Source organism: Aquarana catesbeiana, linkage group LG05 (genome assembly GCF_042186555.1).
Source record: "Aquarana catesbeiana isolate 2022-GZ linkage group LG05, ASM4218655v1, whole genome shotgun sequence".
In the NCBI taxonomy this organism is placed as follows: Eukaryota; Metazoa; Chordata; class Amphibia; order Anura; family Ranidae; genus Aquarana; species Aquarana catesbeiana.
The window spans coordinates 578,916,889-578,977,836 of record NC_133328.1 but is presented as its reverse complement, the minus strand read 5'-3'; the positions used below and the strand labels follow the sequence as shown (position 1 = coordinate 578,977,836).

Genomic DNA, 60,948 nt, shown 5'->3' with positions numbered 1-60,948 from the left:
CAACATCGCACAGCCGCACATTGTCAGTCCCTTCCGGGGCTGAAGTGGTTAAAGAGAGCCTCTAACCTCTTGTACAGTGGGTCCTTGGAACACAGATTATCTTCCACAGGGTACCCGAGACCCAGAAGTGATGTCATCCCCACATCGGAGTGTACTCAAATTCGCTGGAAGCGCAGGGAGCCAGCTCTAGCGGGTACAAGTGCTGCTCATGATATATTGGGTTCATTGTCAATCAGGTTATGCGAGAGACAGTTAGACAGCGTTACTCTCCAATAGAGATGGTCTTGATGTTCAAATCGAACGTAAGTTCGACTTGAACATCGGGTGTTCGTAGAACATACGAGGCGTTCGCGACAAGTTTGCCCGCCGTGGAGCGCCCCATAATGCACTGCGAGACCGCAGTGCATTGACGGCTGCTGATTAGCCCAAGCATTCACCTGACCTGCATGCTTTGGCCAATCACAGCGCGATGTGTTGTGAGAGCCACAATTGGTCAAAGGCAGGGTGCATTTGGCCAATCATGGCTCAGGGGTTAAGTCCACGCTTTACACTATCTAAGGCTGCTGCTTACACGGCGGCCCTATATAGTGAATGAATGGAGATTAGGCAGGTAGTGCAGTGTGTGTGTGTGTATATATCTATAGATATATATATATTACAGTTCAGAGTATAAAGTTCAGTGTGTGTGTGTATATACATACACAGTTCAGAGTGTATATAGTGTAGTATCTATAATACATTGCAGTGCATAGTGAGTGCAGTGTACTATATATAATACAGTGGAGAATTTATATTGAAGTAGTTAAGGGGAACCCTATGACAGAGTTAAGGGGAGGGGGAAAAAAAAAAAAAAAAACAAAACAGGCCACCCCCCCACCCCACCGAACCATACCAGGCTGCTTGCCATAAAAATGGGGAAGGTGCTTTGAGGGTTTGCGGGTGGGGGGGCTTACCAGTATCTGGAAGCCCCCTTTAACAAGGGGACCCCCAGATCCCAGCCCCCCCGCTCCCACCTATGTAAATGGGTATCAGGTACATTGTACCCCTACCTATTCACCAAAAAAGTGTCAAAAAGTAAAAACCACACAACAGACAGTTTTTAACAGTTCCTTTATTAAGAAGAAGAAAAAAAAAATTGTCCCGCGATGTCCATCCATCTTTAATCACGCCGCCCGACAGACCCAAAAATTAGAAAAGAAAACCAAAGAGACTCTGCCTCCAGGTGACGGCTGTCTTTTCGCTTTGACAGTGTATGTGTGTGTATATATGTATATATATATATATATATATATATATATATATATATATATATATATATATATATATATATATATATGCGCAAGAGCAGGGCCACCGGCTGACGTAACCAGATGACTTCTCTTATTTTTCCTTTTTTTTTTAATAAAGGAAAAAGAAAAGTGTCCAGCGATGTCCATCCATGGTCGATCACGCCGCACGACGGACTAATGCCTGTAAAGCGACTCCCCTGCAGTCTCAGTGTGAAAGCCCGAGTGCTTTCACACTGAGGCGATGCGCTGGCAGAACGTTAAAAAAACTCCTGCAAGCATCATCTTTGGAGTGGTGTATACACCGCTCCTGCCCATTGAAATGAATGGGCAGCGCCGCTTTACAGATTGTTTTAACCCTTTTTCAGCCGCTAGTGGGGGTTAAAAACATCCCGCTAGCAGTCAAAAACCTCCGCAAAAACAACAGTAAAGCGCCGCTTTACCGCCAATGCCTCAGTGTGAAAGCAGCCGCTTTGTTTTTTCTAGTCTGTCAGGCGGCGTGATTGAAGATGGATGGTCATCGCGGGACACTTTTTTTTTTCCTAATAAAGGAACTGTCAACTGTCTGTTGTGGGTTTTTTTTGGTGAATGGTTAGGGGTACAAGGTGCCCTATACTCATTCACATGGGGGGGGCGCGATCTGATTCCGATACGCCATCCACGACAACCAATGGCCAAGGTTGTCGGGAAAAGGATCTTGTCCCCATCAACATGGGGACAAGTTGCTTTGGGGGGGGACCCCAAAGCACCCTTCCCATGTTAAGGGCATGTGGCCTGGTATGGTTCAGGAGGGAGAGCGGGGCGCTCATACGTCCTTCCTCCCCCTATCCTAAGCTCCAGGCTGCATGCCCAGGTAAGGGTTTGGTATGGTTTTGGGGGGGCCTCACGCCAATTTTTATTTTGGCGTGGTGTTCCCCTTAATACCCATACCATACACGAAGGGCCTGGTATATTTGGGGGGGTTCATCTATCTTGCTGGGAGTTGGCAATACATTACAGCCATAAGCAAGTTTAAATTACATTTTTTCCTTTAGAAATGTCATTATTGCTTCGGGACTGTTCTACACATTACACAGATGGTGCCACTTTACAGGCAGACTAATGGGACCCCCAGGCACAATATTTAAAGGAATATTTCATTTTCATTGTTTCACTTTAAGCATTATTAAAATTACTGCTCCTGAAAAAAAACTTGTTTTAATTTTTTTTTTGCATTGATAAATGTCCCCATACACTTTTTATGGCAATAACTTGCATTATAAGCCTTTAAAATTTGCGCTTTTGATTTTTCATGTTCATGTCCCATAGACTTAAATAGCGTTTGCTAGAACTTTTTTTGTCCGTTCGCAGTGTGGCCCATCCCTACTCTCCAATCCTATATTGCAAATTAAGTCTCCACTGCATAGTGTGCAGCATCTATTGATCTTTTCACCATCAAGCTCTATTAGCTGCTGCTGGTGGTTCCTACATCATCTACATCTGCTATTCATTTCCCGCTGTTAGCACCAGTGTGTGCATGGTTGTAGGTTTGTGAGCCCAGGCCATGTTTTTCGAGTACTTGACATTGTCAACGGTGCCTTTTACTGGTGTATGGTGAAAGTTTTCGTGCATTGCATTTTTTTTTTTTAACTGATGCCATTTAATAAAATGTAGTTATGTCACAGTTTCTCATTGGAGCCTCTTTTTCTGATCTGAACTTGTCAATAATATGTTTGTATATCTTTGCAGTAAATGTACAAATGTGTGCTCCAATCTAAGGCCCTGATGACGCAAGACTCCCCACTAATTGCAGGGCAGTTTTCTCAATTCTTCAGCCAGGACCAGCACATCCTGGATAGACTTACAGCAACTGTGGTTTCAAAAAGTTGTATCAAATTTTTAAAGCTAAACCATCTGTATATGGAATTTAAGTTTTTTTTTTTTTTTTTTTTTTAAGCCTATTTGATATGTGTATTTATTAGACCCTGCAAGGTACATGTAAAGTCCTACCCCATTTCTGTTCTCATTCGCTAGCCGAGTTCATATTCTAGCTTTCACTTGGAACAGAGCCAACTGTTCATGAAATAGGTCTTTCAAATGGGTAGTCTGGGGGTGGTAAAAAACAGGAAGTTGAGCTACAGCTTTACTGCCTCCAGGCAGCAGGATTTTTAACCATGGCAACCATTGAGTTCAATAGGGCCACAATGCAAAGGCGATTGTAGTTTACAGGGCTAAATCAGGCAGTGAAGTGGCAATATACTACCTCCCTCACTGCCTGGCAAATGCCCTCTGAAAAGATCTGACTGGAAGGGGAGAGTCTGAGATCTGCACAGCAGGGATTTCTGCAGATCTCAAATGAAAAATAGGTGCAGCGATCCAGGGGGTTTGCAGTGTGCAAGCACTAACATTGGAAGAACTTTGCAAGATAGAGTAGCAGGAGAGCGCCAGGATACGTCTCCTAGGTGGTGCTCTCCCACCAGAACCAAGCCTCCAAGCTGGTCAGCTCCTCTGGCTCTATTTTATGCAGCTGTTCACACAGACATCTGTCAGTATGCCTCTGAGCTGGTCAGCTTCCTCAGTGAAATGCGTTGGGACCGAGTTAAGCAGCTATTCTAGCCTAGCACGGTCCCACCGCATGGACAAGTTAAAATGCCCTTTATGCCAGGTTCACACCACTGTTACAGTGGAGTGCGGGCACAATGCGTAAAAATAAAAAATTCAACATGCAGTACAATCCATTGTCTTGCACCATATGGCCTGCAATTGAACTTTATAAGATGTCTGTGTGACATCACTAAAGTTTTTTTTTTTTTTTTTTTTTTTAAACAAAGACATGGGTTCTCATGCAACTTAAACACCTGTACTGAGAGAATTATGTATGCTGCCACAGCAACTTCTGAATGCTTGTAACCTGGCTGGATCCATTAGTCACTGGCCTGGATGCAGTCAAAGTTTGAACACCTGAGTTACTGACCTGGAACAAGTAAGCAGATTAGCAAGATTGAACTTAGAGGGTGTATGGAAGCTACACATCCAACTTGAAAATGACTAATCTTACATCTGTTCTAATCCAATAAAACTCCCACCACAAAAAATCCACACACAAGTTTAAAGTAATTTTTATTAAAGCAAGAATTTTATAATCCAAATTATGTTTCATGCTCAGCTATCTTTCCCACAAGATACCAACTGTGGTGAAAATCTGAGCTTTTCCACAGTAAAGAATTACAAAATCAAAGAAAGGAATGCTTAACTTTCCGTACTGTGTTCAAAATGCCTTTCCCCGGGTCTAAAAAAAAACCATTTAGTTTGTTTTTATATTTTTACAATTTTTTTGTGTTTTTTAATATATCTAGGACTAGCAGTATGCCAGCCCTGGCATTTGTTACGTACGTAAGCATGGTAGTTTCCTTTCCTTTTTTATGATTTTTTTTATTAGGTTTTTGCGGTGTTTTTACAAGATTTAATTATTTTTCGATGTTTTCATAGATTTTCTCCTATGAAGAGAACTTCAATGGTGTTGTGTGAAGTTCTTTTAGGACCCCGAATATGTGAACTTTGATGGTGTTTAAGTTCTCTGAAGACCCCATTAATCCAGAGTTGTCCAAATTTCACTGAAGACACAGATGTGATCAATAATGTTGCTTGAAGTTTATCCAAATCCCAAACTTCAATGGTTTCATCAAAATATCAAACTGAACTCCACAGATGGTAAGCGGAAGTTCTCGGAAGAATTTTATGGCCTGGGGAAAAGAAAAAAAAAGGAAAGGTTAGAGGAACTGAACTCTGGAAACCTTGCCTAAAAAAAAAAAAAAAAAAAAAAGGCAGACACAGGACTGTTCATTTCCCATGGTCTACCTGCATAGATGGTTTTTCTAGAAAATATTTTAAGCAATAATCAACATGGATAAACCACTTACGGACCGCCTGCCATTGTTATATTTTGCTGCCTTGAAGAGGAATATCGTTATGGCAGCAGCTACCTGCCATAACACCGGTATCCTCCTCTTCAGCAGGCGGTCCGCTTTCAGATAAAAGTGGTCTCTGCAGCAGATTCGCCACAAGATCACTTTTAATCAGCGGGAGAGGCCCCTCCAACGTGCTCCGGTGCCATCCAGCACTTACCGGAGCTGACGGTAGCGGTAGAGGCGAACGGATCCTTCTTCCTGCTAGGCATGGAGATGAGCGAGAGGAAGATGGCCCCCACCCGTTTCCATATCATTGCAGGGCAGAAGCGACATCAAAATGTCACTTCCCCCCATAGCTCTTAAGGGGCCATTTTTTAATTTCAAAATGAAATAATTTTTATTGCATTTTAGTGTAAATGATATCTGAGGTGTTTTTGACCCCAGATCTCATATTCAAGAGGTCCTGTCATGCTTTTTTTTTCTATTACAAAGGATGTTTGTTTACATTCCTTGTAATAGGAATAAAAAGTGACAATTTTTTTTAAAAGAACAGTGAAAAAATAAAAGGTATAAGAAACATTTTTTTTGCCAAAGCATTTGACACAGTTCCCCACAAAAGGCTAATGTGTAAGGTAAAGTCCACAGGTTTGGAAAAAATCTGTAAATGGATAGAAAACTAAAAGACAGAAATCAGAGTAGTGGTTAATGACTCTTATGCTGAATGGTCTAAGGTTATCAGTGATGTACCTCAAGGTTCAGTGTTGGGGTTCTTACTTTTTAATATATTTATAAATGATATAGGGTCTGGGATTAAAAGTAACATTTCAGTCTTTGCAGATGACACCAGACTATGCAGTTGAATAACGTACTTACAGGATGTCTCCAATTAAAAAAGGCGACCTCAATGCTCTGTTTAATTGGGCAACTATGTGGCAAATGAGGTTTAACCCTTTCATGACTAAGCCCTTTTTTGAAATTTGGTGTTTACAAGTTAAAATCCGTATTTTTTGCTAGAAAATTACTTGAGTTCCCAAACGTTATATATATTTTTTTTAGCAGAGAATCTAGAGAATAAAATGGCGATTGTTGCAATATTTTTTATCACACGGTATTTGTGCAGCGGTGTTTTAAACACAAATTTTTGGAAAAGTGACAAGTTCATGAATTTTAAAAAATCCAAACAGTAAAGTTACCCCAATTTTTTTGTATAATGTGAAAGATGATGTTACGCCGAGTAAATAGATACCAAACATGTCACCCTTTATAATTGCACGCACTCGTGGAATGGTGACAAACTACGGTACCTATGAATTTCCATAGGCGACGCTTTAAAAAATGTTTACGGTTACCAGGTTTGAGCTACAGAGGTCTAAGGCTAGAATTATTGCTCTTGCTCTGACGATCGCGGCGATACCTCACATGTGTGGTTTGAACACCGTTTACATATGCGGGCGCGACTTCCGTATGCGTTTTCTTCGCTGCATGAGCTCGCGGGGACAGGGGCACTTTAAAAAAAATTTTTTTTTTATTTTATTTTTTCACTTTATAAATTGTGTTTAAAATTTTTTTTTTTTTACTTTTATTGCTGTCACAAGGAATGTAAACATCCCTTGTGACAGTAATAGGTGGTGACAGGTACTCTTTATGGAGGGATGGGGGGGGTCTAAAAGACCCCCCATCCCTCCTTTACACTTCAAAGTATTCAGATCGCCGAAAACGGCGATTCTGAATACTGTGTACTTTTTTTAAATTCGGCGCCAGTGGCAGCCGAGTAAACGGGAAGTGACGTCATGACTTCGCTTCCGCGTTTACAACGAGAAGGCTGGAACGAAGCCGCTCACAGCTTCGTTCCAGCCCGCCCCCAGCCGCCAAAGGCAGCAGAATGGACACCGGGCCTCCCGATTGCACGGGAGGCCCGGGTAACAGCGGCGGGCGTGGGGGGGGGGGGGGGGGGGAGGATGGGATGTCCCCTCCCGCTCCTCCGGTATAACAACCAAGCGGCTTTTAGCTGCATCGGTTGTTACACACGGGTAGCCGATCGCCCCGCTGTAAACAACGGTACCAGGGATGATAGCTGCAGGCATCATCCCGGTATAACCCCGGAAAGCCGAGTACGCATATCTGCGTACGGTCCGTGGGAAGGGGTTAATGTTGATAAATGTAAAGTTGGGGTTTTAAGAATATGCATGCATCATACATACAATTGGGAATCAATGGTGGAGAAGGATCCGGGTGTTCTGGTAGATCATAAGCTTAAAAATGGCATGCAATGCCAAGCTAGTTTCCAAAACGAGCAAAGTCCTTTGTATTGAAAGATATGGGCTTCAGATAGAGATCTTGTCCCTGTACAAATCATTAGTAAGACCTTATCTGGAATATGCAGTTCAGTTTTGGGCACCAATTCTCAAAAAAAAATATCGGGGAACTGGAGAAAGTGCAGGGGAGAGCAACCAAGCTGATAAGAGGCATGGAGGAGCTCAGCTATGTGGATAGTTTAGAGAAACTAAATTTATTCTCTTAAGAGATTAAGGGGGATGTGATCAACATGTATAAATACATAAGAGGTCCATATAGTGAACTTGGTGTTGTGTTATTCACTTTAAAAGGTCATCAGAGGACAAGGGGCCACTCTTTACGTCTGGGAGGAAGATTTAACCTCCAAATACAGAAAGGTTTATTCACAGTAAGAGCTGTGAAAATGTCTCCCTCAAGAGCTGGTTCTGTCCAGCTCAGATTTATTTATTTTTTTTTTTTTTTCAAAGGCCTGGATTCTTTCCTAAATGTACACATTTATAGGTAGTTGATCCAGGGACTACCTGATTGCCTCTTGGGAGACTTTTGCCCCACTTGACCAAATTGAATGCTATGTTTTGGTTGTTTTTGCCTCTCTCTGTATTAACTGTGGGTATAGATTAGTGCAGGGATATGCAATTAGCGGACCTCCAGCTGTTGCAGAACTACAAGTCCCATGAGGCATTGCAAGACTGACAGCCACAAGCATAACACCCAGAGGCATGATGGGACTTGTAGTTTTGCAACAGCTGGAGGTCCGCTAATTGCATATCCCTAGATTAGTGTATATTGTGTGATTTTGGGTGTGATTGTGTGTAGCAGGTTGGTTTTACTATAACTCCTATTTAACCACTTAAAGACCAGCCTCGTTTTGGATTTTAGGTGTTTACATGTTTAAAACAGGTTTTTTGCTAGAAAATTACTTAGAACCCCCAAACATTATATAAATATTTTTTCTAAAACCCTAGAGAATAAAATGGCGGTCATTGCAATACTTTTTTTTGCACCGTATTTGTGCAGCGGTCTTATAAGCGCACTTTTTCTGGAAAAAATTAACTTTTTTGAATAAAAAAAAAAAAACAAAACAGTAAAGTTAGCCCATTTTTTTTATATTGTGAAATATAATGTCACGCCAAGTAAATTGATACCCAACATGTCACGCTTCAAAATTGCGCCTGCTCGTGGAATGGCGTCAAACTTTTACCCTTAAAACCCATAGGAGACGTTTAAAAAATTCTACAGGTTGCATGTTTTGCGTTACAGAGGAGGTCTAGGGCTAGAATTATTGCTCTCGCTCTACCGGTCGCCGGCGACACGTCACATGGGTGGTTTGACCACCGGTTTTCATATGCGGGCGCTACTCACGTATGCTTTTGCGCGCGAGCAACTTCGGGACAGGGCGCTTTAAAAAAAAAAAAAATTCTTATTTATTTTACTTTATTTTATTTATTTTTTTACTGTTTAAAAAAAAAAAAAAAAATGGGATCACTTTTATTCCTATTACAAGGAATGTAAACATCCCTTGTAAAAGCATGACAGGTCCTCTTAAATGTGAGATCTGAGGTCAAAAAGTCCTCAGATCTCATATTTAGACTTTAACCTCTTCAGATCCGCGCTATTGCCAAATGACAGCAACAGCGCGGACCTACATTGCCGGGACTACGTCTATTGATGTTGTCCCGTGCACGAGCGGCCTGCGTGCCCCCTGCAGGGCACGCTCGGTGAACAGCGAGTCTATGAGACTCATCTGATCAGAGTAAGGGGTCGATCCCGACCCCTTATCACATGATCAGCTGTCAGCCAATGACAGCTGATCATGTGATGTAAACAGAGCCCGTAAATCGGCTATTTTTTTCTCCTCTCGCTGACAAGCGTGAGGAAGAAAAAAAAAAAAAAAAGCAGATCACCGAGGCAGCCGTGAGAGGGGACATCAGTCCCGATCACGGCAATCATCTGTGCCCCCTGCCAGTGACACAGCAATAGGCAGCAGTGCCGCCTACCAGTGCCCACCAGCGTCACCCATCAGCACCCGCATCAGTGCCACAACAGCACTGCACATCAGTCCCACCTATCAGTGCCGCCTTAACTGTGCCCATCAGTGCCGCCTTAACTGTGCCTATCCGTGCCCACCAGTGCCGCCTCATCAGTGCATATCAATGGAGAAAAAATTACCTGTTTGCAAAATTATATAACAGACTATGAAACATGATTTTTTTTTTTTCAAAATTTTCCATCTTTTTGTTTAGCAAAAAATAAAAATCCCAGCTGTGATTAATTACCACCAAAAGAAAGCTCTATTTGTGGGAAAAAAAAAAGATAAAAATTTCATTTGGGTACCGTGCTGTATGACCGCGCAGTTGTCATTCAAAGTGCGACAGCGCTGAAAGCTGAAAATTGGTCTGGGCAGGAGGGGGGTTTAAGTGCCCAGTAAGCAAGTGGTTAATGCAAAACCATTAAGCCGTCCTATGGTATGGAGACAGGTGGGCGCCATCTTAGCCTCACTCGTCTTCCATACTGAGGAAGTGACAGGTCCCGATCGCCCTCCGCCGCTAGCGACAGCTCCGGTAAGCGACAGAGGGCGCGGGAAAGGGGGTGGCATCTCTCCCCGCCGCCCTCGCGCGGCAAACCCGCCGCAGAGACCACCATTATCGCGTACAGAACCGCCGGCCCTAAAGATGGATACCTCGGTGGTGGCAGCAGCTGCTGCCCGTTACCCGAGATATATCCATCTTCAAAGTAATGACGTATATATACAGTGGCCGGTCGGTAAGTGGTTAAAAACACAAACCATTACACTGAAAAGTCACTGCTCCAAATTCTATCATATCTAACATTCAGTGCTAGTAAAAAGGCAGAAGCCACATTCCAAATTAAAAGTTGCAATCATATAAATAAGCTTAATACAAAGGAAGCAATTTGCAGCGGAGTTCAAGTGGTCGCTCTTGCATTGGACCACTCCTTTAATCTTTAACTACAGCTTTCAGTTTAGAGTGTGGCTGCCCTTCTTTACTAGCACTGAATTCTATTTCAAAAGTTTATTAATATTTTTTTGAAAAGAACAAAGTGATCACTTTCCAGAGCAGCAAACAATCCTTGCATGCTCTGTACATAAAACAAGAATGATGTGGAGGTGAGAGGAACAAATACAGTGGTACCTTGGATTACGAGCATAATTCGTTCCAGAAGAAGGCTTGTAATCCAAAACACTTGAATATTAAAGCGAGTTTCCCCATAGGAAATAATGGAAACTCAGATAATCCGTTCCAGTGGCACTGCTAGTGTATGCAGTGCCGCATGTAACCAGAGGTGGGGGCGCCAGAGACATTTGGAAACGATCGGATGCACTCGGAGACACTTGGGAACAGAGTATTCCCGAGCGGCGCTGAGAGTCACCGGCGCCCCCGCACCTCTGGCCAAATGTGGTTACTGCACACCCCAGAGGCTTAAATCCTGCTCGTTTTGCGAGACAACAATCCCAAAGAGTCGGGATTTATAAAAAAAAAAAAAAAAAAAAAAAAAAAAAAAAAAAAAAAAAAGCTTGTATTGCAAAATGCTCATAAACCACGTTACTTGCAATCTGAGGTATTACTGTATACCAAAAGGGGAAACCAGAGAAGATCTTGGTAGTTAGGTTTAGTCCTTCATAAGGCCACAGGTGTATATTTGAACTCCATAGGAGCACAAACTTTGTTAACATTGGGAGATAGCTGTCTAGACAGCTGCTCTTAAAGGAACATAAAAGCAACAAGTCAGAAGGATCCTGAGATCAACACCTCAATGTGTAATCACTATAAGGAGGCATGTGAAGTAGAAAAGCCTTAATCCAGCAAGTATAGCTTCCTGAGTATTTCCAGTTATTGTACAATAAAACAATCACACATAATGAAATCAAACCCCCCAACTGTAAACATGAGCAGCTCTGTTAAGAAAAGGACAGAAGAGCTGCTAGAGCATGAAGCCAAGAATCGAAAGAAAGAAAGAAAGAAAGAAAGAAAAAAAGAAAGAAAAAGAAAGAAAAAGAAAGAAAAAGAAAGAAAAAGAAAGAAAAAGAAAGAAAAAGAAAGAAAAAGAAAGAAAAAGAAAGAAAAAGAAAGAAAGAAAGAAAAAGAAAGAAAGAAAGAAAGAAGTGCTTCTGTCCGGGGATCCACCATACAATATCAGCCGCGTTCATTCGGGACCTGCAGGTAGGCCAACCAAGGAGACCATATTTTATCAAAAGCGATTTGTCTCATAGGACACTCACAATTTCTTAATTCAACATGATCCACGTAAGCTTCCTTTTCACAAATGCAATGTCTACAACAGGGCTTTTCCACGCTGACGCTATAGGACTTTTTGCCGCTGGAAACATGAATTAAATTAAGGTCTGGGTATGTCGTGGAACATTTTCAACAGGCCTATTTCGTAAGGCTATGCTTGCATCTTTAACGTAGCACTGAATTCTGAGATGGGAACCAGCCATTGGGGAGACAACATCCAGCTGTCCTTTGATATGGTGGGTGCATTTGTTGTCCCCCCCGGACTAGAGAACACCTCCCCATCAGGAAATGATCTGCAGTTAAAAGGCAACTGGGCAGGGTTGATAACTAACCAGATTTTATGCACTCCCTGAATTTCTGGGAGGATCAACTGGCTTTTTGTACTTAAAGTGGTTGTTAAACCTCAGACATGAAATATGAACAAAGCATATCCCTCTTTAGTGTGTACTTGCCTCAATTCAGAGCACTAAGGGATATTTCTGTCCTCTGCTATCAGCATGAGTCACTTCTGTTTTTCCTGACACCAAGAAAACAGGTTACAAGGGAGAGACCTCCAACTGATTGACAGTCTCATCTGTTCCTATGTGCTGTGTGAAGGGTGGTATATCCCTTCCCTCCAATCAGCTTTCAGAGCTCTTCTCACAGCTTTGCAGAGTGTAATTTCATCTCTCCACTCCCTTTTTATGAACTCAGACAAGCTTATAAATTCACTTTGAAAAGATGTAGAGAAAACTGCAGATAAACAGATACAACTTGTGTAGGAGGAGGATTTGTTTCAGCTCTATCAACTGAGGCCAGTCACTTTACTGGGAATACGTAAGGGTTTAACCACTTGGCTAAAAAGCTTTATCACCACTTATGGACTGCCCACCGCATATATACTGCAGCAGGGCAGCCCTTATTGTACAAAACGATGTACCCATGCGTCGTTTCATGCACGAGACACTGGCCACAGCAAGGGAGCCGATGCATGAGTCCAGCAGCAACCCGCAATTGCTCCTCAGAGGGAAAGAACAGGGATCTGCCAATGTAAACAAAGCAGATCCCCGTTCGGTCAGGGGAGTACAGTGTGATGGTCTGTCCCTAGTGATCAGGAACAGCAATCTCTCTGTACTCCCTAGTCAGTCCACTCCCCCCCCCCCCACAGTGAGAAACAAGTCCCTACGACACACTTAACCCCTTAATTGCCCCCTAGTATTAACTCCTTCCCTGCCAGTGTCATTTATACAGTGATCAGTGGATAATTTTTAGCTCTGATCAAGGTAATGTCACTGGTCCCCAAAAAAAAAAAAAAAAAAAAAAAAAAAAAAGTGTCAAAAGTGTCCGGTCTGCCGCAAAGTCAGTCCTGCTAAAAATCGCTGATCACTGCCATTACTAGTAAAAAAATAAATAAAAATGCCATAAATCTTTTCCCTATTTTGTAGATACTATAACTTTTGCGCAAACCAATACACTATTACAATTTTTTACCAAAAATATGTACAATACATATTGGCCTAAAACCATGGGTGTTCAACCTGTGGCCCTCCAGCTGCTACAGAACCACAAGTCCCATGAGGCATTGCAAGGCTGTCAGTTAAACAAGCATGACTCCCAAAGGCAGAGGCATGATGGGACTTGTAGTTCAACTGGAGGGCCACAGGTTGAGCACCTATGGCCTAAACTGACTAATAAAGTTTGCTTTTTTATATATTTTTTTGGATATGTATTATAGCAGAAAGCAAAAAAAAAAAAATCTTTAAAATTGTCAGTCTTTTTTGTTTATAGCGCAAAAAATAACTCCAGAGGTGATCAAATACCACCAAAAGAAAGCTCTATTTGTGGGAAAATAAGCACAATTTTGTTTAGGTGCAACGTCACAATGGTCAGTTAAAGCTAAGCAGTGCCGCATTGCATAAAATGGCCAGGTTATTAAGGGGGTAAAACCTTCTGGGACCTAAGTGGTTAAACTGGAACAAGTTAAAGTGATATTAGCTGTTTTTTGTTAAAAAAAAAAAAAAAAAGGTTATATACCTGTTTTGTGCAATGTTTTTGCAGAGGGGTCCCTGACCCCCTCTGACAGTCCCACCTGCTGGGTCTGTCCATCCCTCCAAGTGCCACTGCACCCAAGTGTGTCCATAGACTACGCAAGAAAAGCAATTGCCACCACTCCCTACTCAAGGGTTTGACAGCAGAATAAGTCCATGGCTTCTGCCTATACAGCGCTGGAGCGACGACAAGAGCCAAATGAGTGTTTAGGGATTGTAGTGGGTAGAAGTAGTGGCGTTTTACCTTAAATTTCCTAAACTTAATGCTTTCTCTGCGTTAACTTTAGAACCCACTTAATTTGCTGTTTATATACACTTCTGCAAAAGGCAGAGTTAGCTGCATCATTAACTTTAAATTGAGTTAGCACAAGTACCTGACCAGCATCACTTACAGCACAGTGAAGTACTGCCCCCTCCCTCCGCAAGTCTAATGCCCACCGGATATTCCATTCTTACTGCACAGTCCTTTAGATCTACCATGTAGATCACGGGCCTGTCCCATTGGCTACAAATTGGATAGATTAGGTAGGACTTTACAATTTTGGTAAACCTAAAATGGATTGTATAAAGATGTTGTGGGTCAGCTTGTAAGTGTATGTGCATACAAGAGAAGGCATAAGGCTTGCTCTGCCAAAGTCACAGATGGGATATTTATCTCATTTGCAGATCCTGCTTGCACAGCCATGCTAAAGGCAAAAAAATAAATAGAAGCGCTGTGCAATTCAGGATTGGGGTTGTTCAAGAATGACTCATGTCTGTCTTTAACCACTTCAATACAGGGCACTTAAGACACCTTCCTGCCCAGACCAATTTTCAGCTTTCAGCGCTGTCGCAGTTTGAATGACAATTGCGGTCATACAACACTGTACCCAAACTAAATTTTTATCATTTTGTTCCCACAAATAGGGATTTTTTTTTGGTGGTATTTGATCACCTCTTTTTTTTATTTAGCAAAAAATAAACCGCAAACGAAAATTTTGAAAAATATAAAAGTTTTGCTTTTGTTTCTGTTAAAAAAATTTGTAAATAAGTTTTTCACTGATGGGCACTGATAAGGCGGCACCGATGAGCAGGCACTGACATGCAGCACTGAAGGCCATTGATAGGCGGCACTGATGGGCACTTATGGGTGGCACTGATAGGCGACACTGAAAGGTGGCACTGCTGGGCACTGATAGGGTGGCACTGATAGGCATTGGAGTGGGCACTGATTGGCAGCTGCCTAGGGGCATACCTGGTGGTCCAGTGTGGACGGCTTCCCTGGTGGTCCTGGGCGGGATCCGAGGGGGGGCTGTGAGGATAAACAATCAGCACCGACCCCCCCCCCCCCCCCCTTAGGAGAGCAGCCGATCAGCTCTCCTCTACTCGTGTCTGTCAGACACGAGCGAGTAAAAGCCGATCAACGTCTCTTTCTATTTACATCGTGATCAGCCGTGATTGGACACGGCTGATCACGTGGTAAAGAGTCTCCGTCAGACTGACACCCCGCAACAACGATCGCCGCGATGCACGCCCCCAGGGGGCGCAGCGGCTCAATATTCCTAATCACGTCATATGACGTCCGGTCAGGAATATCAAACCACTTTGCCGCCATTTTGTAATAGGGCGGGCAGCAAGTGGTTAACTTTGCTTTTCCAAAATGTCACAAAAGAAAAATTACATGTGAAAGGAACAGTAAAAATCGCATATAGCACCTGAAAAGGGTAACCCCACATTCACTTTTAGAACACCGGCTGAGACCAAAGAGCTCAGTGGTAAATGCACAAGCTTTAAATTGCTGACACTGCAAGTTCTATTCCCATCAGTAACCTGAGGGTGTGTCTAAATATATTGTAATCAATACACTGTAGGCACAGAGGCAGCTACAAATATCAAAGTCTTTCACACTTAACTGGAGCTAAACATATTTGATATACAGTTCCCATGAAATTTAAATGGAATAAAAGCTAGTTCACTGCTTAACATGAAGAGCAACATTCAGGTTTAAGTGCACAAGGAAGAATCATCTTCAACATGGATGGTAGCTCCAGTGTCACAAAAACTAAAGTTTTACAGTAGTTTTGCTTAGGGCCCACCTGTTCTGAGCCAGAGATATCCAGATGTTACACTGTTTAAAGATATTACATTTGTCTATTGCCACATATGGGTTTAATATGGGAAAGCATATTTAAAGTTTCTTATCTGGACTGGGGACAACACTGTCTAACTTTGTTCTTCAACAAGTGACAACATTGGGCATAAAGTGTAGATAATATATTGGGCATTTAAAGTATTGTTTAGTGGTTAAAATTACCCTAGTTGCACATGACAGCATAGTAGCCACCCTTGTTACTTGTGAGGTCATTTTATGCATGGTTATAATTCGTCATCTCTATCAGTGCTGTGACACCAGTAAGGTAAAATACTGCAAAGGACTACTTTGCTTGTGCCCCCCCATATGCACATGTACAACCAGTTTGAGATAAAAACTATGTATTGATTTCTCTACATAGATCTTTAAAATACTGTATCCAGTTCTGGAGCCCTCATTTACAAAAAGATACAAGATAGAACGCGTCCAGACACAGGCAACAAAAATGGTGAAGGTTCTGAGGGATAAAACATATCAGGAAAAACTTCAGAAACGCAATATGTAGTCTGAAGGAAAGAAGGCAAAGGAGAGACATGATTGCAAGTTTTAAATACAGCAAGGTGGTGAAGAAAAATTTCAAAAATTCAAGAGGGCAGGATTGTCAATATGAAGCCAAGAACACAGGGACAAGACCTCAAAGTAGTAGAATTCAAAACTAATCTTAGAAAGTACAGTATTAACTTACAGAATGAGCAGTTGATGCTTGAAATAGACTTCCAGAGGAGGCAGTCAGAACAAAAAAAACCCAATGGGGCAGACTCAAGCACTGGGTCTTCTTTCTGCTGTCACTTTACACTTTTATTCCATGAAAAAGTTGCATTTAAAGCCAGTTATGTAGTAGTTCCTACTGGCAAAATGGAACAGTTCTGCCAAAGTGGTCGCATGCAACCAAACCTGGATGTCAGGCTAGCATGGCCAACAATTATACCCTGGGCACCTACCCGAATTCTCCTCATGTAACTGCTACGCATCTTCTGTTTGTAATGTTTTTATAGGAAACTGATCACGCATGCAAGAGGGCAATACTGGGGATATTTGGGGACATACATTTCATCTTCAGTTTCTAAATAGCTCTTAAAGGACAATATCCACCTATTTGCATTCTCGGATAGGAAAAGCAGGACTCAGGCCCAACAGTGAGATTTTCCCCCGTTCAGAGATCAGTCACTTTCATGTATAATATATATTGAAAAAAAAAAAAAAAAAAAAAAAAAGGAAAACTGGCAAAGTAGACTTTAAAAGGTACCCGACAACGTGACCGTATTAAAATGTCAAAATCTTTATTTACATCTTGAGTAAAAATGAGGCTCTGTATCATGTGTATTAAAACAGATCTGTTCATTTTAAACAGTAGGTAAAGCCTCAATCACGAGAACACTCTTGGTCCCAATATTATGTACACAAAAAAAAAAAATCCAGATAGCAGATGACGTGGCAAACAGTTTGTTTAATATCCGAGAAGAAATAATTTGACGTGACGCTTTTCTCGGAATCAAAGTTCCGTTTCTTCAGTGTGAAGGATAGCGTAGAAATATGCGGAGCAATGCCGCCAAATGTCTTCAGGTCAAGTGCCACGACTGCCAGGGACCACCACAAAAAAGGCACAGGATAATATCAAAGAAAAGTATAGTATGAAGATTGGCCTTGTATCTAAAATGTCTTAGATGGCTTGAAGAAATCAGTCTTAGTTCAGGCATATCACACACACACGGAAAGTTCCAAGCATAAGGCCATTGCAGGAAGGTCAAAAGGATTGCACTAGTGCCGGGAGGCACAGGTGGTAATCGGTCTCATGCTGAGGAGACCCAAGGGGGGTATTTTGGGAACAAAAATGTAGAACTGTCCAGTAAGGCAGAAGAATTATAAGGAACAGGGGACTCAGCAGTAAGCCAGTGGTTAAAATACCATAGACCTAGGAGATAGTAGACTGAAGAGTAGAATACATACATATGTGAAAATCCAAGCCTATACTGAGGAACTGCAGATATTACAGGCTGAGAATTAACCACTTCACAAATCTGAATATGTAAAAACAAAAAGTCCCTCAGGCTTACATATTAGACAGCTGCAACTCCAGTGGCATTGTTAACTGCTTTCTGTGCAGCTTCCTTGGCCTGATGGGCTTGAAGGACAGCGACTGCTTCATCAACCTGGGGGGAGAGAAAATTTAAGAAATGTTAACTTCTACATCAACCTGTCCTGTGTTAAATAGAAATAAAAAGCGTCCGGTGTTTAAAAACATTCACATACCTTTGATCGAAGTGATTCTGGTGACTCAAGCATATGAAGTAGCTCGGAATTGTCAATTTCCAGCAACATTCCAGTGATCTTTCCAGCTAGAGTTGGGTGCATGGCTTGGATCAGTGGGAAGAGGCGCTCGCCTAAAAATAAAACCATGGGTTCAAACACAATCCTGGAAATCAGATTTGTACAATATCATGTAAGCAGCAGCTTTACATACCAAGCATCTGCTTCTGTTCTTGTGGTGGTGCTGCAGCCAGCATGGAGGCAGTCAAGGGTTCCTGACCCTGCACATGGACAGCAGGCTGAAAGGAAAACACACTGGTCAGCAATAGTACTATCAATACAAATACCTAAATCAATTCTGCAACAGTAGCTAAAAAAAAAAAAAAAAAAAAAAAAAAGTACATATGTAGTCTCTTAAATGTAGATTATAGGCCATTTATAAAATAAAAACTGACCATGCCCAGCCCATGTGAGACCCACTGAGCACTTCCCAATCAAAACAGAAAGGGTTATTAAGCCAAATAGATTTTAAAGAGACAAACACTAGATGCATTTCTACATGCCCCCATGGCATGGATAACAGTAACAAAAATATCAAGTTAATTTAGGTCTTAGACTTTAGGAGTAAGTTAAAGTCAAACACTGTCAAAAGGCAACTGTCAACAGAATCCTAGCCATAGGGCAGCGTGCAATTACCTGCTGCATAGCAACCTGTGGTTGGGCGTTGAGGTGCTGCTGCGGATTGCGCACACCAGCAGCATACTTGTACTGGGGAACTGTACGAACTGCCGAAGTTGCAGCTGCAGCAGCAGCAGCGTTTGTAGGACGAGGACCCATTGTCTGTGTCGACGTATTAGCTGGGGGAACAAAAAACCAAAAAACAAAGCAAAGTTAGATTTTTGCAAGTCCTTCCCTATAGTCACAGAAATGTGGGCCTTTCCCTACAGTTCACAATGACTGCAATTTACTGGAGAGTCCCTGTTCTACACATACTCCCTGCTCAATTAAGATCTGTGCAGTTTTACTGTACATTGTATGAGGAGTGTTGTTGCGGGAAATGGAAAAAATGGTTGCTATCTGTTAATACATAGCCAATATTTTGAACAGTATTGTAATCATTTCCCCAGCTGTGCAGTTTTACACATTTAATACACCAAGCACACTATTTTGAGTGTCTACATTTACTAGAATGCATGTTAACGTGAACAGTAAAGGCCCATTAGAGCATGGGCACGCAAGGACCTAAAAGATACACTTGGACAAAGGCATTCTAGTTTTTGAATGCACAAATTTAATTCTCTTTAACATGGGTGCAGGACATCTCATTACATTGCTTCCTCACCACCTGTTTTAACCTCTAAAAACCCACAGCACCACCTGTGCAGCCCCATTCAGTTGAATGGTCAGGTTTGGTTGGTGGTACTACCTGTGTGTACCTCCCTCCCCATCCCAACCGCAGGTGTAAACAAGGCCTTAAAGGCGCAGTTTAGGAGATATTTACTGTATACTGCGTTCTACAGAAGAGTGTGCAGTGACCGGCGGCTCAAACGAGCATGCGCAGGAGTGACGTCATGCAGCCCCGGCCATTCACACAGCCGGAGTCCATGGCCCCAGAGGGGAGACGTGTGAAGATAGATGCGGCCTGCAGCGGGGACGACGCAGGCGTCACATAACGATGCATACTAGCACATTATACCTTTACTTTGCAGGGAAGAAAAAAAAAAAGGGGGGGGGGACCTACAGTGTTTACTTCCTCTTTAAAGGAATAGGTACTAACAGTTTATAAAACCTCTAGTGTTATGAATGGCCTGTCCTGGTGCCTGGTCCTTATCAATCTTGACCTATAGTCTCCAGACAGAACCTCCACAACTGACACTTCGAGGTGTTGGATGCCAACATCCCTCACCCTGCACTATGGGGCCCACTGGCTTGTCTATCTGTTCCACGTATTGCAGTGAAGGGCAGCCTGGCAAACGTGTCATATGTAAAGATTTGTCCAGAAACTGCAACTCTGCAATGGAGCAAAGAACAAGGGGATGGTGATTGGGACAGGAAAGTATAAAAAAAAATTTACAGCTTGTGTTTTTTTAAATCTGCAACGGAGCTGCTCAAAACATCAGCTGCAGATAGCTGTCACTGAATAAATTACTTACCAACACGCTGAGCTGAAACAACGCGTGGGACCTGAGAAGAAGTCGGTCTCATCGTTCCAAAGGTTGGAGGACGAGGAGCAGCAGGGCGGATGGCTCCTGGCATGTTTTGGAATGCTGCAAAAACAAGTGGATTTTATAAGAAAAGCAATTACAACTTTTATAACTAAGGGCAAAGCTTGTAAGGTGTTTCAGCTGTGGTCGTCACTAAAAAGACAACCAGCTGGGCAGTTATGATTGGACCAACCCCCTGTACTTGTCACAGCAGAACATTTCTGGTACTGTCAATGAAAGGGGACGACTGATTGCTTAACAGGGGGAAGGAGGGTAGCAACATATTGGGGAAGGTTTTTTAATCTGCTCGTTTCCTTGCATGCACAATCAGCAGCAGTCATGCTCTGTATTAAAGTATTGTCAACTGATCTGGCTGTACCACCATCTTTACATAATGGCGGCTAAAAACCAAGACAGAATGAACTATGCATTTCAGCCGTAGTGAAAGCAATGGAGATTAATTCCTGAACAAATGATTTAATGCAATAGCCAAGATAAAGAAAAAAGCCAAATTAAACTTCATACCAATAATATTGTAGAAAGGGCAACATGCTTGCCTTGAACTTTAGATATTAACGTATTCAAGGTTTAACTTACGGTGTGGTCTAGCACCTTGCGCAGTCCAGCGAGGGTTTGGTCTAAGCTGTGCAATTTGTCCAGCTGGGTAATATGCAGCACGGTTTTGAGCCTGCAAGAAAAAGTCTTTAGCATCCAATCTAATTGCTTTATGTTGTCTGTGCAAGTCTAAGTGCATGAATACTTACCGGTGGAAGGGCAGCCATGAAATAACTGGATGGTGGTGGCTGGTAAGGGTTTATGACTGGATTAGGCACAGCCCTGACACTTGCCATCCTTTGCATGTACTGATTAGTCAGATGAGCCTGACGCTCCTCTTTACGCTGAGCCAAAGCAACATAAAGTGGTTTAGTTGCCACGATTCTTCCGTTCATCTCAGTGACCGCTTTGGTTGCTTCTTCAGGGGAAGAAAAACATACAAAGCCAAAGCCCTTGCTGCGCCCTCCTTCCATCATGACCTGAAGAAAAAAGACATTTTTAGTTATAGGTTTGTTTTTTTTTCTTTGTCATCTAGACAGGGTTCAAAAAGAAAAAAAAAAAAAAGCCAAACACTACTAAAATATTCACCTTCGCACTTGTGATGGTGCCAAAGGGCGAAAACTCCTTGCGAAGTCGCTCGTCATCAATCCCATCATCCAGATTTTTTACATAAAGGTTAACACCCTAAAACAGACAAGAATATTAGAGATTCATCTACTTAAGCAAATGCAATTTAAAACATTTATGGGGCATGCTTGATTATACAGCCTGTGCTTCCCTGTTTGGTAGTGTTATACTACTGCATTCATTGCAAATGTCAGTCAACATACTGTCTAAACCCAGACCTGTCGCCAATTTTGTTTATCACAGGCCAAGTCTCTGGAATTATGCATCCACTTAGCCAATAAACCACAAACCTGCAGATATCCTGATAAAAATCTGAACATGCAGACTGCAATTCACAAACCTTTACTAGTACCTATAGCTCTGCAATCAGACACTCCCTTTGAAGACTGGTTCCAGACATTTTCTTGACGTTTTGATATAAGGGAGGAAAGGACAGAATCATGTTTTTATTGCCATCTCTTGGCCTGTGGGGAGAGACTGGCCTCACTTTATAACCTTAAGACTGCCAAGCCACAAACAGGACAGCAACAATACCAATTCTAACCAGTCCCAACTATTAAAGTATAAGGAAAAACTTTTATTTTTGGATAGCATGGAGAGAGATTAGAACCCCTGTCAGTTTTTACTGCTGTCTATTAGGGAGAATATTCCTCTTTATTACCCCGGTTTACCATTAAAAAAAGTACAAGAAAATCCCACATTCTGCGTTGTCCCCCAAAAAGTACTAGAAGGGAATTTTCCAATGGGGGCACTAGCACTGGTCTGGGGGTCCCCAAGGGACTCCCTTAATTTGCAGGAACTTCCTGTTTTGGCTATGGGACAGAAGTGAAGGTAAATCTCCCCAATGGGTCACAGATAGCAAAATACAAACCAGCAGGGGTTTTAACTTTCCCTTTATACAAAATGAAAACAAGTTTTGCTTTAAACAAAGTTTTGGGTGGAGCCAAGTTGTAGAAACAAACTAACCTGGTATCTGGTGATACGGTCCTGCTTCATTTGCTCAAATTTCCGTTTAAGCTCTGTTTGCCGCTCAACTTTTTTCTGGGCACGACCCACATAGATGGCTTTACCATTCATGTCCTTTCCATTCATGTCATCAACAGCCTGAATGGGGAAAAAAAAAAAACGAAAAAAAACTGTCAGACTTCCTAGACCTTAAAAAGTGTATTAAACAAAGGGTTTATTTGCTCTTTTGCTCTGTAAATATTGTAAGAGTATGTTTATATCAATTAGTGCAAAAAAAAAAAAAAAAAACAAACTATCTGGACAGAAATTTAGAGCTATGCCATCTTCAAGATGCTATTTAGCACAGTCCCTATCAAGGACTCACATAATTAGTCTTCATACTGTAGAGATGTGGGAGTGGATTAGTAGGTGAGCAGAAGACACTGGGCAGGGCTGGCACCACTATCTACAAATATTCTGTGTGATGTCAGCTCACAACAGGTTTTACAAGAGGATAGCATTACTGACAACAAATTTTTGTAATCGCAGGGTCTGTAAAGGGGGTAAAACATGGGTAAATGTGCATGTATTACAGATATATGCTGCAAAGATTTCTATAAGTTCCTTAAAGGAAATGGGTCAGAAAAGACTGATGTACAGACTGTTAAGTCATTGTAGAAGCATAAAAGATTGAAGACCACCTGAATATTTTAGATTCAAATAATGGCCATATCCTCAAAGCATAAAGGCTGCCTTTGCAGACATCCTGAAGTACAGGGTGCCTGAATGCCATGCCCAATACAAATGACTGACTTATCTGCAGACTTCTTTTGGATCATTGAAAAAGTACCAAGACCAACAAATCTGCATAAGCCAGTTAAAATTTTCAGAAGTATGACAGCAATGGCGGCTTCCATGTTTCTTTCAGGAAAGGTTGAAGTGAACCTGTGGCCAGGCTTTAGAGAGACAGAGGTATTTGCATCGTCCGCAAGCAGTAGTACAGACAGTTTGTTCTCTGTAGCTTTTGCTCACTCCACATCTCTCTGTACTAACTTGGCTGAGCAATCTAATCTATGTAAACACAGCAGGAGCACTGCTCAGAATAAAGGGTAAATTAATAGGGCAAAATTTCTAATATCAAAAGCTCCAAATACAAAGTAGGGAGCTTAAGAAGTCACCATTAATAAGCAGAAGACTAGCATATTGCTATAGGTTTTCAGGAAGCAGAAAAAGAATAAAATTTACTTTCACTGTGTAATCTACACTACTTCAGGGTAAAAATGTTAATGAACATTTAGGTTTGCAAATAAAAATGTATGCAAAAAATTAGAAAGCATCTGTAATTAAACCATCCCGCCTAAAGCAGATTGACTTACCTTCTCTCATAAGCAGCCAGTCTCTTGTGTTTACACTTGCTACTGCCTTTTTTCTACACTTTCGTTTCAGCATTACTTAAGGAGGAACCGCCCTGAGAACCGCCCAAATAACAGAAAAGCCTTACTTCACCAAGCTCCCAACAGTCTGCTCCCTCTGCCAATTTTATCTTTGCTTCTTGTGCACTACACATTGGTTGCAGAGGTTTTTCTTTTATTTTTATTAATAGATGGATGTTACCATTAGAGGATGGACTGATTAAAAACAGTTAGTCTGTGAGCGTCCACACAGCTGTATTCAAGGTATGCTAGCAGTGCACAGATGCTACTACAGTTGATCTGATCGCTGCTAGAAGTTGTAATCTTTCATAGGGGCAACATCATTATTTACTGCAGTGACTCAATATTGAGCTACACTGATGACTACTTAGCTATGCAATCTATCGCCACCAATCACTACAGCTGACCAACAGCAACTGTGTGCATAGGGAATCTGCCTTTTATATGCAGGAAGCAGAGATATACTGGAGTTATCACTTTGAACAATATTTTTATACTCGTGTGCAACTTTATGAAACCTCCTCCTCTACATATAAATTTTGTATCGATCTTTAGTGGCATGACCAGGGGTGCTCAACCTGTGGCCTGCGGAGCCCTGTGGCCCAACCTCAAACCAGGAAAGTGCATGCCCATACCCGGATGGTGGGTCAGCAAGTCCAGATCACAATTGGCGACCCACCACCCCAGAGCATCAGAGGGCATGGAGCTGGTGCCGGCAGCAGAGGGAGCAGGACCTGCATAAGCCGATGCTTCGTCTGTAACGCTGGTTCCTGTCCCAGGTAGAGTGATACCAAGTGCACGTCACCTGGGACCTTTCCATAAGCCTGGAGAGCGATGGCAGCAGAAGTAGGAAAAGTCAGTGTATTAATCACACACACCGCACTATAGCAATGGGCATATTAGCACTAATAAAAAAGGGTTATTAGGCTGCTTTCACGCGTATCTTGAGGTGCAGCACTGAGCCATAAACTATTAAATCCTGGAGGTTTGGGTGCGCTTTCATAAAGTGAACCACACCCACAAGATATAACAGAAGTCTATGGCAAATTGCAGCTAACTCGCCAAAAAGGCAAAGGTGCGCTGCGCAGGCAAACTGCAGCACATTAGTGTGAAAGAAGCTTTAACGGGCTCCGGACAGCAAGAGCTTGTTTACATATGCATTTTGGGGGGCCATAAAACCCCATCATGTCACCCATGACCAGTTACCAAACCACTTAAGATGGCCCTCTCTCTTCAAAATGTTGAGCACCCCTGGGCTAGATTATGCTCAACAGAATCTGAGCTAAACCACCAGTCAGGATTCAGAGAAGCAAAGTGAAGGTATCCTCTGCTCCTCTGGCAAAACCTGGGCAGCTGCAGACAATCCCACCCATCAAGGCAAACCTAATTAACATGAACACACCCTAAAGTCGGCCTACTAAATGGACATGCTCTTGGGGAAAGGTCTGCAGGGACATATGGACCTTCTAAAAGCCCAACACAAACAGGGCTATAGAAAAACACAGGAACTGCCGGAAGCCAATGATTATGTTATTGCTGCAAAAATGTCAGGAGAGACTGTACTAATTTTATTGATTTATGATCAGAAGGGGTTTTCAGGGAATGAGTTTATACAATACATTAAACTTCATTTTAATACACTGTTTACTTTAAACCGCAACGTAATGTCTTAATTTACCTTCTGAGCATCCTCATGCCGCTCGAAACTGACAAATCCGAATCCTTTTGACTTTCCACTATCATCAGTCATGACTTTGACACTGAGTGCAGGGCCTGAAATAAAAAAAAAAAGTTACATTCAGCATAGTAATATTTTGGAATTGTACCATCCGGTGCTTCAAAGAAAGCATTGATTTTAAATTCATTAACCCACCCAAGAATTTATGTTAAGTGATATGGAGAGATTAAAGCAGAGTTCCACTTAAAAAAAGTAAAGTCAGCAGCTACAAATACTGCAGTTTGCTGACCGGCTCCTGTACATATACGTCGGCAGTATAAAGATGGATATCTCGGTAATGGCAGCAGCTGCTGCCACAACCGAGGTATCCATCTTTTGAGCCGGCAGTCCTGTTTACGATAATGGTGGTCTCTAGAGAATTCGCGGCGAGATCTCCATTAGCAGCGGGAGGGGCCCCCTCCTGCACCCTCCGCCACTTTCCGGAGCCGTCGGAAGCGGCGGAGGCGATCAGGACCTGTCCGTGGCTGGGTATGGAGACGAGGGGAAGATGTCTCCAACCAGTCTCCATACTATAGCAGGGCGGAAGCGACATCAAAACATCACTTCCGCCCATATGTCTTAAAAGGCACATTTTTCGGTTGTCATTTTTTTAAACAATTTTTTTTTTTTCTTTTATTGCATTTAAGTCCAAGTATGAGATCTGAGGACTTTGACCCCAGATCTCATATTTAAGAGGACCTGTCATGCTTTTTTTCTATTACAGGGGATGTTTACTTGCTTGTAATAGAAATAAAAGTGACCCAAATTTTTTTTTAAAAGTGAATAAAATCAAGTTAAATAAAAATTTTAAAGCGCCCCGTCCCGACGAGCTTGCGCACAGAAGCAAACTCATTCGTGAGTAGCGCCCGCATATAAAAACGGTTGTCAAACCACACGTGAGGTATCGCCGCAATCGGTAGAGCGAGAGCATTAATTCTAGCCCTGGACCTCCTCTAACTCAAAACATGCAACCTGTATAAGTTTTTAAACGTCGCCTATGGAGATTTTTAAGGGTAAAAGTTTGACGCCATTCCATGAGCAGGCATGAAGCGTGACAGGTTTGGTATAAATTTACTTGGCGTAACATTATCTTTCACAATATAAAAAAAATTGGGCTAACTTTACGGTTGTCTTATTTTTTTTCAAAAAAGCGAATTTTTTTCCAAAAAAGTGCGCTTGTAAGACCTCTGCGCAAATACAATGACAAAAAGTATTGCAATGACCGCCATTTTATTCTCTAGGGTGTTAGAAAAAAAAATGTATAATGTTTGGGGGCTCCAAGTAATTTTCTAGCCAAAAAAAAAAACTTTTTTTTTTAAACACTGAGTCTGAAAAAGAGGCCTGGTCTTTAAGTGGTTAAGAGGCAACTCACCATATTTCCCAAACATCTCTTTCAATCGTTCATCATCCATATCTTCACCGAAGTTCTTTATGTATACGTTCGTAAATTCCTTGGCTCTGGCCCCAAGTTCAGCTTCTCTTTCTTTGCGGGATTTAAAACGTCCAACAAATCTGTAGAAGGAAAATTAAAACCTTGAATTCACTTTTGCCAATCTAAAATACCAATCCATACCATTAAAGAAAACCTGCAAGTTTTGACATTTGTCCTGGGACTACTTCATTACCCTTCTCTTTTTTTTAATGTTGCTACAATATAAATATTTGGTTACAAGGACGTCATGTGAGGGTATGCCTGGGAGTTACCCCTTCAAGCCTCTCTGAATATATTCTGTTTTACTAATATGTGGGATTTTAATGCTGCATCATGTTAATCTACTGGGTTGAGCTACATTAGTTGACTACTTATTTGTACTTTTGCATTTTTTCTATTTGGAAATATCAATACAAATCTACTGAAAAGATAAAAAACCTGCAAGTTTCTGTCTACTGAGATTCTGGCCCTTGACTTTAAAAGCATTGAGGGAGTAAGAAGGAAAGTGGACGTGAAAGGAAAAAAAAAAAAAAAAAAAAAGGAAAAAAACCTCGTCAAGGCCAGTATACTGTATGAAGCTAAAAGCAAATTAAAAATCAGGCTCACACACGAGTCTGACTTGCTTCTGAGTCCAATATCCACATAGAAGAGCCTTGAAAACTCAAATAGGTATGTCACCTTAAAGAGGACTCCTTGATCTGTTCTTAGGAAAAAGCTTAGGTTCTAGGTACTACGCCAAGCAATATTTCCTTCTGGTTTCTTAGACAAGCCAAACATGCATAAAATATAAAAAGTATAAAGCATCAACTTGAAAAGGAAATCATTGCTATAACATAAATACATACACTTTTCGGTCATTCAAAAGCATGCCATTCATTTTATCGATGGCCCTTTCAGCAGCTTCCTGAGTCTCAAAGTGGACAAATCCATAACCCTTTGATCCATTTTCATCACAGACCACCTGTTAAAAGACAGAAAAATAGTAAATACCATCTACTTTCACATGAAGTTCACCAACTAATGCATAGCTCTAAAGTCACCAACCTTGCAAGACAAGATGTTTCCAAAGGCAGAAAAGGTGTCATATAAAGCCTTATTGTCAATTGACTTGTCGAGGTTCTTGATGAAAATATTTCCAACTCCACTTTTACGCAGAGATGGATCACGCTGGGACCACATGATGCGGACCGGTTTGCCCTTGATGACGTCAAAATTCATGGTGTCCAATGCTCGTTCGGCTGAAGAAGAAAAAAGTTAAATCCATTAACATGGATTTTAGTCAAATACCTGAAAGTCATTTTGTCAACCTATTCACTGTCCAACTGAACTGAGTTAAGAATACGAGACGTTTAAATGGGGAGCACAGGGCACATGCATGGTGCAGTGGGTATATGGTTTCAGGCCGAGATATCTACATACAGTCCAGGTGTTAAACCCACGTTTCAATAGGTAGTATGTGGTGAAGGGGTCAAGGACAAAATATACAGGATTTTAGGCAAAACTATGTTTATGTGGCAAGAAGGGGCCAATTAGAGGTCAGATTTAAGTTTAAGGTAACCTTATAACAATCTAAGTAGAACAGTAAAAGAAATCTGAAACATTAAAGGCCATGAGCAGTTATGTAAAGGTGACTATAACAGTCATTTGCATCACACAGTTGACATCAGCTGAACTAAAGCTGATGGAGAACAGGTTTAAACTAAATTCCATAGCTGTTGCACAACTGGGAAACACTTCTTCCTAATAGATTACATTATATCACAAGTTGGGAATGCAGGATCAAAACGAACACTCATCAGAATGACATTTAGCACTTCATGCATTCTGTGCTAGACACCAGCACCCAAATACTTGGGCCAGCCAGCCGTCTATCACTTGATATCCGATCCCCTATAGCAGTGATCACCAACCCTGTCCTCAGGGCCCACCAACAGGCCAGGTTTTATGCATTACCTTGGGGAGATGCAGACTAGAATACTGCAATCACTGAGCAGCAAGTGATATCACCTGTGATGTATTTCAGTTATCTTGCAAACCTGGCCTGTTAGTGGGCCCTGAGAACAGGGTTGATGACCACTGCTCTATAACAGCAGATATGTGGATGCTTACAGACTTCTGTGTCAAGTGAAATTAGTACAGAATGCATGTAACATGATGAATTGGGAAGTTTCAAAAGCAACTTACCATCAGCTGGTTGCTGAAAGTTCACATAGGCATAGCCAAGGGATCGACGTGTAATCATGTCTCTGCAGACCCGAATGGACAAAATGGGCCCAGCAGGACTGAATTTTTCGTACAACATTGCTTCTGTAACGTCAGGGTGGAGGTCCCCAACGTACAGGGATGCCATAGGGTAGCTAGGAGCACCTGGATTCATGATGACTGCTGGTTAATTGTACACAACTGAAAAAGGGAAAAAAAAAAAAAACACACATTATTGCTGCAATACATATAAAGGGGTACTGGGCTAACTGGCAGCTTGCAAAAGGATATGATTAATACAAAGTCATGTGAGCAATACTAACAAGTCCCACCACATGTGGAGGAGACTTGTACATCACTATGGTTGAAATCTAGAATACAGGTCTTAAAAATGTTCAGCAATGCTTAGACAGACATTCACCTATAATGGCAAAGTATGGAAATAGGAAAGTTCAGGATTAAACCTCATGTTTGTCAGCCAAGTCACCACATTTGAGTCAATCTCAATCAGCTGACTAAAAAGTAGGCAGCATGCAATCAGAATCTGCCTCCAAAGAGAAGATGAAAGATTAATGCCTTCCCAACATGCAATGTGAGTGGTTTAAACATCACGCCAGGAAAGGCCGCAACTAAAAAAAAAAAAACCCTTACCAAATCTAAGGACAAGAGAATATATCAACTAGTCTACTACGTCCCTTACAAACTCTTCTGCACAGAATTCAGTCATTTGATACATCTGCGTTTGTGGATCATGTGGTACATTTGAGGATTTTACTGGCGTTATTCATCCCTATAGAAGCAGCAAATGCAATTTTTTCATGCCCCACACCAAAAGGTATGGGTTTTAAAAGAAATCTAAAACCCAACTTTTCATTCTGGAATGAGCAAAATAATTACAAAAAAAAACTGTTTTTGCAAGGTTCCATTTGTGAGATTCATGTTAATTTCCCCTTTAGGCATCAGATACATTGGCAAAAACTCCATCTGTAACAGCGGTCACTAACACAGGCGCCTCCACTGGAAAAACAGATCAGGTCACTAGAGTAAAATTTGGGCATTCTCATGTCCTAGTGACCAAGATAGCGAGTAATTCTTCTCATTTGGGCAACCAGATAATACAAACCTAATCATAGAAAAGGCCAGAACACCAATATGGAGAGCCAGAAGAATCCCATTATCAGAATAAAAACCATCACCGTTTCCTAGATTGACTTGTCTGTAGTGTGATTTGAGGAACTTTTAAGCCTCGTGCACACTTAAAAAAACAAAAAACAAATCTGCTTTAAGGCTCCATGCACAATAGTCTACTAAAAACTTTCCTATAGGCAGCTTCTGATTTTTGTTCTGCTTCTAGATGCAAATAGTGTTATCCTAGGTGCCCATGCACACTATTTTAGTCTAGAAGCTTTTTTGAAGCTTTCTAGAAGCAGAAAAAAAAAACTTTGCATTTTGGGAGTGATTTGCTAGCAGAAAAAAAAAAAAAAAAAAAAAACGCTGAATGCTTTTAACTGCTGCTAAAACACTGTCAAAAACTGGCACAAAATCGCCATTTTTCATCCAGTGTTCTTCTGCCTTTTTAGCTTATATAGTGTGCATGAAGCCTTAGCTGCCATTTTTTTCTGCCTCTAAACGCCCAATGTCTGCCTGCGTGTCCATTAACACAGGCTTAGAGGCTGAGAAAAAGAAACCCCCCCAAAAAACCCCACAGCCAGCATTTCTGAAAATGCGTGAAAACATATCTAAACGCACATTAACACTAGGCAGGTCAAGCAATGAGCATTAAAGTGGTTGTAAAGGCTCAAGGTTTTTAACCTTAATGCATTCTATGCATAAAAGAAAAAACCTCTGTGCAGCCCCCCTCCCCTCCCCAAATACTTACCCGAGTGCCATCTCGATCCAGTGATGTGCACAAGAGCCTTGGCTCTTATGGGACTCTCCCTCCTGATTGGCTAATACCACCAGCAGCCATTGGCTCCTGCTGTCAATGACAGCCAATGAAGAGAGGTGGTGGGCCGAGTCACGGTTCTGTATGTGAATGGACACGCAGAGTCGTGGTTCGGGAACAAGCCTGGTGCCCCCACTGCCAGCTGGAGGGAGAGGCCTGGAGCACTGCCGGGGGACCTAAGAGGCAGATCGAGGCTGCTCTGTGCAAAACCAGGGCAGGGGGGTATGACAAAAAAAAAAAAAAGCGTCAATCTCACTCATTTCAATAGCCAGAATACATTTTGGCTAATGAAATGAATAAACGAGCACTTGACAACTAATCGCATCTAGATGCATTTGCACGCGCAAGCATTTTTACTGCCAAGAGTAGAGTAGACGTGTACTTTATCTGAAATGATCAGGCTAGTGCTCAGTTCCACATATGTAGATCACTGTGCTGTATTATGTGAGCTGTCAGAATAGATATACTCCATATCTGTGTCAGTTATGAAAAGCATGTCAAATCTGCATTGCCTTTAAAAACTTTTCAAAGCAACAGTTCCTACATTGACTTAACTGCAGGCAGGAAACTAGTAATATTAGCTTTGTTATTTGGCTCAGCAAATGGCTGGCTAGGAGAGGTGCTGTTGGCAATGAGCCAATCAGGCTCTGCTGTGATGCACATGTGCTAATAGGCAACATGCTGATAGGAGGAGACAAGAAAGCATGCTGTTATGACTTTACTGTTAAGTCAGCAGAATGGAGATATGTTCCTAGCAAGCTGTGCTGCTGAACAGAACGGTGACCTGGCTTGATAACTGGAACACAGACCAATGGCAAAGAACGACAAAATAACTTGGTGTACAGTTTACATGCAAGTGCTTGAGCTGTATATTGCTTAGTAACTAGGATAAAAACAGCAGTTTTATGGTCCCACATAGCCAAGCCCTAAACATTCCAGGAACATTGTGCTGTGGACCTCATGTACAACACTGCATCTAAATACCACAATGTGCTAAAAGGGGAACACAATCAGAGTCATAATGTTTACATGAAGCCGATGGATCATATTTGCACTTGTACATTTTGTCAGATTAGAATTACACAGCTTTGTATGCTAACAGTTCTATGAGCGATCATTTAGGATCTTCCTGAACTACAGAAAACAGTTAGCAGGTACAATGCAGGCACATGCTATTGCATGGGCTGTGCAGCAACTTATGACCCCCAACAACCCCCCAAACCCAGGGTGCTCTATACTGAGACAGACCAAGTTTTCTGGTCTCCAGTACAGACTTCGTCCCTGCCTATCAAATGCACCTTGCTAAAGGCTCATTGTGATGGTGTTCTTGCTAACCAAAACTAAGGTACGTATAGTAGAAATAGGCAGAGCCAGCACCAAATCAGGAATTATGCTGAGTGCCATTATTATACAGTAAGCAAAAGGATATTTTTTTTTAAACTGTCATCTGTACATAATCACAAATGCTGTATAGAACTGGGTTTTACTATAGTTTATACAGGAACTGAACTCTAGAAAGGCAAAAGAGGCAAATAGCCACCAGTATTGCCATGTTGGTGTGGGGGCAGCCATCTTGGAAGAGGGAGGGCTTTTCTTCTGTTTTTGGGAGGCCTACACTAGTGAGATTTACTCCAATGCTGACCAAGCACTGGTCCCAACTGTATAAGATATCAGCCCCAACTCTTTGCAGTTCTTATAATCCACAGCAAAACCCTAAAAACACAATACACAGATCCAGTATAGAAGAATGTCAGCTAAAGCATCTGAGCAGTAAATTCTATAGGCCTAGCCGCAGTTTAAAAACTTTGCATGGAGCATGACTGAGCTGGCATATTCTAAGAAACCAAATGTGCAACACCATCCTATCAAATGTATTGTGTACTAGCTTCTACCCCATTGTATACAACTCTAGGCATTTCACAGGTAATTCGCACTTTTTCCCCAATAACCGAAGTTCATACTGTTTGCCCTACAAATAGAGATTTACAATAGGATCTGAGCAAAGGAACACAACCTTAAAAAAGGGATGTGCAAGCACTAAGGTGGGGGAAGGGGGTCCTACTGGAGTAACTCTGCAGGGGGAGGGAGCCGAGAAGTCTGGCAGACTTTCTAAATTTAGGCTGGATTCACATTTATGTGCCGCCCCACCACACCTCCGAGTTTCCCATGAAATCAAAGGAAACGCATCAAAATATTAATGCAATTAAAATGGTCACATGTTTAACATATCATGATGTACTTTGAATGAGGATACCAACGTGCACCATAAGGCATCCACAAACATTCACATGTGTTTCCATTAACTTCAATAAAAAACACATTAGCAAGCACTGGGCCAAAGCAAGTGTGTATTTGTGAACATTGAGCATGACTCTGGTATAACAATCTTACCATCACACAACACTGTGCACACTGCAAGGGATAGGCAATGGTGGGCTGGCTGTACTGAGGAGGTGGTTCAGTAAAAAAGAAGTTATTTACTAATGAAAGTTACATCTGAGACATGCAGCGGCACACTAAATTATAGTTTACAGCAAGAATGAGAACCATCCTTGCTTTTGATAACAAAATTGTGTCACCAGTGATGAGGAACCAAAAACTGTCTTTGTAATTCATGAGAAATGTAAGCAAAACAAGTAAGGCTACATTAACACCTCCCTCTTATCCTTGACAGAGGGGGGTGATCTGTAGTAAAAAGATAGCAGGGATCAATGCCAACTGATAACAACCCAAAGGCAGAGAGTACAGGACATTAGCAGCCCACATGAATTCTGATATATCCATAATATTTACATCAACCTACATAGTAACACTTCCTCCTTTACCCCAACACCAATGCAGGAAACAACTCCTAAAGCTCCCCTCAATGTCACCATGCCCCCCCCCCCCCCAACATGACCACAGAGAGGGAAGGGAGTAGTGGGGGCCGGAAGGTGGAGAGCAGGCGCCCTGTGGGGGCTGGAAGGTGACAGTGAAACCCACCACACATCCCATCCCCCAACAGGCAACAACCCGAGGGTTTTGGTACCTCTACACTAAAGGATCTGTGTTCAGGCTTGATGAAGACTAGCATCTCCTAATGGCATTTCTGTAACCTGGTAAGCCTGCCATTGCCACTTCCTATCCCAGGGTGAACAACTATAGTGAGCAGCATTGTTAGGACAGGGAGCATGTGAGGATTACATAACATTTCATTCCCACACATAACAAGGTTTTGTAGTCCATGGAGAGATCAGTGAACACCACTATTTACAAACATCCAAAAACAAAGAATACAGGAAAGTCATCAGCTCACAAGATTTCTGGACTAACCAACAGTTTTTCTTGCACTTGCTGAACAAATACAATAAAACAATTTCAGTGATATATTTTGAAACTAAAGGCACCATTACTTACCTCCTCTAACAACTCAGGCCCTTTACCAGCATGCCTTCTCCAGGTGATTGTTTTAAGGTAGCTCCCCTGGCAGAGTGTTTATAGCACAAAGGGAACCTGCCAGCATGCAAAGCTCAATTTACATGCCAAAGACTGAAAAAGCAAGTCCCCTGCTCACGGGTTTTGGTTAAATGACTAAAGTTTCACTGAAAGGCAACAGCTTTTATTTTAACATTACCTGCATTAACCCCTGGGAACCACCCTCTCTCCTCCCACAAACACACCCACCTCCTCCCACCCCCTATACACTTTTTTATTCTAACTTGGTCATCTCCTGCCATTACCTCTTCCCAGCCTAGGGTGACATCTGTACTGAGCAGCAATTCCACACCAGGAAAGGTGGTGCATTACGGCTACATAACACCACCTTGCTCTCCCACATACCAGAGGAGAGGTGTTTTGTAGTCCATGGAGATGAGTGAACAATGCTAACAGGTAAAAGTCCACAGGCAGAGAGAACAGGAAGTTATCAGCCAACATGTGACTGGATGAACTTTTTTTGCACACTTGTTGAATATAATAAAACAGTTTCAGGGACACATTTAAAGTGGAACTAAGGGCACTACACCTACTTCCTCCATGAAGCCAGTCAGATGGATTGGAATTTGGCTGGTTCAGCGGGTGCTGGCCGAATGTCAATCGATGGGCAAAAGTCAAATGATCAACTTCAGTACAACCAGACTGTTGGATTGTTTGGGGTGATTACTGCCACCAGCTATCGCTGTATTCTGGCGGAGGGGAACCTTCTGTTAGAATAGCGCAGTGGTAGGGATTCACCCAACAATGAATGTCTTCATGGGGGGAATCGAGCAATTTGCTCTCTTCGACCCCAGGCTGAAGGAAAGCAAATTGCTTAAAGGGGTTGCAAACCCTCCATGTTTTTTTCACCTTAATGCATCCTATGCATTCAGGGGGAAAAGACTTCTGACACTGACCGGCCCCCCAGTTTTACTCACCTGAGCCCATACATTCCCTGGGCGGAGAGGATCCCATCTGCAGTCCCAAGTCACACAAGTGTGAAAGGGGCCTTAGTAAAATAGTAATATCTTAACACGCAAAGGTGCAGCGCTAAAAAGGTGTAACCAAAATAAACTCCTATCTATACCATAAAGTGCATCAGTAATCATGCCAGGAGAATACGTTTATGGCATAGCTAGAAGTTTATTTTATTCAATCGCTGACATTCCTTTTTAAAAAGCTTTGTAAGTGCAGGAATATTACAGCACAGACAGTACATGTCTCCTATAATAGCAGTCTGCCTGAGCAAAAAAATGCCTTCAGCTCCATTTTAACAAGAAGCAAACAAGCAAGACTTTACATACACTGGGACTTGGTTTACACTTGCCAACTCAAAAGTAATCTGTGGTGGATCACTTTACAGGAGGCGTTTACCAGGCATGAAGGAGATATGTAGCAGTCCCACCTTCTGGTTTAACCCGGTAAAGGCCACAATCCTGTACACTGCATGCTGTCATGGTGCAGCTCCATTCAATCACAAGGTTGTAGAACTGCCAGCCAAATGTAACAAGAGGAGGATTCATGTGATCAACACAAACCGGATGTCTTTGCAGCTTGAGGGGGAGGTAAAACCAAGGCTTATTTTTATAACACCCCCCCCCCACATGCAAGTGTAAACAAACCCTTACACTACCCTCTCCCCACCAATGCCAGTGGTGGTCCTATGGCACATCAATATCTGATACCAGTCTAAACTCCCCCACACCTTCACATACCCTATAATACTCCGACACCCCCCAGACCACCTCTATAGACCCTATAACACTTCCACAAACCCCATACCCCCTCTATGCACCCCATACCCCCTCCACGCACCCCATACCCCCTCCACGCACCCCACAGTAGACCTACACACCCCACAGTAGACCTACGCACCCCATACCCCCTCCACGCACCCCATAGTACATCCACTCACACCAAACCCTCTCCGTGAACCCCATAGTACATCTACAGATCCCATAAACCCCTCCATGCACCCCATAGTACATTACACACCCCATACCACATCTAGGCCCCCCCATAGCACTTCCACTCACACCAAACCCCCTCCATGCACCCCATAGTACATCTACAGATCCCATAAACCCCCATACCACATTACCTACACCATACCCCATCTAGGGCCCCCATGCACCCCATCCACTCACATCAATCCCCCTCCATGCACCCCATAGTACATCTACAGACCCCATAACAACCACATATGTGTCATAGCGCCAGTATGCGCCCTATAGTAGAGCCCATAATACGAGCAATGAATCGTACATAATACACGGTGATGAAGTAGGCCTCGTCCTCCTCCGTATGGCGGAGCTCCTCGTGTGAGGACCCCTCAGGCCCGGGTGTAGGAGGAGTGAAGGCCCGGGTTCGGAGTTGTCAGGAAGCCGCCATGCTCCCCGGGCCTGTATGACAGAGGAGGCCTCTCCATGGAGCTCTGCGGAGCCGGCCGGTCCCCTCAATCCCCGGTTCCCCCATCCCCCGGTCCCTCTCTTCCCCCTCCCCCGGTCCCCGCTTACCTGTAGTCGGAGAGTCGTCGGGTCTCTTCGGGTTCCTCTTAATGGTATGTTTTCCGTTACTTATTCCGGTTTTTTTTTTCTTTTGTATTTTACACGGAGTGCTCGAGCGTTAAAATCAGAACAGAGAAGGGCGGCGGCGGGAAAAGAACGATTCTTCTTCGCTTTTTTTAAAATCAAACGCAGAAAAAATAAAAATAAAACGCGTCGCGATGAGAGAAGAGGACGGGGATTTTTCTGGTTTTTTCGAGGGATTTTGTGATTTTTTTTTTATTTTTTAATTTTTTTTATGAATAAGAAATGTGTGCCGAGGCCAGGCTTCGGAGCACACACTCACACACAGCACTAACAGCCGGGGTAGTTGGGGAAGAGACAACATCTCTCCGCCTCTCAATTTATAGGGACGCACGCACGCCCGGCGTGCTCTGACGCAGATGACGTGTGGTAGAGAGGGGCTCCGCCCCGCCACCCGTGACTGACGAAAGAGAGGGGGAGGGGGCGTGGTCCCACAAGGAAAAGAACGTGACACGGTGGAGTTGGATAGCCACGCCTATGTGGCGGTAGAGGGCGTGCCTTGATGGATGCCTAGTGGGCGGTGTCGTCGGCCATTTTGTGGATGGGGATGGGATGACGACATTGCAAAGTTGGAAACCAAAATCAAATATGGGGCCGCTTAGTTGCAGTGTTATGAAATTACTAGGGGGGTCCGTATAGACAGAGCTAGGGGCTGGCTGGAGAGAACGCCCTGAGCAGACCGAGCGCTTAGTAACGGCGCGACGCACCGTAGGGCATGCCGGGAAATGTAGTTCAAAAAACGTCACCGGAAGGCGGGGCTTGTTCTTACCACGTGTGCAGCACATGGAGTGCAGAAAATGGAGTCACATGGATACGCCGATTTGAAATATTTAATAAAGCTCACGTGTCTTGATATTTTTTCCTAATTGGGTCCAAATAAAGTGTCTTTCCAGGCTAAACTGCTGGTATAAGCCCCTCCCTCTAAGTTTTGTTGCTGCGTCTCCTTGGGGCAGTTTTACCTCACTTGCTGTCCTGGTGACCCCCATGACTGTTGAGACAGGAAGTGACTCCTTTCAGCCTGTGATTGAGACCTGATCACTTGTACTGGTTCACATATATGCGATACGGGAACCAGTGCGATTCTAGTGAGGGTTCCCGCATCACATCCTGCCGGCGGTTTTACACTGACATGTGCGAACCGCAGCGGGTGTCAATGTAAAGTTAATGACACCCCCAGATTGGATTGCAGTGCAAACTGCCAAATGGCGCATGAACCAGATTGCATAGGTGCGAAAACACCCATGCGATCCGATTCCAGTGCGTACCAAAAGAAAAAGGGTCATGCACCATTTTGATGCGATTTCAGCCATACACACTGTACGGCTGAAATCGCATGTGATGCGGTGCGATTCCTGTGCGAATCACATGCAGTGTTTGCGTCCCACCAGTGTGAACCTAGCCGCAAAAAAGGGGGTCCTGTGTGAGTTTGGTGTGGTGCGAATTTCAGCTCCATAGACTCCTATGGGGTCGGACTGAAATCGCAGTCCTGTGTTTACATTGGTGCGATTTTTTTTTGCCTAGATTTTATAGAAAATGAAAGCGCAGATGTGACCACTCCCCTCACAAATTTGCACAGAAACCGGACACGCCAAACAGAATTTGCATTGCAATGTAAAGAAAAAATTGCCATGCACGTTTGCACCGTGTACCGCTTTAAATTCGTACTGCATCAGTGTGAACCGGGGCTTAGTCATTTATCCGAGCTATATGACAAAACTGACACAATGCCCCCATACACACAGGTGAGGGATCCTCCACGCTGTTCCATAGATCCCTTCACTTCCTGTTCCATCGTCAAAACAGGAAGTGAGAGAAAATGCCTCCAAAGTGAGGGAATCCTGGTGTGTCACCTTTATTGGGTATACGTTAAAGTGGAACTTTAATCAGAAAATGAAGTCGTGCTAGATCACTTCAGGCTGGCCCCTTTTGCAGGTATAGCACGTAAAGGTCTAAACTGTTTAACCACTTGACCCCTGGAAGATTTACCCCCCTTCATGACCAGGCCACTTTTTGCAATACAGCACTGTGTTGCTTTAACTGACGCTGTACCCAAATACAATGTATGTCCCTTTTGCCCCCACAAATAGATCTTTCTTTTGGTGGTGTTTGATCACCTCTGTGGGTTTTATTTTTTGCGCTATAAACAAAAACAAAAAAAAGACTGACAATATTTAAAATAAAAAAATATTTTTTACTTTTTTTACTTTCTGCTATAAAACAATCCAAAAAAAAAAATAGAAATTGCCTAATAAATTTAGGCCAATAAGTATTCTGCTGCATATTTTCAGGCAAAAAATCCCAATAAGCGTATATTGATTGGTTTACACAAAAGTTATAGCGTCTACAATCTATGTTTTTTTTAATTTTTTTATTTGTAGCGGGACTGCAATACTGTGGCGGACAATCTGACACTTTTTGGGAACCAGTGACACTAATACAGTGATCAGTGCTAAAAACATGCACTGTCACTGTATTAATAAACAAAAAAAGACTGACAATATTAAAAATAAAACAATATTTTTTACTTTTTGCTATAAAACATCAAAAAAAAATGTAAATGTCTTAATAAATTTAGGCCAATATGTATTCTGCACCATATTTTTGGACAACAAAATTGGCAATAAGTTTTAGCCTCTAAAAAAATGATGGGATATATATATATATATATATATATATATATATATATATTTTTTATAACGGGACTGCAATATTGCTGTGTACAATCTGACACTTTTGACACTTTTTGGGAACCAGTGGCACCAATACAGTGATCAGTGCTAAAAATATGCACTGTCACTGTACTAATGACACTGGCCAGGAAAGGGTTAACTGTGTGCCTAGCCAGAGTTTTACTACAGTATGTGTGCTGCTTTTACTAGGGGAAGAGATGGAATTTATTCCCTGCTTTGCAGGGACTCAAACTCCATCCCTCGCCCCCCCATTCAGAACTGAGATCTAGCTTGTTTATATAGGCAGATTGCAGTTCTGTCTCTCTGCCCGACGATCAGTGGGTGCCGGAGGACATCGAATACCCGGCACCCGCTGATCGGCTTTCACTGTGTATAATGACGTATGCATGTGCACTCCCTACCCGGAATTATCAGATCACATATATATATATATATATATATATATATATATATATATATATATGTATGTGATCTGGCACACAGCTGCTGGCTTGTAGCAGTAAAACTGCTATAGGGCGGACGGTAAGCAGTTAAGGTAGAACTATAGGCATTTATTTTTTTTTGGATAGAGTAAGGGAGGGTTATAACTTTAATCAGATGTTTTTTTCCCATCCATGTCCTATTGGAGAGATTTCCCTTCACTTCCTGCCCCATAGCCACAAACAGGAAGTGAGAGGAAACCCCTCTGTTCCTATTCTGTGGAGAACCTAAAATTAGGATTTTCTGTCATTTACATTCTCAGTGATAACAGTAAACAGGACAAACATAGAGAAGAATCTCCCTAATAGGGACACAGACAACAATAAAAAATAAAACCTGAGGGCTCTTCTTTTGCCTTTATCAGATATACTTTAACCACTTGCCCAGACCAATTTTCAGCTTTCAGCACTGTCACACTTTGAATGACAATTGCGCGGTCGTGCAGCACTGTACCCATATAAAAGTTTTCACACAAATAGAGAATTCTTTGGTGGTATTTAATCATCACTGGGTTCTTATTTTTTTGCTAAACTAACGAAAAAAGAGCAAACATTTAAAAAAAAAAAAAAAAAAATGTTTTTCTTATGCCGGCCATACATGGTTCGAATTTCGAAAGAATTTTTCTTTTTCGAAAATCGTATCTAAGAATTCTCGTACGAATTTCGCACCATTAGTGGGCTGCAGCAACGGCCGATTTTCGATCAAATTTGAGGAATCGGACATGTTGGAAATTTTTAGAAAAACAAACGATTTTCTAATCAATGATGGGAGAATCGTGCGAGAAATTTAATAAGAAAAGAAAATTTACGGAGAGAAAAGAAGATTCCCGGCCATGAAAATTCTTTTCTGTAGCAACATGAGGTGAAATTGAAGGCTTGGTCGGCCGAATTTTGAAAATCAATGGTGGCATCATCGGATCACAAAAAAACCCCCGAACTTTCTGATTTTGAAAAGAAAATTAATTCGAAATTTGACCGTGTATGGCCTGCCTTAGTTTCTGTTATAAAAATTAGTGAACAGGTACATTTTCTCCTTTACTGGTGTGTGCTGATGAGGCTGCACTGATGGGCACTGATGATGTGGCACTGGTGGGCACTGATAGACGGCACTGATGAGGCAGCACTGGTGGGCACTGATAGGCGGCACTGATGAGGCAGCACTGGTGGGCACTGATAGGCGGCACTGATGAGGCAGCACTGGTGGGCACTGATAGGCGGCACTGATGAGGCAGCACTGGTGGGCACTGATAGGCGACACTGATGAGGCAGCACTGGTGGGCACTGATAGGCAGCACTGATGAGGCAGCACTGGTGGGCACTGATAGGCGGCACTGATGAGGCAGCACTGGTGGGCACTGATAGGCGGCACTGATGAGGCAGCACTGGTGGGCACTGATAGGCGGCACTGATGAGGCAGCACTGGTGGGCACTGATAGGCGGCACTGATGAGGCAGCACTGGTGGGCACTGATAGGCGGCACTGATGAGACAGCACTGGTGGGCACTGATAGGCGGCACTGATAGGTGGCACTGATGAGGCAGCACTGGTGGGCACTGATAGGCGGCACTGATGAGGCAGCACTGGTGGGCACTGATAGGCGGCACTGATGAGACAGCACTGGTGGGCACTGATAGGCGGCACTGATAGGTGGCACTGATGAGGCAGCACTGGTGTGCACTGATAGGCGGCACTGATAGGTGGCACTGATGAGGCAGCACTGGTGGGCACTGATAGGCGGCACTGATAGGTGGCACTGATGAGGCAGCACTGGTGTGCACTGATAGGCGGCACTGATGAGGCAGCACTGGTGGGCACTGATGAGACAGCACTGGTGGGCACTGATAGGCGGCACTGATAGGTGGCACTGAGGCAGCACTGGTGGGCACTGATAGGCGGCACTGATGAGACAGCACTGGTGGGCACTGATAGGCGGCACTGATAGGTGGCACTGATGAGGCAGCACTGGTGTGCACTGATAGGCGGCACTGATGAGGCAGCACTGGTGGGCACTGATGAGACAGCACTGGTGGGCACTGATAGGCGGCACTGATAGGTGGCACTGATAGGTGGCACTGATGAGGCAGCACTGGTGGGCACTGATAGGCGGCACTGATGAGGCAGCACTGGTGGGCACTGATGAGGTGGCACTGACTGGCAGCACTGATGGGCAAGGATTGGCACTGATAGGCAGCACTGATGATCAGGACACGGACGATCAGTGCCCAGATTATCAGTGTACATGTCCCCTTCACGCTGGATGGTTACCGGCACTGCCTCTTTTCCTTTTTTCCTACGCAGTGCAAGGCAACCCACTGCCTCACACCGCACGGCTGGCAATTGAACTTTATAAGATAAGATCTCTGTGAAATCTCAATAAAGTTCTTTTTTTTTTTTTTTTTTTTTTGACTCTGCTTATCTTGCTCCCTGTACTAAGAAATAAAGTTCATTTGAAATATAAAAAAAAAAGGAAATAGTGCGATCAGCCAAGCTCAGTACATCATCACTGAGCTGATCTCTGCCCCACCGCACCACACACCAGCTGCTGCGTTGCAATGCATAGGCTGGTGTGAATAAGCCTTAACACTTCGATGTGCAGTGGTGACCAGTGTCACTGAGAAAGATGGTGAGGGGGAATCCAAAATTTCAGAGTTGTCCCCAGAACATGAGGTGAGGGGAAATCTTTTAATGGGGACAGCTGTCTAAGAGGAAAATTCCCACTTTGGGCAATTCCTCTGAACTTCCTGTTGCGTCTCTGGGACAGGAAGTGAAGGAAAATGTCCACTAATGTTACCCAGGCAGCAAACAAATAAATAAGCTGATAGGGGTTTTAACTCTGTCCTACTATATAGAAACATGTCTGCAAGCACGATCGTCCAAAGTTTGTTTGCTGCCACTTATGGAGCACTTGTTGCTATGTGAAAGCTTTCATGGTAGAGTGTAAAGCACACAAAGAGCCTTACAAAGTAGTGAGTTTTCTCTGTGATCCCAGGGGGACTGAGTGGTAGGGCGGATTACTTTCTTGTTTGGTAAAAGGAAAAAATGTAACCTTTTGCCGACCCGCTCACAGCAGATGTACTGCGAGCTGGCGGCACAGCCGTATGGCTCAGTGTACAGTATATACCATAGTGTATATACCATAGTTTGTAAACATGACTTTCACACAAACCAATCAATATACACTTATTGGGATTTTTTTTAACCAAAGACAGAGCGGAATACATTTTGGCCTAAATTTATGAAGAAATTCGATTTTATTAGATATGTTTTATAACAGAAAGTAGAAAATATCGTTTTTTGTTTTTCTGAAAATTTTCGGTCTTTTTTTTAGCTATATAATAAAAAATTAAAAACCTAATGGTGATCAAATTCCACCAAAAAAAAAGTTCTATTTGTGTGAAAAAATTACATAAGTGCACTTTCACACTGACAGCATGGGGGCGTCGGCGGTAAAGCATCGCCAGTTTTAGCGGCTCTTTACCGTTGTTTTAGAGGTGTTTTTTCCGGCGGCTAACGGGGTGCTTTTAGTCCCCCCGCTAGCAGCCGAATGAAGGGTTAAAAGTGCCCGCAAAGCACCGCTGCCGAGGCGCTTCGGCGGCGCTGCCCATTACTTTCAATGGGCAGGGGCGCCTTAAGAGCAGTGTATACACCGCTCCTAAAGCGCCCCAAGGATGCTGCTTGCAGGACTTTTTTTTAACATCCTGCCAGCGCAGCGCCCCAACGTGAAAGCACTCTGGCTTTCACACTGGGATTGCAGATAAGGCATTTTTCAGGCGCTTTACAGGCACTATCTTTAGTGCTGAAGCCCCTTAAAAAACGCCTCCAGTGTGAAAGAGGTCTCAAGTTCATTTCGTACAGTGTTGCATGACCAGCCAGTTGATATGGCCAGTTAAAGTAGCAAAAGTGCTGAATAGCCAAAAATGTTCTGGCTATGAAGGGGCCAAAACCTTCCGGAGGTCAAGTGGTTAGAGCGGAACTTCACTCTCTCAATCAACATTGACTATTTTTGTTCCTCATGCTGCTAGCATTAGTAAATAGATAGGAAAGTGTATCATATTTTCTTATTTTAAACTTGTTTTTATATTTTCTTCAGTTACTTCCTGGTTTCTAGGCCTAGGCAAATTATGTCATACATCCCATGAGTGTTCAGGAGAAGCGGGGACTTTCTCAGCTAAGCACACACTCCTGCCTGCATGCATGAGCTAAGGGCAGATGGACTCCAGGAAGTAAATGCTACATGAATCATCTGCCCTTACTAAAGATGGCCACAGCTGAAAAAGCTAGGGGGTGTTTTTCAAAGTGATTTCTCACTTTGCATGGAGATATGAATGGGTGGGGAGATTTGCTTTCATTATTAAAAATTAAATAGCGTTTAATTAATTTGGGTTTGTGGAGCTCAGATGTAGTGTAGTTCCACTTTAAAGCCCCATACACACGATCCGATTATCGGACGAATGATCGTCCGTTTTTGTTTGCATGTTAATCTCACGTTGAATCTGATGAGTTTACGAAAGTCCTGAAAATTCCCGTACGACAGAATAAAAATTCGGAAGTGATGTCATGTGTTGCAATGCATTTGTATTGCATTTTCGAACGATAGCTGTATTGATTAAACGAAAATCGTATGATCTGGCACCATACGGAAAAAATTTCCGTGCATGTCCGATAGAATAATATCGGATGAACTGTCCTGATCGGCTCTCGAAAGCTCTGTACTAACGATCCGATTATCGTACGATTGATTCGAATGCGGCATTTTTCGCACGATTTTCGGATCGTGTGTACGGGATATAAGGCCCACTAGGTAATCATGTTGTTGATGGGGGTCCCAGGGCTAGTCCAAGTGCAGCCTGCGTCTTGTGTACATGGGTCAAAGGGCACTTGTGTATTTGCACAAATAGTAGTTTCTCATTTGCTTACAGCATCACTCCCTTGTTTGGCAAAATGCTCCGCAATCTCTCTCCCCAGTAATGGAGTTATAGATAATCCCATCGGATGTCTCCGCCAACAGTGCTAGGTAAATACAAACAGTGGATGCATCTGAATGAATGCAACCATTCAGCTGAATATTCTGCCTGGCTCCATTGATTTTCAGATTAAAGAATGTTGGGTGGGAGTGTGGAGACAGGACCACCTTTAGTTTGAATTTCCAATGAACCAGCCAAACTTTGCACATCAACACCTGGGGCTGTGTGATGTAAATTTCTATTGTGTTCCCCAATCAGGTAGCCAGACCTACTGCATATGCCTACTGCCCATAGAATTCAATTGCAAGATAAAGCTGTTCACAGGTATAAGCCCAGAGACCTATGTCCATGCAAATTCACATGTTTATGGAAGTATTGTGCATACCTGCATCCTGTAAATGATTTCTATAGTCAGCTGTAAACAGCAGCTGTGACTCTCGGATGGGGAAATATGCCCAAATTTACATTCTATGGCCTTAGGCACCTCTCTACTAGCAAGCTGCTGGTAACAGTAGGATTGCAAGTGTAATACCAGAAAATGGTTTACTGGGGTCTATATATATATATATATATATATATATATATATATATATATATATATATATATATATATATATAAATAATTCGCTACACAAGCCAATTATATATATATATATATATATACACACCGGTATATAAAATTCACTACACAAGCCACTTTGTAATTCAATGTTTCTAAAAACATCATTCCATCACAATATTAGCTGCCATCGTTTTTCAAAACTGTCAAAAAATGAAAAGCAATATGGCAACCTGGAGGCATTCTGTCATACAGAATGCCCTCAGAAATGCTACTTCTTGTGTGGTTCACTGATCACTGGTTCACTGATTTTCACTGATTTTCTTGAAAGTGTGCAGTGAGATAGAACTCAAATTTAAACACCTTTTGCAATTTTGCAATAGGAGATTTATTTTTGCTGAGAGACTTCATAAGAGTTTAATACAAAATATGTGTGCTGTCCCTTTAGGTGCTCATAATTCATGGCAAAATATATTCAGTCTTGTACGTAATAAATTGCATTTTACAAGTAAAGTGCATCAGTGTAGAATAAATAAATACATACATATTTTACTAACATATGGAAATTAAATAGTGTAAAATACCCAAAAATCTATAGTCAAAAATCCATAAGGCACCACCCACCCAAAATATGGTACCTTATCCCAAACCATTAATAAAGTGCATCAGTATTAAATAAATCAAAGAAATATATAAATAATAAAAACCCTTCAATAATGTAAACCAGCCAAAAGTTCATGCTGAAAAGTCCATAAAACATTGCCAAATGGTGTTGTGAAAAAAACACTGCAAATTCTGTGATCCTCCAAAGGACCTCTAGATTAAAGGAGGTCAATGCAGCTTGTAATAAATGAATTATCAATCTCCACCAGCGCAATATCTCCAGGAGTGGTGAACACTCCCACACCACATCAGCCGATTATTATAAAAAATGAAAAGAAGCAAAGCAAGCCACATTGTTGTAGTATATTGTATGTGTAATTTTCCTATGCATATGTGTATCTATTTTGTTTATTTTAGTTTTGGCAGGAAAAAAAATGCCTGACGCTTGTAAAAGTGTGTAACACGTTTAGATGCATTTACAGGCACTCACTTGGGCATTTATTCTTTCATTGGCCAGAATAATCATTTATTCTGGCCATTTAAATGAATTAAATCTCAAGCGCTAAATGCTCCTAGCATTAACACTCGTTTAGACACATTTAATCGCGTTTAGAAGCGTCAAGCATTTTTTCTGCCAAAATTCTACTGCTCCTGGGCACACTGGCAGTGTTTTGGTTTTTTTTCCCTGCCTCTAAAAGCCTATGGGGTTGATTTACTAAAACTGGAGCATGCAAAATCTGGTGCAGCTCTGCATAGAAACCAGCATAAAAACTGTCAGCATCAGCTGACAGTTTTTTTTTGTCAACGCTTAATTAAACAAGCTGTAGTTAGAAGCTGATTGGCTACCATGCACAGCGCCACCAGATTTTGCACTCTTCAGTTTTAGTAAATCAACCCCAAACATGGTTGTCCTCTTTCAATAAATTTACGGCCAGTTTGTAAAATCCGTAATTTTTGCATCTGTCCGTGAATGTCCATTACGGATATGTCCGTAATGGACATTCGTGGACAGATGCAAAAATTGCAGATTTTACAAACGCTTTGTAAATTTACTGAAAGTTAGCAACCCTGACCCCAATGTGAACATGGAGACTTAGGATAGATTTACTAAAACTGCTGCACACAGAATCTGGTGCTGTGAATAGTAACCAGTCAGCTTCTAGGTTTTATTGTGAAAGTTTAATTTAACAAGCTGAAGGTAGAAGCGGATTGGGTACTATGCCTGACTACACCAGATTTTGTGTGCACCAGTTTTTGAAAATCTCCCCTAAAGGCTAACATGGAGGGGCATTTAACCACTTGATCACTGGGCACTTAAACCCCCTTCCTAACCAGACCAATTTTCAGCTTTCGGTGCTCTCACACTTTGAATGACAATTACTCAGTCATGCAACACTGTACCCATATGAAATTTTTGTCTTTTTTTTCGCACAAATAGAGCTTTCTTTTGGTGGTATTTAATCACTGCTGGGTTTTTTATTTTTTGCGCTATAAATCAAAAAAGACTGAAAATTCGGTAAAAAAACCCCAAAAAACTTTGTTTCTGTTAAAATTTATTGCAGAGTATTAGCGAGTATTGGCAGAGTATTGGCGAGTATTGGCAGAGTATTGCAGAGTATTGCAGGGTATTGCAGAGTATTGGCAGAGTATTGCACATTATTGCAGAGTATTGCACATTATTGCAGAGTACTGCAGAGTATTGCAAAATATTGCAGAGTATTGCACAGTATGGGCACAGAGCAGCGCTGTGGGCACTACAGATCCAGCCCACAGCTCTGCTAAAAACGACCTCTCCCCTCTCCCCCTCTCCCCTCGCACTGTACAGATCGGTACAGAGAGGGGAGGGAGGAACCGGCGTCATATATGACGCCGGTTTGTTTACAAGTGATCGCTCTGTCATTGGATGGAGCGATCACATGGTAAACGGCCGCTACAAGTGGCCATTTACCGCGATCCTTGATGCGCTGGGTCTTCTGGACCCGGCGGTCATGGATTTTTGCAGGAGTGCGCCCCAGGGGGCGCACGAGAGCAACTTTCTGGGAGAACGTCCATGGACGCCCACCTAGAATAAGCCGACCGTGTTGTAGCCGTCTTTCGGCTATGGCCCGGTCAGCAAGTGGTTTTAAGGGCAGAAAAAAAAAAACACCAGACACCCCTAGGAACCGCTGAAAAAACATCCTGTGTGGATGAGGCCCCAAATTGTGTGAAGATTTACTTTGATTATCCACTTATGTAAAAGAGAAGTCCCTGTTTACTTATCTCATTTGCACGTGTTCGAACAACTGAAGCAAATATTTACACATTTTATTGTGTGAACATTGTCAAATCCTTTAATAAAGTCTCAATATCTTAGCTTAGGTGATATGAAGAGCAAAGCTTTTTGCAAAAAATATGGTAATGGCCATAGAACTACCCGTCTAGGAAAAAGGCACAAATATGGTTTCTAAAACACAAAGACCTGGATCTACAACGTTCTACAGCCTGAAGTTATGACTGGTAAAGCGGAGTTCCACCCAAAAGTGGAACTTCCGCTCATTTGTCTCCTCTCTCCCTCTGGTGCCACAATTGGCACCTTTCGGGGGAGGGGGGGACAGAATACCGGTGCCCACATCGGGGGACTCCAGGTAGGTTTCCTATTGTTAAAAGCCAGCGGATAACTAACTAACTAACTATATATATATATATATATATATATATATATATATATATATATATATACATAAATAAAATACACAGAGACACATAGGTAACTAATATAATATGGCACAATTCATTAAAAAAAACTCAGCAATCAGCAATGTGAGTAATCATGATAAATATATAAAACAAAAAAATATGTGACTCCTCAAACATTTATTTATCAAGTATAAACAACTTGAGTCACCATGTGGTCACTCATGAAATGTGTCCAAATTTTCCAAGGAAATGTTCAGATGTTCATCCAAATTCTCTTCAATGAAAAAAACAATACCGTTATGATGCCAACACCTTCACCCATGGCTATGAAAAGATGGACACAGGACCTCTTCAGTTACGGGAGGTCAAAAACACCCTCTGAAGGAGGCATCATTTTTACCATCCAGCCACAGTAATGGAGGATAATACAGGTATCGCTCTCCACCTCTAGATCACTCCTCCTTACTGTTCTTCAGAATGATTACACCTCATCAAAAAAGCAAAGGAAAGGGACATTTTATGCACTTCATTTAATTCTAGATTCATGGCAGCGCTCAGAATCTCACTTATGTTTATACAGCGGGATATGGACATTGCACATTGTAAACAACAACTGGCATCTACAGTTATTTCTCCACGGGTTTGTGATCAAAACCCATCCGCTGACATGATGATGGAAAGTGTAAGGTGTGGTTTCAAAAAGAGCAAGTGTCTGCAGACTTTCTAAACAAAGGACCAGTTTACTGTTCTCCAAATTGTAATGGAACCAACTGTGCCAGTATGAGTAAAAAATGCCCCACAGCATTAGAGAGAGTATACAATGTCTCAGACTTGGTGGTCAGTAGGAGTAGGAATAGTGCCCCATCATTGGTATTAGAGGGAGGAATAGTGCCTTATGTAAGCTTCTGATTCCTGCTCATAGGCGTGCACAGCCTGTTGCATTAGGGTGTGCACCCCAAAGCTCAAACACACATACGTGTATGTATATATATATATATATGTATATACACACCCACCCACACATATATTGTCAAAAGTACTGGGACACCTGCCTTTACACACACATGAACTTTAATGGCATCCCAGTCTTATGCCCTGTACACACGGTCGGACATTGATGGGACATTCCGACAACAAAATCCATGGATTTTTTCCGACGGATGTTGGCTCAAACTTGCCTTGCATACACATGGTCACACAAAGTTGTCGGAAAATCCCATCGTTCTAAACGCGGTGACGTAAAACACGTACGTCGGGACTATAAATGGGCCAGTAGCCAATAGCTTTCATCTCTTAATTTATTCTGAGCATGCGTGGCACTTTGTGCGTCGGATTTGTGTACACACAATCGGAATTTCCTACAACGGATTTTGTTGTCAGAAAATTTTATAGCCTGCTCTCAAACTTTGTGTGTCGGAAATTCCGATGGAAAATGTGTGATAGAGCCCACACATGGTCGGAATTTCTGACAACAAGGTCCTATCACACATTTTCCGTCGGAAAATCCGACCGTGTATACAGGGCATTAGTCTGTAGGGTTCAATATTAAGTTTGCCCAACCTTTGCTGCTACAACAGCTTTAACTCTTCTGGGAAGGCTGTCCACAAGGTTCAGGAGTGTGTCTATGAGACTGTTTGACCATTCTTCCAGAAGCACATTGGTAAGGTCAGGCATTGATCTTGAACGAGAAGGCCTGGCTTGCAGTCTCCACTCCAATTCATCCCAAAGATGTTCTATCGGGTTGAGGTCAGGATTCTTTGCAGGCCAGTCAAGTTCCTCCACTACAAACTCGCTCATCCATGTCTTTATGGACCTTGCTTTGTACACTGGTCCAAATCATTTGGTGGAGGGGGAATTATGGTATGGGGTTGTTTTTCAGGGGTTGGGCTTGGTTTCTTAGTTCCAGTGAAGGTAACACTTAAGGTGTCAGTACACCAAGACATTTTAGACAATTTCATGCTCCAAACCTTGAGGGAACAGTTTGGGAATGGCCCCTTCCTGTTCCAACATGACTGCACACCAGTGCACAAAGCAAGCTCCATAAAGACATGAACTTAGCAGGGATGGTGGAAATGTAACTTCAAGTGCAATAATTCACATTATAATAGTAACTAAAACATATAAAATTAAGTGTAACAATCTAAAAAAAAATCGCAAAGTGCTATAATAATGTGAACCTCACAACTAAAAAGTTGTTGCAATTGATTTTAATTTGTATTACAATTATCTGTAGAGGGGTTTCCATTATCCCTGCTAAGTTTCATTTGTTATGTCTTGTTTTCAGTTTGATGTGTATTATATGTGAAATTGCTTATCACAGAGATCAGTATTGTGGTAATATTGAAGTATAGTGAGATTTCCATACATTAGATCAGGGATATGCAATTGGCGGACCTCCAGCTGTTGCAGAACTACAAGTCCCATGAGGCATAGCAAGACTCTGACAGCCACAAGCATGACACCCAGAGGCAGAGGCATGATGGGACTTGTAGTTTTGCAACACCTGGAGGTCCGCTAATTGCATATCCCTGCATTAGAGGGTTTCACTGTTCTTGTTAAGTTATTGATTAGTAAGTTAGTGATGCACTTTTTCTTTGTGGTGTGGGAACACGTAAAAGTACTTAGTGGCAGGCCTTTTATTGACACTTTTTTTATTTTACCTCCAGTAGTTAATTGTAAATAGTAGTGTGGTGATTACCTATTATACTAAGATTGGCATGTGGCATTAATAAACATCAACAGATTTCATTTGTGCCTCCCCCCCTCCCCATGGAGAATGTGCCTGGCTGCTGAGTTCATTTCCCCATCAGTGCACGGATGGGCACTGATTAGCACCACCGATTGGCAGCAATGATGGGCACTAATAGCTGCCCCTAATTGACACTGGTAGGTGGCACTGATTGGCAGCACTGAGGGGCACTGAAAGGAAGCACTGATGTCCATTGATGGGCATCACAGATTGTTAGCACTGATTGGCAGCACTTATGGGCACTGATTGGTGGCACTGTTAGGCAGCAATGATTGCCACTGATTGGCAGCATTGATTGGCACTGATAGGCAGCACTGATAGGGCGCATTGTTGGGCCCTAATTGGCACTGATAGGTGGCACTGATTGACAGCACTGATAGGCCTCACTGTTGGACCCTGATAGGCAGCACTGATTGGCACTGATAGGCAGCACTGATGGGCACTGATAGGCCACACTGTTGGGCCCTGATTGACACTGATAGGTGGCACTGATTGGCACCACTGATAGGCCACACTGTTGGGCCCTGATTGGCAGCACTGATGGGCACTGATAGGCAGCACTGATGAGCACTAAAAGGGTGCACTAATTGGCAGCCTTGATGGGCACTAATTGGTAGCACTGATTGGCTCTGATAGGCGGCACTGATAGGCAACACTGATGGGCACTGATTGTCAGCACTGATTGGCACTGATAGACAGCACTGATGGGCTCTGACTGGCAACACTTATGGGCACTGATAGGCAGCACTGATGGGCTCTGATTGGCAGCACTTATGGGCACTGATTGGCACTGATAGGCAGGACTGATTGACAGCGTTGATTGGCACTGATAGGCAGCACTGATTGGCGCTGATTGGCAGCATTGATTGGCGCTGATAGGCAGCATTGATTGGCACTGATAGGGAGAGGGGGAGTTTTGCATTCAGCAGATCGTGAAGCTTGCCGGAGCTGCTCTGTGTGTGAAACTGTCAGAGAATGTAACTGCATGCAGAGAGAGAGACCAGCTGTTACAACTCAGCCATGATGTCAGGGATGGGCGGGACCAAGCAGCTATAAAACACCAGCCAATGATTGGGCTGCTTAAGAAAGGGGGTGGAGCCACAAAAAATGTAGTGGCCCGCCCAGACTGGTGTTTGATAGCTGTTTGGTCCTGCCCACCCCTGACATCACTGCTGAGTTTTGACAGCTGGTCTCTCTCTCTCTCTGCATGCAGTTACATTATCTGAAAGTTTCACACAGTGAGCGGCTCTGGTAAGCTTCACAATCTGCTGCCTGTGAAACTGTTTCACAGGCAGCACGGGCTACACACTCTCTTGGATGCAGATCTCGGGAGACAGAAGGGGGTGATTATTGTGTGCCCAGGCACACCCCGTGCGCATGCCTATGTTTCTGCTTACTAACTATTCCTATTCTACTGGATCTTAGTTCTACCTTTGATACTGTAGACCAGTGTTTCTCAACCTTTTACGATGAAGTACCCCTGCAAATCTAAAAATATTTCATAAGTACCCCTGTCTCCAGAAAGTAATTTCTATTGTTTGGGTGTCATGGTTTCTTTGTGTACACAATGTCCCTATGTGTTTGTGATGATTTCTGTGTGTGTTTGTGATGGTTTTGTTTGTGTACAAAATCATCATCAACTGCAGCCTCACCAGTGTCCATCAAATGCAGCCTTACCAGTGTCCATAAATACAGCCTGATCAGTTCCCATCAATGCAGCCTGATCAGTGCCCATCAATGCAGCCTCACCAATGCCTATCAATGCAGCCTGATCAGTGCCCATTAATGCAGCCTCACCAGTGCCCATTAATGCAGCCTCACCAGTGCCCATCAATGCAGCCTCACCATTGCCCAACAATGCAGCCTCACCATTGCCCAACAATGCAGCCTCACCAGTGCTCATTAATGAAGCCTCACCAGTGTCCATCAAATTCAGCCTCACCAGTGTCCATCAAATGCAGCCTCACCAGTGTCCATCAAATGCAGCCTCACCAGTGTCCATCAAATGCAGCCTCACCAGTGTCCATAAATGCAGACTCACTAGTGTCCATAAATGCAGCCTCACCAGTGCCCATCAATGCAACCTCACCAGTGTCCACCAATGCAGCCTGATCAGTGCCCATTAATGCTGCTTCACCAGTGTCCATTAATGCAGTCTGATCAGTGCCCATCAATGCAGCCTGATTAGAGCCCATCAATGCAGCCTGATCAGTGCCCATGTAATGCAGCCTCACAAGGGCCCATGCAAATGCCAGTGTCTATCAATGCAGCCTGATCAGTGCCCATCAGCTCAGCCTCACCAGTGTCCATCAATGCAGCCTTACCAGTGTCCATCAGTGCAGCCTGATTAGTGCCCATCAGCTCAGCCTCACCAGTGCCCATCAGTGCAGCCTTACCAATGTCCATCAGTGCAGCCTGATCAGTGCCCATCAGCTCAGCCTCACCAGTGTCCATCAATGCAGCCTGATCAGTGCCCATCAGCTCACCCTCACCTGTGCCCATCAATGCAGTCTCATCAGTGCCCATCAGCTCAGCCTCATCAGTGCAGCCTATAGGCGTCTGTCAGTGCCTCCTCATCAGTGCACATAGAATGCATGAAGGTGAAAAACCTTCAGACTTTACCGCCCGGACCGGTGACCCCTCCTCGCACATGCTGCAACAGCGTGATGCTGGTGGTGGCCCGCGTGCGTGTGGGGCATATATATGGTACCTCCCCGAACACAGGTCTCCTTACCACATACATGGATAGGCTGCACTTCACAGGAACGCCTTGCTCTCATGCACACACTTAGGGTAACTACCATGCCATTTTATCACTTTGCTTTTTTCAATTAGTCATCTTTTCCTTTCTGTGTTTTGGTGCCTTGGAACTCTTCATGGTGTTTCTGTATACTTTTTTTCCTTACTCTTGTCTATTTGGTTTGTGGTTTACCACTATAATTTCATTTGCACAAGGTTTCACTGTCACCATAGTCTTATCTGAGTATCTATCTTCAATTCACCCTATCTGAATACACAGTATTCACAGATATTATTTCTATTCAACATTGATTAGTTGTATATTTTCACTTTTGTTCATTGCTTCAATACACCATGAAGACTGGTGATCTGTGTTCTGGGGACCCTTTGTGTGCTCCCTACTGTTGCGCGGCCTTAGACTAATTGTTTTGGCCCTGGTTCCATACTCACCACATACCATGTATTTCATCTCATGTAAGTACCCAGGATTGGCAACTTTTGCCTGTTCCTGTTACCCATAGTGCTATAGTAGACCAACTATGCCCTGTTTTTTGTAGATATTTTTAAGCATCCTCCCCTGAAGAAGTGTCTTTACACGAAACGCGTCAGACATTCAGGATGCAGTCATATGCCCGCCAATAGGAATCAATTTAGAGCCACTATCTACAACCAATCATGTTTATACCATTTGCATGACCTCTTACAAGATTGCAATATGCCGCCCAGATGACATGTGTGTGTATATATGAAATTTTCTCATCAATTCATTCCATATCTTATGCTGCAAAGCCAATATGTATGTAATAATGTATTCTTTATGTCCATGCCATGCTTGCATGTGTGTATATTTATGAAATTGTCTTTTTATCAGTCTTTGCATCATTGTTATGTATTTATAAATCCATCTATGCCAATTAAATGTTTTTACAACCTAACCTCCACTAGTCAATAGCCTCATGTAAAGTCCCAAACTCCATTTTCTTGTGTACCTGTACCAGGGATGGAGGCACATTATTATGTGCTTCATTTAAAGTTCAAAATCTCCCCCATATTTTCATTTGAGAAACATTGCTCAGCTGCGTCCTGTACTATCGTACACTGTAGCAGAAATGCTCATCCATACATTTGTGTTCACCCAACTTGACTACTGCAATGCTTTACTTGCTGGTGTACCTAAGTCCACTATTAATCGATTACAATATGTACAAAATTCTGCAGCCAGAATCCTGACTAGATCTGGTACAAGTGATCATATTACCCCTATCCTGGAGTCCTTGCACTGGCTGCCCATCGGGTTTGGCATAGACTTTGAGATCCTCTTGCTCACCTATAAGCCTCTTCATGGCTTGGCACCCCATTATCTGTTTATTAACTTACTCTTCTCCCAACCTCTGCACCTCAAATTCTGGTCTTCTGTGTGTCTCCCCTACTTACCTAAACTCGATGGTTGACAGAGCCTTCTCCAGCCATGCCCCAAGACTCTGGAAATCACTTCCAAAGAACATCAGAGAGTCATCTTCTTTAAACTCATTCAAATCAAATCTAAAAACTTTTATTCTTTAGACAAGCTTTTACTTAATTTTCTTTTTTTTTTTTTTTTTTTGTTTTATTCTATGTATTCCTTGTGTTTTCTTTGAAAAGCGATTTGAGAAGTTACCTTTAAAGGCTCTATATATATAATAATGTTTATTATCATAATCATTTATTTCAGAGGGAGGAATTATGCCCCATCATCGGTGTCAGTGGGAGGAACAGTGTCCTACCGTTGGTGTCAATGGAAGGAATGGTGCCTCGTTGTTAGTGTCAGTGGAAAGAATAGCAGCTAGTATCAGTGGGAGGAAGAGTGCCCAAGGAGATAAAGGTAAACAAAGGGCTACATCAGGCCCACAGGCCGCAGCTTGGAGACCATTGGTCTAGAAGGTGAAATGGAGGATTTTTCTTGTGGCCCAGAATATAGATATCCGTGCAATTCTCCTGAGCCCAAATCAGAATAGGTGCCACTTCTTCTGTAGGTAGAACTTCTGTGTACCCTTTTTGATTTGATTTCAAACGTAAGAAAGTACTGACTTGACAGTTTGTACCAAGACAAATTTCCCCCTGATCTTTGGGATGAAGTTTTCTGTGCTAGAAAGGCTGCTCTTAATTCTGGTGTCATTTGTAATTGTGGTCCATGAACCAGGGTCTAAGGCATGACAATTCCTCTAGTTAGGAACTTCAATCCATTACCACATTGACCACCTCAAAAATGATCAGGGAGTCATTTGGATCCTCTGCAGTAGAGATTGCCTTTTCTATTGCCCCAAATGCCAATGGGCCCAATTTACCATGGGAATAACCGCTGAGAGAAGCTGACAACAGCTGGTGGACATTGCTTTTGTCACATAGAAGATCAGTGTCTGCATTTTCTCTAATGGTGACTCCACTGTATTTCGAACAATGCCAAACATTGCTTCTGGAAAAATCTATCCTATCTGTGATGGTTGTAGCTGGCACTTTTTCCAAATAATGAGTTTAAACAAAGATATGTTTGTGATGAATAGGGGTCTGTGGTTGCTAAAAAAAATGGTATATTGTCCAGGTAATGGTATACCTGGAGCCCTTGCTGGCAAAGAAATTCAATTACTTTTAAGAAGTGAAGGATCTTGCAGAATCTTTTACTGGTCCATACCCAGATAATAAGCAATAGAGCTGCAAGTTTGAAAATGACTTGCTAAGCTATTCCTGGACTTGTCAGGCTTCACAAGTTTGTTGCACAATTGCAACGAGTCCACGCAAGACTCCAGATTAACTTTGCCAACAAGCTGCAAGTCTGCTGCAAGTTCCGGTTCAGTTATGTTGTGCAATAGTCATCCGACCACAGGGGTGACTGTGTCTTGCGGAGTTCTTGCTAGAGACTTGGCAAGCAAATTTGCTACAAATTGCATACCTCCCAACTTTTTGAGATGGGAATGAGGGACACCTATTAGCAAAGTATGTAGACACAGGACACACCCCTTGCCACACCCCCTTGAAGGAGAATTGTCCAAAAAGAAATATTAGTTAAACCCACAAATGCTTTTTTACCACTACTGTTCCTTTTTTATTTGAATTTAGGTTTTTGGAATTGACAAATGCAGCAATTTAGAAATTTTATGAAAGGTTTAGCACTGCAAAACAATTTTTGATAGATGAGTAGTGCGTTTTCTATACAATTATATAGATCAGACCAGAATGAGTGGCAAACGAGGAAGAGAGAGAGACAGAGGGACTTTGTTCCAAATGAGGGACAGTTCCCCGAAATCAGGGACAGTTGGGAGCTATGACAGTTAGGAGCGACTCGCGCATGCGCAGTAGGGAACCAGGCTGTGAAGCCGCAAGGCTTGACTTCCTGATTCCCTTACCGAAGATAGCGGCGCCTCCACCCGAGTGCTGAGGGACAGATCGGCTTCGGGTGAGGACATCGCGGGCGCCCTGGACAGTTAAGTGTCCATATTTTAAAAGTTACTAGCTGCAGTATTTGTAGCTGCTGACTTTTAAAATAAATATTTTGGCGGAACGCCGCTTTAAATCTGTCACTGTTTTTTTGTGGTTTGGGGTTAATCCCAGTTTTCCCACTTGTAACTGTCACTTTGGAAATGGCTGAATCTAGTTTGCTTCAGTGATGAATCGTTGCTCTTAGAAGAAGGGTTGGTTGTCCAAGGCCACAGTGCTGCTCTCCATGCTGGAATTAAGTGTAGCATCCTTTTACCTATGGCAGGAGGAGAAGAGAGAGTACTATAGTACTATTCAATGGAGACAAGTACACAACCAATATCTTTTTTTTTGGGCGGGGGGGGGGGGGGGGGGGGGTGAATTAAAAGGTGAATTTAATATTAGAACCTCATCAGGTTTTTGTGTCCCTTTTGGGAAAATTCACTCCTTTCCCAGAGACAATGAATGCCAGGAAAGAAGTCAGGTGAAATTACCACAATGGTTAAGGTTCTATACCTTTTCTCTTCCCAAAACACTTTTCGCACCTGCAGTACAGTTCAATTGTTGTTTGCAGGACTGTGATTTTTCACAGGAATTATGTGTATCTGTTACAGGTCTGATAGTGGGCAATTGATTGACTAAATACAGAGATCCCTAATAATATAAAACTAAATTAGAATTTAATTTTCCATATTCTTGTTAAGGATAATGCCCCTTCCAATCAAAGTTTCATTATGCCCCCAGGGCATTTTGCAAAGTGTCAATTTTTATTCCTCCCTCCTCTCTGTCTAACGCTAAAGCTGGCCATACTCCAGTAGAATTTGGTCTGAATGTTCGTATGGAAATTCTGCTCAGAGCATTCAAGATTGCCATCCCTCTGTCAACTAATATCTTAGTACTTTGTCCCATCTTCCTAGGTGCCCTGTAATGCTAGCTGCAATGTCAGACAGGGCACCCTATCCTTGATGCACAGCCACACAACTCTGCAGGTAGCAAGAAGATGGCTGCATTGCTAGTGAGCACCTGTCTCTGGCTCCCAACACTTGCCCGAGGCAAGAGGAATGTATTGGGAGGTGAGGCTGCACAGTACATTTTTAACACAACACACTGCAACACACATATGCAGAACATTGTAGTGTGAGCAAGGCATGTGGAGATCCATTGTTTCATGTGTGCCCCTGTAGTGACCTGCGTTGATCAGTTCAGAAAAAAAATAGGTCTCTGTACATGCTATGAACAAGATTTTTCACAGAGGTTAACCACTTTGGTTTCTATTTGGTATGTCAGGCAATTTGTACCAAAAATGTTGTCAGACAGGGTTGGACTGGACTGGGACAAAAATTTGGCCCTGGACTTCATCCAGACCGACCCACTTTAATTTTGAGTGTCCCCATCAGCACTCCCCTTACATCAGAGTGTCCACATTAGCACCCCCTTACATCAGAGTGTCCCCATCAGCACCCCCCTTACATCAGAGTGTCCACATTAGCACCCCCTTACATCAGAGTGTCCACATTAGCACCCCCTTACATCAGAGTGTCCCCATTAGCACCCCCTTACATCTGAGTGTCCCCATCAGCACCCCCTTACATCAGAGTGTCCACATTAGCACCCCCTTACATCAGAGTGTCCACATTAGCACCCCCTTACATCAGAGTGTCCCCATTAGCACCCCCTTACATCTGAGTGTCCCCATCAGCAGCCCCTTACATCAGAGTGTCCCCATCAGCACCCCCTTACATCAGAGTGTCTCCATCAGCACCCCCTTACATCAGAGTGTCCCCATCAGCACCCCCTTACATCAGAGTGTCCCCATCAGCACCCCCTTACATCAGAGTGTCCCCATCAGCACCCCCTTACATCAGAGTGTCCCCATCAGCACCCCCCTTACATCAGAGTGTCCCCATCAACACCCCCTTACATTACAGTATCCCCATCAGCAGCCCCTTAATTCAGAGTGTCCCCATTAGCACCCCCTTACATCAGAGTGTCCACATTAGCACCCCCTTACATCAGAGTGTCCACATTAGCACCCCCTTACATCAGAGTGTCCACATTAGCACCCCCTTACATCAGAGTTTCCCCATCAGCACCCCCTTACATCAGAGTGTCTCCATCAGCACCCCCTTACATCAGAGTGTCCCCCCTCTCCTCCCCTTCCCACGTGTACTCTCAGTTCTGAAGGCAGCTTCTCGTTCCGCTCTCCAGTCATGTGATAAGTGACAAGTGATAAGGGGAGAGAGGAAGGAAAGTCTGCTGGCTGTCTAATCCTCTCTCCAGCAAGTGTCTGCAGGAGTGAAATCACGATCACTCACTGTCAGTGAGGAGCGGCTCCAGGACTGCGTCTGACTGGCCCACTGAGCCATTGGCCCACCGGGAAACTCCCGGTAGTCCCGATCGCCAGTACATGCCTGCTGTCAGGTCTCTGCATTAAGGAGGCAAATGGCTCCCTGAGCATCATTCTCAGAAAAACCATGCCCACACTTCTCAACAATGTGTGCTTACACAGCTGTCGCACAGGGGTTGATTTACTAAAAATGGAGAGTGCAACATCTGGTGCAGCTCTGCATAGAAACCAATCAGGGTCTAACTTCAGCTTGTTCCATTAAGCTTTGACAAAAAAAAAACACTTGGAAGCCCATTGGTTTCTATGCAGAGCTGCACCAGATATTGCACTCTCCATTTTTAGTAAATCAACCCCACAGTGTTCAGTGCGACTATGCATCATGAAATGTTGCTTCCTTTTACCTATGGCAGGAGGAGAAGAGAGAGTACTATAGTACTATTCAATGGAGACAAGTACACAACC

The 60,948-nt window shown here is 42.9% G+C and overlaps 1 protein-coding gene across 2 annotated transcripts; it reads right to left on the bottom strand.

The window, feature by feature from the left end:
- Positions 1 to 4,368: 4,368 nt before the first annotated feature.
- On the bottom strand, positions 4,369 to 37,557 carry PABPC1 (poly(A) binding protein cytoplasmic 1). Of its 2 annotated transcripts, none has more exons than XM_073632053.1 (16): positions 37,159 to 37,557; positions 29,227 to 29,445; positions 28,087 to 28,280; positions 27,888 to 28,003; positions 26,983 to 27,122; positions 25,572 to 25,666; positions 22,482 to 22,619; positions 21,477 to 21,572; positions 21,098 to 21,367; positions 20,931 to 21,021; positions 20,283 to 20,396; positions 18,826 to 18,986; positions 18,344 to 18,428; positions 18,133 to 18,263; positions 17,937 to 18,032; positions 4,369 to 5,008 (listed from the first exon to the last, which is right to left on the bottom strand). In XM_073632053.1, the coding sequence occupies exons 2-15, from the start codon at positions 29,417 to 29,419 to the stop codon at positions 17,940 to 17,942; spliced, it is 1,917 nt and encodes a 638-aa protein (XP_073488154.1). In that variant the 5' UTR covers positions 29,420 to 29,445; positions 37,159 to 37,557; the 3' UTR covers positions 4,369 to 5,008; positions 17,937 to 17,939. The 2 variants fall into 2 exon arrangements, with proteins under 2 accessions (XP_073488154.1, XP_073488153.1); XM_073632052.1 differs by having other exon boundaries at positions 18,826 to 18,998; positions 20,286 to 20,396.
- Positions 37,558 to 60,948: the final 23,391 nt, after the last annotated feature.

Bases quoted from the DNA above. Each gene is read 5' to 3' on its own strand.
- PABPC1 (XM_073632052.1), bottom strand. From the start codon at position 29,419: ATGAATCCAGGTGCTCCTAGCTACCCTATGGCATCCCTGTACGTTGGG. The intron at 25,667-26,982 runs GTGAGTTGCCTC...TTTTTATTTCAG, and splicing joins AGAGATGTTTGGGAAATATG to GCCCTGCACTCAGTGTCAAA. The intron at 18,999-20,285 runs TTGGTAAGTAAT...TTTTTTGGTTTT, and splicing joins CGTTGTTTCAGCTCAGCGTG to TTGTTCCCCCAGCTAATACG.